This window comes from Marmota monax, unplaced genomic scaffold (assembly GCF_021218885.2).
Source record: "Marmota monax isolate L192 unplaced genomic scaffold, Marmota_monax_Labrador192_F-V1.1 WCK01_AAM20220418_F8-fsc00001, whole genome shotgun sequence".
Taxonomy (NCBI): Eukaryota; Metazoa; Chordata; class Mammalia; order Rodentia; family Sciuridae; genus Marmota; species Marmota monax.
In genome coordinates this window covers 4,137,041-4,208,686 of record NW_026693777.1, presented here as the reverse complement: position 1 = coordinate 4,208,686, position 71,646 = coordinate 4,137,041, and the positions used below count along the sequence as shown (strand labels likewise).

Sequence of the window (71,646 nt, the reverse complement as noted above, 5' to 3'; positions counted from 1 at the left end):
CTATTTCCAATAATGTAGAAGTTAGATCATTCCACTAAAAACTTTCGTAATTCCTAGGAAGAATGTAAAAAGAAAGTCATCTTAAATTATGAGGTACCAAGGTTTTTCTTGTCAGGTTAGAGGCAGAAGATAAGTTTTTGCTGAGATAGATAACAAATAACTCAAATATCACATCTCAAATAGGAATAAAATGAGACCCAGAAAAAATCCCTTTGGAGCTGGTACGGTGGCACGTGCCTATAATCCCAGTGGCTTGGGAGGCTGAGACAGGAGGAATGTGAGTTCAAAGCCAGGCTTAGCAACAGTGAAGTACTAAGCAACTTAGTGAGACTCTGTCTCTAAATAAAATACAAAATCGGATTGGGGATGTGGCTCAGTGGTGGAGTACCCTGAGAGAGAGAGAGAGGGAGGGAGGGAGGGAGGAAGGAAGGGGGGGGCTCTGATGGTATCAAATGCAATCATGTTCACATAACTTGAATTAAAAGACACAAGTTTTTTTTCAACTTTCATTTTACAATCTTGGTTACTTAAGATTTTCTTCCCATCTAGCACAGTAAAGCTATACATATGCTGGTGCCTAAGACAACATGGATTTTTTTTTTTTTTTTTTGGTACAGGGAATTTAACCCACTGAGCAACATCCCCAGCCCTTTTTTCATTTTATTTAGAGACAGGGTCTTGCCGAGTTGCCTAGTATCTCACTAATCTGCTGAGGCTGCATGTGCCACCACATCCAGCTCACAACATGGATTCTTAAAGAGAGATAGGGTCTATCCTAGTAATTTGACAGAACCTCTGATTTTCATCTGTATCCACCCACGTTCCTTCACAGATATATTTTACTAGGTATGTGTGTGTTTTCTGGCATGGTGCTGGGATCAAACCCAGGGCACACTGCATGGCTATGCCATTGAGCTTATTTAACAAACAGCACTCTTGACACCATTTAGTTACATAGCATTAAAAAAAAAAAAAGTCAAAATGTTGTTTCCATAATTTGGAATAAAAATGTCAAGGACCTGTCATAAATTAAGTCATGATAACACTGAATGTCTGCTACACAGGAAGTCCTATTCTAAGTACCTCAAAGAAAGCTCTAGTGGCAGGCATCCCTGTTACTATGGAGTCTGCATTCTACAGAAAATAAAGTATAACTGAACAAAGTAGTGTTAAATATAAGAAAATAACAATTTATTATTAATAGGGAAGTCATCAAGGGGAAGCAGTTGTAGCCATTTCTGCATTATCTTTTAAAAGTGCATTTAAAAAATCCTCAGATACCTTAGGTATATTTTTACCAACTTTCAGGCTCTCTGACATTTTTATCTAACAGTCAATGGATCTTTATTTTTTTATATGTGGTACTGAGAATGGAACCCAGTGCCTCACACATGCTAGGCAAGCACTCTACCATTGAGCCACAATCCCAGCCCCCTCCCACTGACATGTGATGGCTAACATGTTTTCTGTATTGTTTTGGTAGCATTTCAAAAAGGAAAAATAGCCAAAGATTTCATCAGTCTGAATTCACAAATTAAAACAAAACAAAAAAGCCCTCACGTTTAAGTGCTTTAGCTTCAAAAAATACCTTAGTCCTTTGTTCTAATAGCACTGGGCCATGTCACTACTTCTAAATTTATTTTGACATTGCTTCAGTGGGTTTTACTTAGCCTAAATTACCTGAATAGTTACCAGAGTGCTACAGATTGTAGTACTCTAGATTGGAAATATAGCTCATTGAATATATATATATCATTGAATATATATATACATATATATATCATTGAATTTCAATGGTTATCCAAAACTTGGAATTAGAATAAGTATGTTTCCCTGAACAGCCCCTCAGACGTCTTTGCTAATTAACAGAGCTCCAAACTTACTTCAGTTCTTAGTAGCCCTACCCTTTTGGCTTCTAAACTTTCCATAAACACTAACTTGTGATACGTAGTAGGAGGCCCCCTCTTGTGTTTACCCCCCAAGAAAATTGTGATTACTTTTACATTCCTTTTATCTGAATAAATAATTCCTGGTTCTCTGAATGTGAGTTCCATAAAACTTAATTGCTAAGGATAAAGCATTAATTGGAAACATCTTAGAATTTAAAAAATTAAACCTTGCAATTTAAAAATGCTTACCAGTTAAATGTTAGTTAAAATTCTTCCTATATACAATTAGAGCTTGACTGCAGTAATTAAAAATAACTGCCCCTTTCCCTACATATTAAACTACCAACCCCAACAATTTCACTTAAAGTACAAATGCTCACATTTTCCAGATGAATAAGTGGCAGCCTTAGCAACTTGGTGTCTCTAAATAAAAAAATAAAGGGCTAGGGATGTGGCTCAGTGGTTAAGCACTTCTGGCTTAATAAACAAAAAGGAAGCCCAGAGTATATAGCTCAATGGTAGTAGTGTGTACATTTAGCATGAATGAGCAAGGTGCTGGGTTCCCAGCACCACACACAAAGACTGAGTGAACAATGCTTACTTCACACTTATTTTGGTGGTATGGAGGACTGAATCCAAAGCCTCATGCTATGCGAGCCCTCTACTACTAGACTTTATACCCTGAAATCCTATACAAAGGATCTTTACACCTAGGAAGAGTCAAATAAGGTTCTCCCCCCTCAACCAAGTTAAATTTACAGCCATCCCATTCATTTCATCATTCACCAACCTGTTCCCTCTTGTGGCACACAGGAAATAACAATTTGCTACAGAGTACAAGCTATACATGAAGCTTACTCTTGGTGAAAACTGAATCAGGGATGTAGATGGTTCTGCAATTTGAGTTCTGGCCATGTACTGTTTTTAATAATCATTCCAAGAAAAGAGCATCTTAAGAGTTCTTTTTAACATGTTTGCTTACACTTACATAAGTGAGCTGTATTGACACAAAAGCTAACTGGAAATGCTTGTTCACATTTTCACTATAACCATTTTACTTGTCAAGAGAAGGCATATTTAATATTCAAAGTCAAGCCTAAAACTGTTAAATTAACTCAAAAAAAAGGTCATTTGCAATTTACTCTCTTATAAAGCATCAAGAAGTTAATACAAGTACTAGTCTTAAGCAGTCACACAAGTCTAAGCCACATTTATTTGCACATGTATAGTAATGGGCAACAGATACTCAAGTTCATACAAATTTATAAAACAACAAAGTTAATAATCACTTGGTACACTTGTGTGCTAACTTGCTTACATATTCAAGTCTAGATGAACTTCCTTCATTTTGTAAACTTTCATACAACACCCTTACACAAAAATTCTTGAAAACACATATCGGCATGTTTCAGTTAGAGCCAACACAAAAGTTAAGACAAGACCACAAACTCAAAATCCAAGTTTAGAAGATACTTCTACCTCCCTCCCCTAGAAAGAAGTCATTATTTTTAACAGATTGTATATGTTGTTATCACACAAGTAACCATGAAGACAAAAGAATGATGCTCCCATAATCAGGAAAATGACAACCAAATCATACTGTTTTTAAGTTATCTACCAACTATATGGTTTAAAAATGAGAAACAGGACAATGCTTAGATTAAAACAAGGGAGATTAGAAAACAGTAAATGATTTTAGAGAGAACTATTCCCCCTCAAAGCTGCAAAGATCTGACTCTGAGAACTCAAAACAATTGTCTAAGGTAAATAAAAGTGATGAAACCTTCAAAAACATTCTAATTATGTTCAATATCTAGTTATAAAAGCTGAAAATGACACCAAGAGGATATTTATTATACAAGTGTCAACAAGAACATCCCAAAAATAATGAAAGAAATGCACATTTATTTCTACAAAAGCAATGTATGATACAGAATTAGAAGGGAACAGACTTAAAGATTTACCTATTAAAATATACAGATTCTTACTGAAGAGTATAGGATATTTAAAAAAGATGACAAGGGATGTTAATCTTTTTTTATTATTATTATTTTACATATTTTAGAACCTCACATAATTTTGATAAATAACTCTTACAAAATTATGCAAAAAGTACAAGAATGTCTGGTAAACAAACAGTCTGTATTTTCCAAAAAGATTTTTTACAACATGCAATGTTTAAGGCAGCATCCTCCTTACAAGGAAAGGTAATCCTTTTACTCATCAAGAAATCTTCTGCTGCAAAGAATAGGCTAAGAAAGCCTGGCTTCTTCCATTAACGCCTTTTGTCTTTCCTGTCTGATTTTCGGTCTCTTTCACTTCTTGAAGATCTTTTGCCTGATCGACTACTCTCTGATATAGACCTCTTTCTGTCGGACCGGGAATTCTTATCCTTTGATCCTTTTGTATCTCTACTACTACCACCTTTTGAAGATTTGTGACTTCTCTCTAGCCCTGAAGTATCCCTTCGCTTCCGATCCACGCTCCTTCTGTGCTTTCTATCTCTATTATGCCCTCGGCCCCTACTCCGACTTCTACTCTCACTACTACTAGTGGTGCTGCTGCTACTATCTCTGCTGCTGCTACCACTTGTACTGGAGCTACTACTGGAACTGCTTCGACTACTACTACTGCCACTGCTGGAACTGCTTCCACTGCTGCTACTGGTTGAACTGCTACTAGTACTACTACTGCTGCTGCTTCGACTTCTGCTCTTGCTTGTTTTATTTCTAGCTCGACCTCTACTTCTGCTTCTAGTTTTGGTTTTGGTTTTGCTTTCTGAATGTGCCGTCAAGATTGGCTCTACTGGCACCTCAGGAAGTTTGACAGTCTCTAAAGGAAACTCCTTCCGCTCAGGTAGTAAATTCCCTTGCTCCTGAATAACCTGAGGTGGTGGCTGTAAAACAGCTAATGGCAAAGTCTCAGGCTGAGAGAGAGGCTGGGGTTGAAGTACTGGCTGGGACTGAGGTTGGGGTTGGGGCTGGGGCTGGGGCTGAGGCTGGGGTTGGGGCTGGGGTTGGGATTGGGGTTGGGATTGAGGTTGGGGTTGGGGCTGGGTTTGAAGTTGAGCCATAGGCTCAGACTGGGGCTCAGAATCTTTTTCTTCTTTTTCCTCAGATTCCTTTTCCATTTCTAGAGCACTAACATTCTCTTTTCCAGGAGAGAGAGATTTACATTCTTTATCTGGCTCAACGTCAAATTCCATCTCTGGCTCCAATTCTTTGCTAGTTTCATTTTCTGAAGGCTCTATACTTTCAACTTGATTAGTTTCCATTACTTCCTGCTCAGCAATTACATTTTTGACATTTTCAACCATCTCTAGCACATCCATAACTTCTTCAGGCTGACTATCCTGCTGCTTCTCACTTTCCCTTACCTCAGTTTCCTCCTCCATCTTAACCTCCATTTCCTGTTTTTGTTCCTCTTCCTCCTGTTCTTTTTCTGCATCGCTATGAACTATACCTACTTCCTTTTCCTCTTCCTCTCCTGCTTCCTCTATTTCTACATCATTGTGCTGATTACCTGTCTCCTCCAACTCTTCCTCTCGCTGAGCCACCTTACCCTCTTCTTGTTCCGCCTTCTGTTCTTCATTACGCACCACCTGATGCTCTTTTTCCTTCATTGATTGTCTTCTAGGCCTAGCCTCCATTTTATTTATTTGTTCTGCAAATTCGATGCGTCTACCTTCAAATAAAGCTAAAAATACAAATTTACACGTGTAAAATTTACTATAATCGAGAAAATTCAGTCACAACTTTATACCTGGTCACAAACTGTCAGCTTCTTCTAAATGTCTTTTTGTAAAGAGATAATGACAAAATATTGATTATGGCAAATAAATAATTACAAACTGACATAACTCAAGCAAAGACCTACTAGAAACTTATACACTAAAAAACTGTAGTAGGCAAAACTGGACCACACCTGATGAGAAAGGTCACTCTTGCTATTTAACTTTATGCTAGACAAAACTTCCTTAAAGCACAACCAGTTTTATAGTTAGTATAATCATGCATTAATTTTTCTGATCCCAAGGAAAAATAAATCATGTTTATACCTCCATATGTACATCCTTCTATGAACTTTGTCTCATTAGCATTTTTATATGGCTACCAAGACTATCAAGCAAAAAGTTATCTTACACAAATAATTTCAGAAATACACATGCATAATCACTGCCTACAAAATGAGTCTCAGGTGAAATCCATCACAAAACACTCCTTCAGTCCAACTTCACTGGCATCTCAGAAAATCTTAAAAAACAAAACTGCCCCCAAGACTAGACTATTCAATCACGATTATTTTAGGAAACAAATATTTCTGTGTGAACGTATTATCTTATTCATTAAGAAAATTTCAAAACAGGCTTTTTCATGTACTTACCATTCATTTTTCTCTGTGATTCTTCTATTAGTTTTTGGGTAGCTGGACACATTCTTCCAGGAATATAGAATAAATGGGGCTTTGTCTTAGTTCTTATGTATTTAATTATCTTGGCATTATGTTCATTCCACTCTTCTTGCTAAAGAAGAGGTAAAAGGTCAGTGCCTTCGTAAACAGAAAGGATTACCAATCCTAGGATTCTGAAACATTACTCACCAGCTGCGCAAGCTCAACCTTCTGTTCCAAAAGCCGCAATTCTGTCTGTTTAGCACGTCTCTCTTCAAATAGTTCTCTCCTCTCGTTTTCAACTTGCTTTCTCTCTTCTTCTGCCTGAACTTCAAGTTTTTGTTCAATTTCCTGGCGTCTCTTTTGCTAAAAATAAGTAAATTGCTTTAATATTTATGTCCAGATAAAATCAAATCAAGAAGTACTTGACTTTAGTTTAATTACAGAAAAAATATACATGCGGATTACATGAAACATTACAATTTTACTACAGAAACTTTTCTGCATGTTTCGTATTTTCAACTTAGGATACCAGAACTGAGCATTTAGAAGCCACTAGCCATAAAATGACCAATGTTCCATTCCATCATAAAGTTTAAGTAAGGTTCTTTCTTAAAAGTTAACCTACAGGGCTGGGGCTGTAGCTCAGTGGTAGAGCACTTGCCTCATGTTTGTGAGGCACTGGGTTTGATCCTTAGCACCACATCACCACATAGAAATAAAGATATTGTGTCCATCTACAACTAAACTAACTAAATAAATAAGTTAACCTAAAAAAAAAAAAAATGGTGCTACCCTTCCAAGTTATCTTCATTTGTTCTTTTCTCCAAATCAAACAATGTGACAGGAGTCCTAACCAACAAAGTAGTGTTTTCCTCTCTGCCTGCTTCAAAAACCTATCAACTTATTCTTCAAACATTGACATGCTTTTAAGCTTTTTACAGTCTCAAAATTAACATGTAAAAACTAAAATAATTTATGAATCACCCATAATTGAATTGCTAACTCCCTTTCAACTGTAGTAGTTCTCTTCTAGAAGCAATAACCTGAGAATAAACTCCAGACACAATTTTGTAGTTTTAACAAAAGAAAAATTCTAGAAAGGTGACAGTTAAATAAACTGTGAAGGGTAGATGTGTGTGTGTGCAAGTCTTAAAAATTATGATCACTGGACTAGTTGCAAAATCAACTACTTTTGTTTCAAAGAAAGTACTGAGACCTAGAGAAATGAAGTGATTTGTCTAACTACACAATGAGATTGTTAAAGAGCTTAGATTAGAATCCAGTTCTCAAGATTTACAGGTCATGGTCTTTGTACCACAAATAGAAGTTCATTCAATATACAGCAACTCCCACCCCTGTCACCAGCTGAAAATACAACAATCTTAGAAAGTTTAATGAATTCTTACTTTATTTTAGGCTTGAAATTAAGTCTAAAGAACTTTTAAGTTTTTTTTTTCTTTTTTAAACATGAATACTCTGGTAACTGAAATAAACAAAGCAAACAAAATATTGCATAAATACCCTTTCAGTAGCAACAGTAGACTCTTGTTTAAATTTCTGAAGGGTGCCCATCAACAAGCCAAATATTCGTCGGTTCCTAAAAAGCAGAAAAAAAAAATTCAATAGGATTCATTTCATTAAACTTGCCATTTTCCAAGAGAAACTATGGGCATTTGATAAATCCAACAATTTATGTGACAGACTTTCCCACTAGAAGCATTCTACAGATACCTTTGCTTTCCCTTTTCATCCATATTTTGATCCTGGATAAGGTCTCGACGTGTGCGTTCTTTGGAGGTAGCTACAACTGAAGACTGCAGCGCTGGCTGCAAAAAGAAAAAAAAAAAACAAAACAAAAAAAACAAAATCTCAGAAATTTAACTAGCATAGGGATAGCAGTAAAGTGAAAGTACTATATTAATTCTCTAATATGTTCTTTTAATCTCAGTACCTTTTTAACATCATCATCCTCTGGGTCACTTTCTTGGCGTGATTCTCTTCTTGTCCGTCGCTCCCCACCCAGCCTGCACAAAAAAAGAAAAAAAAAAATCATTTAAATGACCACTGTAGAATTTGAGATAAGTGCATACTAATGGTAAATGCCTACTTTTTCTAGGACGCATCTCCAGAAGCCTCATTCTACCAGTCTCTATCCCATTTTACTCTTTCCTCTAGCAGTGAAAAATAAAGTACAGCAACTAATGTTCTAACCAATCTTGGATATTCTGGAACATCATCTTTTTTTTTTTTTTTTTGAATAAAACTTGAGTTATCATTGAGTGGATATTTATTAATTTATTGGTATCAGGTATTGAACCCAGGGTTGCTTTACCTCTGAGCCACATCCCCAGCCCTTATATTCTATTTAGAGACATGGTCCACTGAGTTGACCAGGGCCTGGCCAAGTTGCTGAGGCTGGCCCTGAACTCATGATCCTACTGCCTTAGCCTAAAAAAATGCTAGGATTATAGGCATGTGCCAACGCTTCCTGAATAACTGTTTCTTTCTTTCTTTTGTAGTGCTGGGGATCAAACCCAGCACTTTTACATTTGAGGTAAGCACTCTTATCAACTGAGCTATATCCCCAGCCCTGAATATCTGAATTTTGAAGATTGTTGGCTGTCTTGGTTTGAACAAATACTAAAGATCCTCAGTTGGAAGTTGTATACTACTAATCCTAATACAATTCAATAATGTCTATTAAATGTTTATATTTGTGTACCACTTCAGAAAGGAGAGCATACTAGAACGTTTTCAAGAATTTCTTAAAAGGTGGTACTAAGGCTTAAACCTGGGGTGCTCTACCACTGAGCTACATTCGTTCAATTTTTATGTATTTTTCTCAGTACTGGGGACTGAAACTAGGGATACTATACCACTGAATTAACATCACCAGCCCTTTTCATTTCGATACATGGTCTCACTAAATTGCCCAGAATGGCCTTGAACTTTCCATCCTTCTGTGTTAGCTCCCTAGCTTTTGAGATTACAGGCATGTTCCCTCCCCACAGAGTAACCTTTTTATTTTTTTTAAACATACCTACTGACTGCCCCTTCAAGGTCTCTCTGTTTGGCTGGGGGTCCTCCTCCACTATCTGAGAATCCACGCCTGCAATTAAAAATGTCCAATATAAAAGCACTTGAAATACAAAGACAGAACTGGTATTTCCACTTGCAAGAAAATCTGGTTGAATTAAAGAAAAAACAAAGTCTTCCCACTGAAGTACCCTTAAATATGCATTCACTCCAAAAAGCTCCCCCCCCACCCCCGTTTCTTTTTAGTACTGGGGTTTGCACCCTGGGCTTAGTGCATGCAGTAAGCAACATCCACCCCTCCAAAAGAGTTTTATATTACTTTAAAAAGTACAATTAAGTTTATATAGAACAGTAAATATATTCTTTAATCCCTAGCTGCACACACAAATGAAGATGTAGGATAACTACACAGAAAACTAGCATATTACAGCATTAAACAAAATAAAGATAACACAAACACTGTTATTCTAATATTTGCATGAATTTGGTTCAAATACATTAACAGAGTAAGTACCAACAGTTACAGTACAAGTTTAAGTCTTAAGGAAATCTTACCTCAGCAATAAACTACCACGTCCTCTACCTCCACCAGGACCAGAAAGGGCCAGCAATCTGGCTTGGATGGGCCTACAAAATATTTACAATCAATTAAAAAAATCATATGTAGACATATCTAGGGCACTTTCACAGATGTGGTACATCACAGGGAATAACAATCGTTCTAAAATGACGGTTTAATATCCATGTATTTTAAAGCAGATCGGGAAATATAATTTCATTAAATTTCCTTCTTTTTCCAAGACCGCTATCTCAGAATTTGCACTGACTCGATGCCACCACACATTAACAAACCTGAATCCGGCCCTAGCCCGCCATCCCCAAGAAAGTGGCACCTAGTCCACAGCCTGTGTGCGAGGTAGCCGAGTGTGGCCCAGGTGGGTCTCCGGGCCAGGCCGGGCCGAGTGGCCGCCGCAGCGCGAATGGGCTTTGTGCTGTAGTTCCGGGCCTGCAGCGCCGAGGGCGGGAATCGGCAGTCCGGGCCTCCTCACAGGTCGGGAGGCCATCCTAGCGCTACCAGGCCTCCCTCTCCTTCCGCAAGTACCTAAGCCCAGCGCCCTACAGTGGGAGCCAGGAGGCTCCCCACCCCGCCGAGGACGGGGTTCTACCGCCGCACGGGGAACAGGCCTGGATGTTCCAGCCCTCTCAGAGAGGGCCGACCTCCCCGTCCCCAATTCACGTAGACTTGAGATGCCTCTTCGAGCTCGCAGCTCCCGTTCGGCCGTTACCTCACGTCATTCGGATCTCTCCCGGTGAGCTTGCGAATATTCTCATCCACATTCTTTAGGCTCTCTTTGGCTTTTTCTAGCTGTTCCTGCAAAGTTCTCACTGCGACCGCCATCTTCTCCCTGCAGTAGGCTTCGACGCTGCTCTATAGGCCGCGCCGAGCCGTGCCGCGCCGCGAGACGCGAAACGACTGACAGCTGGGTTCGGCCAATGATAATAGGCGTTGTTTTTTAGCCTCAACCACTCAGAAACCGGAAGGGGGAGAAGCTTCCAGCCTTTGTGACCCTGGGCCAATGAAAAGTCGGCAAGGCGGTCTGCTCCTTCCCCTGTTAGCTGCGGGTGGCTTGGCTCGGCTTCTAGCGCAGAGCCGGGGCGGGCTTGAGAGGCCCTGATTTTTCCGGGACGCGAGTTCGCGGTGCCGCAGTTCTGGCAAGGAGGGCGCGGAGCTTTCTATCACTTTTAGCTTGTGTTGTCACGTGCCTTAAATTGTTTTAACCACAAAATTATACTGAGCTGGGCAGAAGCTAGTCTACTTTGCCTCACCTCAATGATTTAATTACGAAAGGGCGCGGCCATTATGTTGATGCGCATGCCCCGAGAGGAGTTGTGCGCACGCTTCCCTTGATTAAAGTGGGCGAAGCCCAGAACGAATAGGAAATCATTAGTCGTGATAGCTAACAATTAGTATAGGCTAGTTTTGTTGTGGACGCTCTGTGAAAGGCTTTACGTACCTTCTTCCTCACAAATTAAAACCTTGGATACAAAGCTTGTTATTATTAATTGGGAATTTGAGATTGGGGGTTATGCCAGTCGAGAATCACAGTCTGATTAAAACCTTTGCAAGGCTCTACTAAAGGGAAAAAGCGAGAGTCGGGCCGTTTCACCTGACCTTGAGCTTGTTGGTTTAATAAATGATCTGGGGGAGCAGCCCTATTTGTGAAGTAACTGTCCTCCAGCTTCTGGTTCTGCCAACGTGGGAACTGGTTTTGCTCCAGAAATATATGTACAAATTGTTGCTGAGAAAATACTTCCCGGGGCTGAGGTGTAGCTGAGTGGTAGAACACGTTCCATCCCCAGCACCTCAAAAAGAAAAATCTGAAGTAGCTCTGTGGGGAGGAAAAGTGTGGAGTCAGATAATAAACATAAATTACATGACATGTTAGCAAGAAAGGTTATAGAAAAAAGTAGAGCTGGATCTGGTTTAGGGGTATGATGGCAATTACTTAATTGAATTGTGAGTATGGCCATGTCATTATTACAATACGGTTTACAACCTCAGGCAGTACCCAAGGGTTGAGAGTGTAGTAATAGGTCCTATTTTTTTTTCCCCATAGGCAAATGCTTGTAGACTTAACCAAAAACTTGGGGTTCATATTCCTGCTTCCACACGATCTATTTTTAGGATCCTGGGCGATTTAACAGTCTGTTTTATAGAGACGATCAGTACAATGCTGTGTTCATCATTTAGTAGGTCCTCAGTACATATTAAATTCCTTTGTTCTCCAATAGATTTTTTTTTTCTTTTGGTACTGGGAATTAAACCCAGGTTGCTTTACCACTGAGTTACATCCCCTGCACTTTGTTTTTTTTTTTTTTTTTAAGTTGTAGATGGGCAGAATATTTTTGTTTATGGTGCTGAAGATGGAACCCAGGGCCCCACACACGTGGGAGGCAAGCACTCTACCGCTGAGTGTAACTCCAGGCCGTCCCCTGCGCTTTTAATTTCTATTTTGAGATAGGGTCTTGCTAAATTTCTTAAGCCCTCACTATGTTGCTCAGGCTGGTCTGGAACTTGGGATCCTCCTGTCTCAGCCTCCCAAATCACTGGGATTACAGGTATGTGCCACTGGCTTCTTCAAAACATTATGAAAATCTCATGTTATTGTTGTGTGGAAATCAGCCTTAATAAATTGGTTAACTGTTTATTTTTTGACCTCTGTGGTGGGCTTAGTTCCTTGATGGTGGTGAGAATTATCTGAACATAAAGAATTATCTGATTTCACACATATAGAAAATTTTAATGCTGAAAACATTGAGATAATGGTGGCAAAATAGACTTCAAAATTACACTACTGTTCTCAAAAGCTTAGGTGTGAAAAAAAAGCTTAGGAGGAAATTTTATGCTTGATTTATGTGATGAGTGAAATAAACTGATTAAAATATCAGAAGAGACATGTAAAAAACATAATTAAGGAACATCATCTTAAATTCCTATGAAAAGAGTCTGGAGGTGGGAGGTTATTGATAACAATTTGAAAAAAAAATTATGTAAATTTGGGAGAAGCAGTGAATATGCTTGAAAGAAAAATCCACTTTATGATTAGAAAGCAAAGAACTAATCACAGGCTAAGCAATATGTTTAAGCCAGAGTTTGCCAAATTTAAAATGTAATTTGGGGGCTGAGGTTGTAGCTCAGTGGTAGATCACTTGCCTATATGTGTAAGGCCCTGGGCTCAATCCCCAGCACTACAAAAGTGAATAAATAAAAGTAATATGTAGCATGTGTATTTGCCTCTGTGTGGAGTTAAGTCTCAATCTGACTTAGATGCTTAGAAGTTCCATCTCAGGGACAACTTTTCCAAATTCTTTAGCACTATCTCATTTACTCAATCCTCTGATTAGTTTATATTTTCTTGTTCAAGAATCTTTTGTCTTTTGGTTATACCTTCACTGCCTCTTGTCCCTCCCCTTCCTTTGCACCACACAACCAGTAAACTTTCGGTTAGCCAAAATGGCTTTAAATCTTGCATTCCTGGACTTATTCCAATATGGATTGGTCTAACTTCTCAATATATCTAAAATTTGCAGACTGAAAATTGATGATTTATTCACTCTTTATAACCTTTCATATTAGAGAACATGTGGCAGGAAATGGAATAGTTGATGAAGTCAATAAAACATTCTTGTCAAATTGCATTTTATGCAAATTACTACGGAGATGGCAACCAGAGCTCCCTTTTTCCTTTTCGCGGTACTGGGGATTTAACCCATGACTAGCTCCCGGAGCTCCTTAAAACTTCTTTTACCTTCCACTCTTACCGGTCCAACACCGCCTTGTCAAGGGGGAGGAACCTTCTTTCACTTAGGGTGCTGGAGATTCACCCGGGGCCTGGCAAAGGAACTCCGCGACCATAGAGTCGACGAAATGCCGGGGTAGAGGGGACCGGAAGTGGGTTCTTTGCCCCTCGTCCTGGGGCGGGATCGGGTCTCTGCGGTTTTGGTTTGGCTTGCCCTACGGTCCGGCTTTCTCGCTAGACCCTAGGGCTTGGCCCTGCGGGGTGAGCTCTCCCAGGTATCCGGCTTTCCCCAGTACCGACCTTTGGGAAACCAGCGCACTCTTCGGTCTCCTAGCAACTGGGGACCGAGCCTGACGGAGCGCGGCGCAGATCAAGTTGTTCAAGCGCAAGCTTGAAACCCTGGGACCGGCCCAAACCGGAGCAGAAACCCGGAGCTTGGAAGAATAAGCAGGAAATGGCGGACGAGGCATTGTTTTTGCTTCTGCATAACGAGATGGTGTCGGGAGTGTACAAATCCGCGGAGCAGGGCGAGGTGGTAAGTGCTGCCACACGCCCTTGAGATCCTTTGTAGTGACATCTCTTGTTTCCCATGAGTGCTTTCCTTTAAACCCTGGCCCACCATCACCCCACGCTTCCCGAGGTATAGACAAAACTAGTCCCCACCTCCACATGTCCCAAACCCTACAACCTGTAGACTGTCTGCTTTGATACTTGAAGGTTTCTCCCTTTCTCTTTTGTATCTTCTATTTGATTTTTTTGTGTGTGTGTACTACGTGTGGGCCACAAATTTTCTTTCAGTGTTGTTCCTATTAGGATTAACAGGAATGTTAACCGTAGAACTGATTTTGGCATCCTGCTTAATTTTGCTGTCGTTTCCAGCATTTCTGAGCGATCCTCTGAACAGCCCTGACCACAAGTTGAGAATCTTCTTTCCCCATCCCTAACCACTCCAAACAGCTTGAGGACAGAAGGCTGATGAGGTTTGAATTCAAAGCAAAGTTTTCAGATATGACCGATAATTAGAAAACAATTTAATTCAGAAAATATTTATTTTGTCCCCATTATTTCGGAGTTGGTTTTAGGGCCTGGGATTTGTAATAGTGAATGAAACAATGCCCCAGTCCTTGTGGAGGAGTTCTCATTTGCTCATTGATAATTTCGGAAAACATTTAATGTCTGGCTTTGTGGGCCAGACACTGTGCTAGATAAAGAAAATAAACACCTCTGCCTCACAGTCCTTGAGGAATAGGGATTTTAACGAATAATTAATTAAGCATTGGATGGCAATTAGGTAGAAACACGAAGTTGTAACGGATTTTAGGAATGAGATACTCTAACTTCAAGTTAGTAGCCCTTACTACTTTTTTGTGGTGCTGAGGCTGGAACCTCAGGGCCTCATCCATGTAGACAAGAGCTCTATGACCAAGCTACACCCCTAGCCCAGCAACCCTTTGTTCAATGCTGTTGATAAAGAAGTGGAGTAGGAAAACCATTCTAGGCATGGCTAGATTGAATGGGTGGCAAGTGAGAGGAATTGAGAACTTAATTTAGAGCACTGTGTGATCTCATTGGAGGATTTTTGAATAGGAAATATTAAGCTACTAATAGGGAATATGTTGTCCATTTACCTTTTAGGAAGATAATCTGGTGTTTGGGCCAGAGAAGGAAAATATTTGTGGTGCGAAAATCTATGATTGCAGGAGGTGAAGAAGATCTGAATTAAGACAGGAGTGAGAGAGGAGAGGTTTCAAGACAGGAGGTAGAATCTGTAGACCTTGGTTAAGTATGGGAGTGGGAATTGAAAATTATGCCTTGGTGCTTCCTGTTATTGATAGTTCTGAACGTTAGATTTTTTTTTTCCCCAGGGGTCAAAAGGTACCTAAGTATATGATTGCTAGTGGAAAAATAGGAGACAGAAATCAGGTATTGGCCGTTTTTCCATTTTCATTTGTGTGGCAATTTTTAATATAAATGCTGGGATATAAAGCATTAATGCAAATCAAAAAGTTTCAGTGAATAGGTTTCAGCAGTTCAACTTTATAACAATTATAAATAAAACTGTTAAATTTTTCTGGAAAAAAAAAAAGAAAATTATGCCTTGGTTTTTAGCTTGAGAAGCTGGATGGTTATGCTATTAACCAGGAAAGGGAATAAAAGAGAAGAGATAAGCAAGTGAAAATAATAAATTATGCCCCCTCCCTCATGGTACTGAAGATTGAACCCAGGGCTTTACATATGCTAGGCAAGCTGCTTTACTACTGAGCTACTTTTAAAATTTTGGGATAGTGTCTCATTGCCCAAGCTGGCCTGGAACTTGAAATCCTCCTTCCTTGAATCCTCTGAAGTTGATGGAATTACAGGTGTGCCACCACCTCCTTGGGCTAGGTTTAATTTTTGAGGTACTTGTGGAACTTCTATGCTACCAGTTTGTAAACTACAAGAAGAATGGGCAAGATAGATTTAAAAATATCATTAGGAAGACATTAAAGAAAAGTATTGGAAATGAAGTAAATTATATTCTTATTCAGATCTCTCTAGTATATTTCCAAATTACAGATTTTCCTCTTGATCATCAATGTTGGCTGTTTATGTATAGCTGGCTGTAACCATTAGAAATATGCTTTTTTTTTAGAGAAAGGAAATCCATATGTTTTGAATCATTACAAATATATATTTTTTTCTATTGTAATATGTTCATGGTGGGGGGAAAATGAAAGTACAAATAACAAAAAAATGATTTAAAAACAGGTATATAGTAATCTTGATAATTAGATTACATATTGGAATCTGAATATATGAAGGTTCATTGTATTAATGTCTTTTGAGTGTGCTGAAATTTTTTTGTTTAAAAAAAAAGTAAAAAGGATCCAGAAATGGTTTTTAATATCTTTTTAGAATAAAACCATTTCTGAATAACAGAATTTTTAAATATTTTTTATTATAAAAAAATTTAAGTGAAATAAAGTTTCATAATCTTTCCGGAAAGTGAAGTAAACTTTCATTAAGTTCAGAACCAGTGTTCTTATTCTCCAAATCAAGATTTTAATGTTTAATGAGGAATTAAATCTCTAAAATTGAATATGCCCAAATTCATGGTGAATGAATTTAAAAGGTTGATAAAATATTCTGAGGTTTAATTTTTCTTAAAAATTGGGTGCCTAAGCCAGACTCAGTGGCACACACCTGTAATCCCAACAGCTCCAGAGGCTGAGGCAGGAGGATTGAGTTCAAAGCCAGCCTCAGCAATGGCAAAGTGCTAATCAATTCAGTGAGACCCTGTCTCTACATAAAATACAAAATAGTGATGGGGATGTGGCTCGGTCATTGTGTGCCCCTGAGTTCAATCCCTGGTACCAAAAAAAAAAAAGAAAGAAGAAAGAAAGAAAAAAGAAAAAAAATTGGTGCCTGCTAGTGAACCTTCTTGGGGCTGTATTACAGCAGAGTGGGGATAAGGTGACATGGACAATTGAGGCCAGGCTCAGCAACTCAGCAAGGCTCTGTCTCAAAATTAAAAACGACTGGGCATGTAACTCAGTGGTAAAGCGCCCCTGGTATCAATCCCCAGCACATAAAATTGAAATAAAATAAGTATGTTAAATGGTGAAAGGAGTTCTATGGAGACAAATTAATTATTTAGTTTATTTATTTATTTATTTATTTATTTGTAGTCCTGGGGATTGAACCCAGGTCCTTGTTCTTCGTAGGTACAGTCACTGAACTATGTCTACCCAACTGCAGAATGATTTGTGAAAACACAGATTATGAATGCATGAGGCCCTGAGTTCAATCCCAGCACCACAAACCAAAACAAAATCAAATCACAAATTACTGGCACCACAAATTACACCAGATGTTTCCAACTCAGTAAATTGACAGTGTGACTAATGAATTCACATTTCCAAGTTTCTATATGATGATGTTGATGTTGGTTGGGAAACAAATTGAAAGTCACTATGATGGGGGCTGGGGATGAGGCTCAAGTGGTAGCGTGCTTGCCTGACATGTGTGAGGCACTGGATTCGATCCTCAGCACCACATAAAAATAAAATAAAGATATTGTGTCCACCTAAAAAACTGAAAATAAATAAATAAATATTAAAAAAAAAAAAAAGAAAGTCACTATGATGGAAAGTTGCTGAAAGGGAATGATGTTTAATCTTAAAGATTAAATGGGCCACACTGACAGAGCAAATACCTGTAAGAAGTGAGGAAGTTGCTTATATGATATTTGAAGGAAGAACAGCCCATACAGAAAGCCCCAAGATTGGACCATACCGGGTTGTTTAAAGGGACAGCAATGAGACCAATGTAGCTAGATTGAGTTAGTTTGAAGAAGAGTGGTTAAAACCAAAGAGGTAGATGGCATTTGCTTTGCATAAGATTTTGTGGGTGTCTGGAAGTATTCATCTTAGAGGTGGTATTTAAAACCTTAAGATTGTCAAAGGAAGAACAAAAAACGGTTGCATGTTTCAAGGCCCAGGATGGTCATCAACTAAAACACACTGAAAACTGGGAAGCCTGGAAAACTGTAGGAAACATTTTGAATCAATAGATATCACAAAGGAATAACTGATGGAAAAAAGTCAAAGATGATACCAAGTTTTATAACCTAAAAAAAAAAAAAAGAAAAACAGAAAAGTTTCTAGGGAGAGGTTTTGGCATTTATGAAAAAAAAATGATCAGTAGTTCTCTGTTTTATCTTGTTGCCCAATGAACATGATTAGTGCTACAAAAATTTAAGGATTTTACCTGGATATGGTGGTGGTAACCACTATAATACCAGTAACTTGGGAGACTGAGAGGAGGATCCAAGTATAAGATCAGCCTCAGCAACTTAGCAAGACTCTGTCTCAAAAAATAAAAAGAACTAGAGTTGTAGCTCAGTGGTAAAGCACCCTGGGATCAATCCCCAATACAAAAAAAAAAAAAAAGAAAGAAAGAAAAAGTGAAGTATAAACATTTACATTAACATTTTAGCCAATATTTTATTTTTTTACTTGCAAAGAGTTTTTTTTTTTTTTTTTTGAGTTGAGGTCAATCTTCCTTTGTTACCCAGATTGCCTCCAACTTCTGGGCTCAAGTGATTCTCCTACTCAGCTTTCTGAGAACTGGGATTACAGGAACACAATACCATGCCTTACACGAAAGTATATTTTAATATGTCTTGGCAATAAATAAAAAAGACAATAGTAAAAATCATTATATATTTGTAAGAAATATACAGACCTTTTGTTTCAGAAAACGCATATTGCTTTAAAAAAAACATTTATTTTTTAGTTGTAGGTGGACACAATACCTTTATTTTATTTTTATGTGGTTCTGAGGATCGAACCCACTGCTTCACAAATGCTAGGCAAGCGCTCGTCCTCTGAGCCACAACCCCAGCCCCTGCGTATTGCTTCTTTAAAAAATTTCTTGGTAGTTGTGTATGGACAGCATGCCTTTATTTTATTTATTCTTATGCCATGCTAAAGATCAAACCCAGTGCCTCACACATGCTAGGCAAGCACTCTGTCACTGAGCTACAACCCTAGCCCTGCATATTGCTTTTAATCACATAATCAAACTGAAAATAAAACAGTAGGATTACTTTTAACTATAGTAGGAAACACCCCAAATCTTTCCGGTATGAGGAAGTTGCCTGACTTGAAAGAACTGGGTAAGAGCAGTCACTGCAAAATGTGGTAGAGGGAACAAGTTATTTTGTAGTTTACTGCTTCATTGTAGCTGTCTTGCTGACTAAGGAGCACAGTAACTACCAGTATGAACAAAAGAGCCTACTATGCAAGTGAGATCTTATAAGAATATGTTCCAGAGTAGAGGGGAGTCAGAGTATCACCTAATATTCCCAACCATTACAGTCTGAACTAGTTGTTTGATTAGGCATTGCAAGAAGATACAAACTGGTATTTCTTTCTTAGAAGGGTACAATTGATAAAATCACTAAATGATAACCGGTACCTGCTATGTAAGGCCAGTAGGAAAGTCACAACAAATACCACGTCTTTTTTTCCCAAAAGCCCCTTACACAATTAAAAAACTATATAAAAATAAATTTCCTTGCCTACTGAGAAATACTTTTATATTAGTCTATTTCTTGTTGCTAATAACACAATACCACAGGATGGGTAATTTGTATTTTTAGAAAGGTTTATTTTAACTCATGATTCTGGTACAGGACCACAGGGTTGCATCTGATGATGGTGTTTTACTGTTAAGAGTCCCACAGTAGTACAGGGTATCATACAGTGAGAGACAGGAAGAATACCTGTGTATCCTCTGGTATCATACTCTATCCTATTGTTATAGGGCTAGGGCTTTCTGGGAAACTGAGATAGTATGAAGACACACACACACCCCTTTCAAACCCCAATTCTTGTGATCAAGTCAGAAAGATTTCAGACATGTCACTCAGAGTGACAGACTTGAGTTTATTAGAACAGATAGGAAAGGAGGAAAAGGGACACTTTCAAGGGAGAAAGTGGGTCCTTCGAGAGAGGGAGGTTTAACACGCCTCTCCTGCTCTCCAGTTATATTGGTAGTCCCAGGGAAGTTTCCAGAGTCCTGCCCACGTCCACCTCTTGACTTTGATAGCAGAATGATATCAGACTGCCATGACAATTCTAGGTCACTTTGTCACATGCCAAAAAGTTTGAATTGGAACCTGTTCTTAATAGATTTTATGGTGAGGGTAAATTATCCTTATCTCCCTGAGTTCTGGGATCTGGTCTTGGAAGGTCACAGAAGTCCCCACCTTCAGGGTAACTTTTGTTCTTCTTACCAGCATTTTGGGCCTGCATTTCTCCTGCAGATAACAGGTAGTTTGCTGAGGAATGTAACATATTCTGAACCAGGCAGGGCTGCCAGTTAATTGCTTCTTAGAAAAGAAAGCATAGGGCTGGGATGTAGCTCAGTGGCAAAGTGTCTGCCTTGCATTCGCAAAGCCCTGGGTTCCAAAGCATGTGGGGGCCAGCACAATAGGTCTGTTTTGTAAAATTGTTCCCTTTACTTCATGTTCCCACCACTCATCTTTGTGTGTCCCTTATAAAGCCACAGTATTCAATCATGGGAGCTCTACCCTGATGACTTTAATACTAATAACTATTCCAAAAGGCCTCACCTCTGGACACCATACTTGGATTAAGTGTCTATCATGTGGGAGAGGTCTCTCTGTGTTGTATAGCCTGACCTTGAATTCCTGAATTACCTACCTTAACCTCTGGAATACCTGGGATAAAAGTTTCATTGTTTTTTCAGTGTTAAGGATTGATCCCAGGGCCTTGCACATGCTAGGCAGGTGCCCTGCCATGGAACCATTCTGCCAGCCCTTACTTTCTTAATTCCTCATAAGGGGGATTAAATTTCAACACAGGAACCTTCAGCGGACACATATTTAAGCCATACCCAAACCATAGCACACTTCAGTTCATACATGGATCCAATAGACTTCAAAATGGAAAAAGAAAATTTTTACAAGTGTAGCAAAAAAAGACTGCTGTGAACTAGAGCTTTAAAATTACTTATACAATTATTTCACCTCAATCCCACCCCCCCCCTTCCCAGTACTGGGGATTGAACCCAGGAATGCTCTGCCACTGTACTACTGCCGGGTTTCTGTTCTCACGACTAAAAGGCTCAGGGGTCACTCTAGTTAAACTGGGCTAACTGGGCTGCACGAAATAACCACACAAGAGACACAAATACCTTTTTCTTTGGGGTTGCTGTGACGGCTCCTCTGACCTTAAGGGTCTGCAGAAAAGGAGAGAGAGAGCACGCGCTGACCCCTTTTATTGAGGAGAGCTATTCAAATGAGGCAAGGGGTCAGGTTTCAGGGGGCTGAGTCTATTTTCATGATGTCCACTGTCAGCAGGTTGACTGACACCTGGGTAGGCCACACCCAAGGGCACAGTAAGAGGAGGGGACACACACAAGGCACTTCCATGGAAGATTCTATCCTAAACAGGGCAAGGAGTTATATTACAAAGGAACAGGTGAGCATAGCTTCACCCATGGGCTGTAGCAAGACACACCCATTTCTGTGACTGAGCGCCTCAGCACCCAGCTGGGGAGTGTAACTTAGTCACCCATAAGGTTGGCCTCCCACATACTACTACATGCCAGCCCCTTTTTATTTTTTTTATTTTGAGGCAGGGTCTTGCTAAGTAGCCTGGGGCTGGGGGGAGGGTTGAACTTGTAATCCTCCTGCTTCAGCCATCTGAGTCACTGGAATTACAGGTGTGTGCCAATGCACCTAGCTAAATTATCACTCTTATAACATTCCTTTCATGCTGTGAATTTTCTGGTGCATTATATACATCAATTACTTTGCATCAAGCTTTTCCATATTACTTGCATTTTTATAATATTCTCTTCAGTGGGAATTTTTAAATAATTTAAATGTATTTGTGAAATTAAAAACTCTCCTGTATTTTTCAGATTTGTAGGATTTCTATGCAATCTACATTATCATGTCTTTAGCTGTAATTTTTATAATTTTGAATACAAACATCTTAGTCTTTTAAAAGTAATCATAGCTGGACATGGTAGCACTTTCCTTGTATCTTAGCTGTTTGGGAGGCTAAGGCAGGAAGATTGCAAGTTCAAAACCAGCCTCAGCAATTTAGCGAGGCCCTAGGTAATTTAGTGAGACCCTGTCTCAAAAATTAAAAAGGACTGGGGATGTGACAGAGTGGTTAAGTGCTCCTGGGTTGTTAAATCCCTGGTACCAAATGAACAAAAAAGAACTAAAAGTATTTATAACTGTTGTTTTTTAAAATAGGAAAATGGACGTTGTATTACTAAACTGGAAAACATGGGGTTTCGAGTAGGACAAGGATTGATAGAAAGGTGAGCAGTATGGATTTGAAAATTTTCTTTCAGGTAGGTTATGAACAATGATAGTCCATTCAAAAGATTGCATAAAATTTGAAATATTTTCATTTTTCTCTGTTCCTTAATTCACAGTTGAAATTTTCTTTTTTAAGGAGCTGAGGGTGTAGCTCAGTGGTAGAACATGTGTAGCTCAGTGGTAGAAAATGCACAAGTCATTGGATTCAATCCCCAGCACCCCCCTAAGAAAAAAAAAATCATTTGAAGATCTAGTGCAAGATTAACTTGGTTATTCAAATTTTAAGTCCTAATAATTCAAGAAACATTTTACATCTAAATATTTTTCCTGAAAATATTGGTATTTTGAAATAACTGCTTAAAATCTCATTGCTTTTTTTTGGGGGGGGGGGTACCAGTGATTGAACTCATGGGCATTTACTGAGCCACATCCCCAGCACTATTTTGTATTTTATTTAGAGATAGGGTCTCACTGAGTTGCTTAGCGCCTCGTATTCCTGTCTCAACCTCCCAAGCTGCTGGGATTACAGGTGTGTGCCACCACTCCTGGCATCACTGCATTTTTTACTTAAGGCCTAGTAGGGTTTTTTTTAAAAAAAAAAAAAACCTGAATGAAATTTTGTTTAAAGTGTAGGAAATGCCTTAAGTCTTTGTTTATACATATAATAATCTTCTAATTTATAGATAGGTTTTTTTTTTCTTTTTCTTTTTCTTTCTTTTTTTTTTTTTTTTTTTAGTTTTAATAAATAGCAGCATAGTTATTTTTTTTTCTTTCCTTTTCCTTTTTTTAAACAATACTAGGGATTAAACCCAGTGTTGCTCTACTAGTAAGTTATATACTACAACCTTTTTATTTGTTTATTTTGAGACAGGATCTTACTAAGTTTTCTGCTTTGGCCTTGAACTTGTTATCCTTCTGCTTTAGCCTGGGATTAACAGGCATGTGCCAACATTCATTCCCTGCAGAATAGTTGAACTCTGATTATATTTTATGTACAATGCTATTATGAAGCTCAGTGGGTTTTTTTTTTGTTGTTGTTGTTGTTTGTTCTAGACTGATTGTACTTAATGTTGGCTCTACTGTTAGACAAATAACTAATGTATTGATAGACCCCATAACATATGTGAATATGTTGAAATCTATTTTGCTTGATGTTTAACACTTTATGACTTTCAATAATGTTCAGTGCTATTATGGCATTTGGAAATTAGTTCATAGTTTGCCCCTCTTGGGAAGAGTGAGAAAAATATGTTTGGATCCCTTAACTTTCTTTGGAAGAAAAGTATTGTATTACTTCTAGTTGATCTTTTTAGGTTTACAAAAGATACTGCAAGGTTCAAGGATGAGTTAGACATCATGAAGTTCATTTGTAAAGATTTTTGGACTACAGTATTCAAGAAACAAATCGACAATCTAAGGACAAATCATCAGGTATTCAGATAAACTAAGGGCTTTTTAAAAAAATTCTTTAATGTAAATGCCTTTGTTTATCAGTTTTATTTTAAAAAATAATTTCTTAACTTTTGGAATGTTTCTCTGATGTTATTTAGGTCGTTAGTTTTTTTTTTTTCCCTCTGGTAGGATAAAGTGAATAAAGATAAAGTGGCAATTATCAGTAAACTATAGGTATCCTCCCAATTACATAAGTTATGTTAAATTTTAAAATACAGCGTTCGTCAGAATGATACTGGTTTTAGGATTTGTTTTCTTAGTTATTATTAGTAAGTAATAATATTTAAGTAATTAGTAAGTAATAATATTTCACATTTATGTGAAATAATTTCCATTGTCTGATTTTTGGAGTACGTATATCTTAAGTAACTCTTGTATTGTTCATTACTGCTGTTCTTTTTTCTTTTTTGAAAGATTTTGTTACTGTACAATTAGGAGAGTACATAGAAAACTTTAAATGTATTGATTTTGGAGGCTGGGGATGTAGCTCCATGGTAGAGTACTTGCCTAGCATGCATGAGGCCCTGGGTTTGATCCCTAGTACTTCAAAACAAAAACAAAAAACCCCCAGATGACAACAACAAAACAGATTGATTTTATTTTACAAACTTCAAAGGCATATTTAGAGTGGATTTAGCATTTCAATGAAGTATAAAAAATGAAAACAGCTTATTTAATACTACTAGTAGAATTCATTTTTTTTCACAGTACCAAACTTAGTCTGGAATTGAAATGCCAACAAGAAGTGACTCCATTTATCAACTTTCTAAATGTGCTTTACTTAGCATATAATAATTTTGTATGGTTGAGTGCTAGTGATTACATAAGACTTAAGTTCTTTTTTACCTTTCGTGTAGGGACCAGAGCCAGGGCCTCACCTGTGATAATCAAGTGCTATACCACCGAGTCACATTCCCAGCCCAACTCTGAATTATTAGGGACTGTGTCTTATACCTCTTTGTATTTTCAGTGTATTGATATATTTAGTAAATATTAGTGCTACAACTGCTGAACTCAACCCCTTAAGCTTAAACATTGTGAAATTCTTTCATTTGAAGAAAATTTGACCAATGAAAAGGGGAATTTTAATAACAAAATATTCTTAAAGTTGTTATAGGAATAAGATAGGTTTTAAGGACTACAGACTAAATTGACTTTGAATCTTTTTTTGTATTTTTGAAATAGGGCATCTATGTACTTCAGGACAACAAATTTCGTCTGCTTACTCAGATGTCTGCAGGAAAACAGTACTTAGAGCATGCATCTAAGGTATTTAATGCAATAGAAGATTTGGACTTTCTACTAAAAAAAAGTAGATTTACTGTAAAAATTACAAATTACAGTGCCAATCACAACAAACTCTTTAATTTAAAATAGTAGTTTTAAAGTTGTACTTGGTATTTTTTGTTACTGGGGATTGAACCCAGGACGGGGTGGAAGGGTTCTACCACTGATTTACATCCCCAGGTATTTTAATTTTGAGACAAGGTCTTGCTAAGTTGCTTAGGGCTTCACTAAGGTGCTGAGACTGGCTTCGAGCTTGCTTTAGCCTTCTGAATTGCTGGGAATAAAGGGTGTGCCACTGTACCTGGCAAGTTGTCCTTTTTTTCTAAAGCCACTTTTTATGAAATAGGAGATATTCATCATGAATAACTTACATGTACTTGTAGCTGCAGCTAAATAAGCCTATAATGACCAATTAAAGAAACATTACTACTAAATGCCAGTGAATATAGATATATGATATTCTTTGAAAAAGTGTAGGCACATCAATACAGATAATTCAAACTTATAAAAACAGACATTGGCTGTGTAGAATTATTCACCTGAGAGTGCATTTATGATCTCCTCTAGTAGATTAAAATCTATAATAGGCCTGGGGTTGGGGTTGTGGCTCAGTGGTAGAGTGCTTGCCTAGCATGTGTGAGGCAATGGGTTCGATCCTCAGCACCACATTTAAAAAAAGAAAGAAAATAAAGTTATTAATAAAACATAATAAACATTTGTTTCTTGGAGTGCATGTTTTGTGTTAAATATATCTGTGTTTCTGGGTTTTGTGTAGATTTTGTTTTTTTAATCTTATGTAGAAATCAATCAATAAATAGTTGTGTTAATGAAAGCTAATGAATATTATTAGTATAAGCGTTCCTTTGAAGTGATAAAAATATCTAGATAAGCATAGACTGCTATTTACCTGCAAAAAACTTTTCTATACCTATATTATTGAACAGAAAGGAAGTATAGTTATAGTGGAAATATCATAGTCTTGGGATTGAATAAATTTAGATTTTAAGCTAAGCTACACGATTTACAGATTTGTAACATTGAATAAGTGACGTAACTCTTCAGGATCTTAGTTTCCTCATTAATAAATCGAGTATAATCATAGCTATAAGATTATTTTGATAGTTAAATGTATTTAAAGTATGTAACATGAGACTGAGTGTGGTGACACATAACTGTAGTCTCAACTACTTGGGAGGCTGAGGCAGGAAGATCACTTGAGCTTAGGAGTTGAGTACCAGCCTAGGTAACATAGCAAGACTTTATCTCAGGGGGAAAAATGTATTTATTATGGTGCTTTGCACATGATATACTTAGTAAATAATAGTTATTATTATAGCTGTGAGATGTTAACAGAGTAGGCCAAGAAATAGATGTGATTCTTATTTTTTGTAATTTAGTTTCATTGCTTATTTTCTGTATTTTTGGGATTGCTAGATTCTCATTACATTTTTGTGGTAAATATTTGTTCTCATTTTTTATTAATCTCATTTTAATATCTCTGGTTCTCACTTAACTTTTGGGAATCTTAATTTCTTTAATTGTAAAAAGAGAAAATTGAATCAGTTCAGTAATTTTTTTTGGTGGTGGTGGTGGTGGTGGTGATTGAACCCCAGGACCTTACACATACTAGGTAATATTCTACTACTGAGTACATCCCCCGACTTCTTTATTTTTTAAGACAGGATCTCACTAACTTCCCAGGCTGGCCTCAAACTTGTGATTCTCCTTTAGACTCCTGAATAGCTGTGTAGTTCAGTGATTTTTTAAATATTTGAGTTTATGGACTTTTTTTGGGTGGTACTGGGGATTCCACCCAGAGGTTTGCACATGCTAGGCAAGAGCTCTCCCAGTGAGCTGCATCACCATTCTTTTAAAACAATTTTTATTTTGAGGCAGAGTCCCTTTAAATTCCCAAGACCTACTTTGACAGGCGGGGATACTCACCACTATACTAACGAGGACGGCTCAAGACCTACTTTGAACTAGCAATCTTCTTGTTCTAGCCTCATGAGTTGCTGGCATTAACAGCACGTTCCACAACCACATCAGACATGTGTCTTTTTTTGGAAATGCTGGGGATGAATCCAGAGCCTGGCACATACTAGGCAAGCACTGGTTATGGACATTTTTATATTGGATCACTTTTTCCCAATAAATATATATGTATGAATGATTTTAATTTTCCTGGTCCTCATAGATTCCCAGGTTAAGAACTCTAGGGATAAACAATCTTTCTTTGTGTATATGTGTCCTATAACACTGAACCTATACCCAGCCCTTTTATTTTTATTTGGGACAGAGTTTTGCTAAGTTGCTGAGGCTGACCTTGAACTTGAAATTTTCCTGCATCAGCCTCCTGAGTTGCTGGGATTATAAGCATGTGCCACTACCAATGAGAAACAATCTACGGTCTCCTCCAGTTCAGAATTTGTTGACTTACGTGTAATTACTTATTAGTAACTATTTGTGTGCATTAATTATAAAATTTTATATTATTAGTAGATAGTATTGAATATCATGTAGTACAAAAAAAATGTAGATAATAAAAATATTCCTTAGATTATTAGTTTTTCAGTCTTCATTCCTGTCATGTCTTTCCCTTCTGTAGACCAGCTCCATTCCTTTTTTGGGGGTGAGGTGGGAGCGTATCAGGGATTGAACTCTGGGACATTCAACCACTGATCCACATCCCCAGCCCTATTTTGTATTTTATTTAGAGACAGGGTCTCTCTGATTTGCTTACTACCTCGCTAAGGTGGAGGCTGGCTTTGAACTTGTGATCCTCCAGTCTCAGCCTCCCATGTCGCTGTGATTACAAGAGTGTGCCACCATACCTGGCTCTTTTTTTGTTTGTTTCTTTATAACAGGGTTTCTTAACATTTGCATTATTGATATTTTGAAGATGATAATTTTTATCTCCACAGGCTATAAATGTATTCCTTTTTTGGTACTAGGAATTGAACCCATGGGTGCATAACCACTGAGCCACATTCCCAGCCCATTTTATTTTTTATTTTGAGACTGGGTCTTGCTAAGTTGCTGAGGCTAGCTTTAACTCATGATCTATCTGTCTTCGTTTCTTGAGCCACTGGGATTACAGGCATGCACCCCTGTGCCTGGTCCAGCCCTTTTTAATATTTGATATTGAGACAAAGTCTTGCTAAATTATAGAAGCTGGCCTCAACTTTAAATCTTCTTCCTTAACCTTCTGAGTTGCTGGGATTACAGGCATGTGCCATGGTGCCCGGCAGCTATAAATCTTGAATAAGTTCATATTATTGTCTATAGATCATAGAAAACAACTCTGATTGAATGAAATATTGTTAGTTTATTTACAGAGTGATTAGGAGGGCTCAGAAAACAGGCAAGAAACCGATTAAAGCAGCCAGAACATGACCCAAATTATTATTACTGGGAGGCCCTACTTAGAATTCTGTGGGCAGCATGGACAGTAGACAGAAACAACATTTGCCGTCCCCAGAAGAAAATGTAACTTGGTTTCTATCATTTTTATGTTATTGTAGATTCGGGTCCTGAACTGGAACACCTAATTAGCCAAGCTTAAGTCACATGTCCATACATTTTTAGTTGCCAGGGAGCTAGGACATCTTATAATAATCAGATTTTTTTAGTAACTTAAACAGTTTTTCCAAAACTTTTGGGGTTGTTTGTATTTATTTATTTTTTTTAGTTGCCAATGGATTTATTTATTTGTTTGTTTGTTTATTTATATATATGTGGTACTGAGGAGCAAACTCAGGGCTTCACACATGCCAGGCAAGTGCTCTGCCACTGAGCCATAACCCCAGTCCCTTGTTTTTTGATGCAGGATTTTGCTATGTTGCTCAGAATGGCTTAAAATTCCTGTGCTCAAGTGATCTTTCCACCTTAGTGTCCTCAGTAGTTTGGACTACAGGCATGCACCACCCTGCCTGGCTATTCACAACATTCTTATTTTTAAACATCAATGATTTATTGGTAGCATGACTTAATTAATGGCATATTTTAGTAGCTTTAGTATCAATAAATTCTCATTTATTTTTCCAATTAGTATCTAGCATTTACCTGTGGCTTAATCAGAGGTGGCTTATCAAACTTGGGGATAAAAAGTATTGTAACAGCTGAAGTGTCTTCAATGCCTGCCTGTAAGTTGAATTTACATTTCCTTTTAAAAAAATAATATATACATATAACATACATTTCCTTTAAAAAATAATATATATATATAAAATATGTATATTTATTTATTTTAGTTGCCAGTGGACCTTTATTTTATTTATTTATACGCAGTGCTAAGAATTCAAACCAAATTCCTCACGAATGCTAGGCAATTACTCTGCCACTGAGCTACAACCGCCAGCCCCTGAATTTACATTTCTTATAAATGTTTGCAGGTCTTCCCCCATCCCGGATTTTTTTTTTTTTTTGTCTTTTAGAGGGCTGGGCAACCTACCCAGGGCCTTACACATGCTAGGCAAGTGCTATATCACTCAAGCCTCTGTGGTGTTTTTATTTTTAAATTTTTTGGTACTGAGGCACTTTACCACTGAGCTACATCACCAGCCCTTTTTAATTTTTATTTTGAGACAGGGCCTTCTTAAATTGCTGAAGCTGGTCTAAAATTTGTGTTCCTCCTGCCTCAACCTCCCAAGTCTCTGGGATTACAGCCATGTGCCACCATGCTTAGCTGTAGTGTTTATTTAAGGAGGCGTTTTCCCAATAGCATTGAAAGTATCTTTTAAATAATTGTTTAGAATATGTCTATTATATAAAGCTAAATTAACTAGTCTTTATTTTTTGTGGTGCTAGGGATTGAACGCAGGGCCTTGTGCAAGTAAGGCAAACACTCTACCAACTGAGCCCTCAGTCTTATTGTTAAACTCCTTCTTAAAGATCTTATAACCGGGCTGGGGAATGTGGCTCAAGCGGTAGCGCGCTCACCTGGCATGCATGCGGCCCGGGTTCGATCCTCAACACCACATACAAACAAAGATGTTGTGTCCGCCGAAAACTAAAAAATAAATATTAAAAAGTTTCTCTCTTTAAAAAAAAAAAAAAAGACTATATATATAAAAAAAAAAAGATCTTATAACCACAGCTGCCAGCCAAGAATAAAATTTACTTGAGCTTTACTATATTACCTATTCCCAGTGATAATTAGCACTGAAATACTGGAAGGTAGGAAACACAAAAAGAAACAAAAGTACCCATTCCTGAACCAGATAATCATCCAATAAAAATGTTTTGAATATTGTGAGGAATGTGAAAAGTTTTTTGACACAGCAAGTTTCTTGACTGAAACTGCTTCCTTAGTAGAACAGAAAATTTTATGTGCAGGCTTGTTTTCCTTGTACTTCAAATCAAAAATTATTTTTATGTTTTCTTTTTTTAGGCAAATTTCAGGTGATGATACAGAAGCTATAGAACATACTGAAATGCAAAGCTTCCACAGTGTAAAGAGATAAATTATTCATGTATAAAGTATTTCAAATAATATGATTTAAATACATTGTTGGATGTTTGTATAGGAGAGTCTGTTTCATCTGTTTAACATAGACTGAGACAAGGGGTCATTCTGTTAGGATATAAACTTCTTATTGAAACTATTCAAAATGAAAACCTAATTTCAAATAACTGGACACCAACATATAGGACTCTTTAAACATTTTTGTTTAGAGATATGTATTTAACCACAGATGGAGAAGCAAAAGCAAGGGTTTGTTAAATTAGCATGAAGAAAAGTGTGCACCAGTCAGAATATTTGTGTAAGAATGACAAAACTTTGATAATGTATGGATTTGTTTTTTATTATTTCTATACAGCAAACAGTATAGTAAATTAAGCTTAATTTTTATTTTATTGCTTATAACTTATTTCTATTGAGAATTTTTATGCATGATTTCATGTATACATTGTGTGTGTGTATATATTTATTTAAATACATATGACTATCTAAATGGCTTGAAAGCTTAATTTCACTAGATTTTAGTCCTTCATAGCTCCATTAATGTAGTCAAAGTGAAATATAGATTAGTTTAAATGAATTTGGTGACTCCAAAGCCAAGGAATATTAGGCATGTTGTGGGAAATTATATACTTATTCTTGGTAAAGCCTGCCTTTCAACTTTTTTCACCATGCACCCAATTCCTGTTGAAAGTTCTAACATCTTTATCCCCTTATTTACTTTGCTGAAAGGGCAGATGAGTAAATAATTTTAATTATACCAACATTCATTGACCACATCTTCTCTGTGAGTTGGGGTCATTTCTTACCTAGCATCTCTTAGCATCTCTTCCGATTACTTCATCTTACTTAGATTACCTGGCTTAATCAGATACCTCTTAAGCTTTTGTTAGAACTCTAAATGTTGGGGTATCTGCACTTTGATTTTTAAAACTGTACTTTGTTTCCCATTTCATTATTATTACTCTTGTGCATATATCTGATAGGGAACTCTGCCGGAGAGTCAGTGACTTGCCAAACAAAATGTTTCACTGTGTGAAACTGGCAAGTTAAAGAAGTATGAATCCTTATAATCAAATGGTTGAAAAATTTATATTAAAAGAATGAAATAGAAGAGAAAATTCAGTTAAGTTAGAGGTATACCATTTTTCTTTCAGAGAAAGGAGGTACAGTATTATAAAGAAAAAAGAAAAAGGATCCCCCTCCCCCGTTTCCTTTCTGCTTCTCAGTGAAGGTATGGGTTGAATGAAGGCTTTTGGGGTTTATGTGCAACAGCCTTTTGCTGACCATGAAATGACAAGAATGAAGATGAAAGCCATCGCACTGAGGAGGATGCAGATAGAACGTACCTGAATTGTTCTTTCTTAATTCTGGAACTATTTTACCTATTAATTTTTTAATCAGGTGAGATATCAGATTCCTTATGACATTCAATCCACTTTTCGTTGTGTATTTGATTACTTATAGCCCAAAAGAAACCTCTCAGTAGAAACAAGGAAGAGTTAGATTATTCAAGAAATAGTATAGGACAAATAAGCTTTTTTGCCGGGGGTTAAGACTGACGTGTTGTTAAGACAGTAAAATCCTACAGTGCTAAAGAAAATATGCATTTACTCTTATGATCTTGTGGTGAAGGCCTTTCAAAAACACAAATGTAGAAAATCATAAAGGAAAATGGCAAACTAAAACTAACATCTCTTCGACAAACATTGGGAAAATTGAATGTCCACATGCAAAAGAATGAAATTGGGTCATTGTCTTAACATTATACATAAATATCAATTTAAAGTGGATTGAGAACATATACATAAAATCTGAAAATTTCTGGAAGAAAACAGGGGGAAAGCTATATAACATTTGTTTTGGCAATAATTTATTGCATGTCACACCCTCAGCAAGATAAAAGCAGGATGACAAATGGGATTTTTGTCAAACTAAAAAGCTGTACAGCAAAGAAAGCAACAGAGTGAAAAGCAACTTAGGAAAAAATGTATTTGGAAATCATAAATCTAATAAGGGATAACACGCAGAATACATTAGAAATTCTTTTTTTTTTTTTTTAAGAGAGAGAGAATTTTAATATTTATTTTTTAGTATTTGGCGGACACAACATCTTTGTTTGTATGTGGTGCTGAGGATCCAACCCGGGCCCCACATATGCCAGGCGAGTGCGCTACCGCTTGAGCCACATCCCCAGTCCATTAGAAATTCTTGTACCTCAGTAATAGAAAACAACTGGATTGAGAAATAGGCAAAGAACTGAGAAAACAGTTGTTCAAAGAAGACATACAAATGACCAGCAGGTATATGCATAAAATGTTCAACATAATTAGTTTGGGAAATGCAAATCAAAACCATAATGAGATACCACCTCAAGCTCTTAGAATGGTGCACATACACACACACACAGTGAGTTGCAGTGGGGTGCACCTGTAATTCCAGATACTTGAGAGGCTGTGGCAATTATCTTTTGTTTGAGCCCAGCCTGAGTGACAAGAGTCCTTTCTTTTAAAAAAAAAAAAAAGTGTAGAGAAATTAGAACCCCTGTGCACTGTTAGTGACTGTAAATTGGTACAGCAGCTATGGAAAACAGCATAAAGGCTCCTAAATTTTTTTTTTGAAGCACAACTACCATGTAACCCAGAAATCCACTTGTATGCATGGTCTGTTTCAGTTTCTCTCTACCTACTGACAAAAAGGTATTCGATGTTGATCCAAACACCAAAACTATTTCCCCACCTTGAGCCAACACCCATTTAACAACTCCTTTTTGCAGACATGCTAGGTAGAACATTTTACTGTCCCCTTTAGTAATACAAAGCAGCCTCTTCTGTACAAAGTTTCCTTAGTAAATGCATTGGACTGACTGATCACTCTGTTAAGAATTGAAATCACTCCCATGTCACTGCAACATATTTTTTGTTTTGTTTTGGGTATTGGGTATTGAACCCGGGGTGCTTTGAGTCACATCCCCAGCCCTTTTTTTAATAAAACATTTTATTTAGAGACAGAGTCTTGCTGAGTTGCTCAGAGCCTCGCTAAATTGCTGAGGCTGGTTTTGAACTCACCATCCTCCTGTATCAGCCTACCCAGCTGCTGGGATTATAGGCATGTGCCACCATGCCCACTTGCAACATTATTGTTAATAGCCAAAAGGTGAAAACAATCTAAGCATCTAGGGATGCAAGGATAAAAAAAAATATGGCATATACATACAGTGGAATATGAGCCTTAAAAAGGAAGAAAATCTTGTCATGCTTCAACATGGATGATCCTTGAATACATCATGTTAAATGAAATAAGCCAGTCACAGAAGGACAAATACTACATGATTTTGCTTATATGTCTTAAGTATTCAATTCATAGAAACAAGTGTAATGATGGTTGCCAGGACTGGGGTGAGGAATAAACGGGAGTTGTTAGAGGTAGGTATAGAGTTTTTGTCATGCAGGTTAAAGAAATTCAGAGATTGGCTGTACAATGTACATATAGTTAATACTGTGTTGTACACCTAAATGTGTTAGGACAGTGGATTTCTTAGCTTTTTTACCACATAGAAAAAATATGAAAGCAACATGAGAATGTTAAAAGGAAAATATTTATAGTGTGTACCATAGGTATAAGTGAATATTCACATTTAAAGAGCATTTATAAATTTAAAACACATCCTTTAACTCAGCAATTCCATTTCTACATTTTTTAAAAAATTGAGCCCAACTTTGGGGGAATTCTGGTCAAAGGAAAAGAAGGTTGAAAGGGAAAAAAAACTATATATGAAAATATTAATACTGAAAACAAATTTTATATCAGGTAATGAGAACATTTAAGTACTTATGGTGAATAAGTACTTGGACTATTAGGCTGCCATTTAAAAATGAGCTTTATAGCTGGGTGCTGCGGCTCACACCTGTCATCCCACATACTCAGGAGGCTGAGGCTGAGGCAAAGGATCACAAATCCTGAACAATTAATTTAGCAAGACCTCGTCTCAAAATAATAGTTTAAAAAAAAAAAAGGCTGAGGATGTGCCAGGCCCTGGGTTCAATCCCCAGTACTCTTCCTGCCTGTACCCTCCTCCCCCAAATAACTGACGACTAACAAAATATAGACAAAATTTCATCTACTTTTATTAAAACTAGAGGCACAGCTGTTGGTTGCCTGATCAGTGTTTATTACCTTTTCCACTTCCTTTTAGACTGAAAAGGCTTCCAACCTCATTTCCTCATCTTCAGGTGATCATGTTAGACATTTGTGACCAATAGGGGAACACAGATCTGATGGGAATTCTGGAAAGGTTTTTCTTTTGGTACTGGGGATTGAGCCCAACGGTGCTTTATCATTGACCTAACATTCCCAGCCCTTTTAAATTTTTTTTGTTGAGACAGATTCTTCCTAAATTTGCAAAGGCTGACTGGCCTCAAACTTGGGTTCCTCCTGCCTCAGTGTCCTGAGTTGCTAGGCCCAGGCCTTTTTGTTTTGAGAAAGGGAGGGTCTCACTAAGTTGCTGAGGCTGTGATCTTCCTGCGTCAGGAACCATGACAAATTGCTGCAACTATAAGTGTGTACCACTAGCCTTTTCTGTCTTGAATAGACACATTGTCTTCAACTGTAGCAGCAATCTTGTTGCCATGAAGGGAAGGCTAAAGAAATCTGAGACTTTGATATTGTTGAGTCACTGAACCAAGGCCAGTGGCCCGTTCCTCTATTTTCTTGTTCTGTGAGAAAAATAAATCCTATTTGTATAATCATTGCCACTTAAACCTTCTGTTACTCAAGTAGAAAGCATTCCTATTTGATGCAGAAAAAGATAAATTCATACAAACAAAAGACTTGTCAGAAAAATTAAAACACTCTACCTCTTAGTAGGGTATTTTTGAAAATGATTTGTTAGAAAAAGTTGTTTATGCAATAAAGCACTTAATAAACTTATTGAGCTTAAAGAGAAAACATTTGATTAATTCTGTTGCTGACTCACATTTGCCATTTAATCTAGATTATTTTCTAATTCTAAGGACATTATCTTGTTTTGTTCAAAAGTAAAACAAAGTTTTGGTAACCAAAACACATTTTCAACAAAATTTATATGAAGACATGTAACAATGAAATAGCACCGGGGACCTTTATAAAATTTCATCACACAGTTTCTATACAGGCATCTTCACCAATAACTGGCACTCAGTTTATTTTAAATCATGTGACTGCAGAAAACTATTCAAATTGTTCATCAAACACCAAATGGGATTTTCCAAAGATATTTCAGAAAATCAATTCAGTCTATATTCTGTTTATCAATTTGAGTTGCACAGGTTAAAATGAAGACCTTTCACACAGTTTTGAAGAAGTGATAACAGCCTGTACTTGAATTGGCATTGCACTTCATCAGACTTAGGCTGCCTTCAGCAGAAATAGCTTCTATCCCTCAGAAATCAGCTACATCAAGATGGCTCATCAGCTAAATCACGTTGGTCAAAATACCTGAAAAATAATGTAATGTATGCACAAGTATATTAATTATAGCACTACCTGTAGTAGCAAAAGACCATGAACAATCCAAATGTTAATTGATAAAGGGAAATAATAAACTACAGTACATATACATGACTGAAAACTGCATAAAAGGAACTAGAAAAATAGCTACACTGCTACAGAGTGATTTCTAGGATTAAGTGAAAAAAACATGGTACAGAATAGATTGTTCAGTATACTATAGTCTTGTAGGCACATAAGTTTACTTATATTTATTTATACTTTTAGAGAAAATGAAAGGATAAACGAAAAGTTAATAAAATTATTATTTATAGGAGAAAGGAGAACCAGGATAAAAGTAGATGCTAAAGTACTCCAAATGTATCTTGAATTCTGGAATGTTGTAAATATTTTATGTGATTAAAAACAGGTGCAGCTGGGCCAGTGGTGCATCCTTGTAATCCCAGTGGCTCTCGAAGCTGAGACAGGAGGATTGGGAATTCAAAGCTAACCTTAGCGATGGTGGGGCACTAAGCAACTCAGTGAAGCAGGAGTATTGCAACTTAGTATCAGCATCTTAGTGAGACCCTGTCTCAAAGTTATAAAAGGGAATGAGACTTCTTATCTGAAATTGTGAAGAAGAAGAAAATTCATGGTAGTTTTGGTGTGGTACCTCAAACTGGAAACGTTAAAGCAACAGTACATAGTAAGGGTTTAGTTAAGATGGAAAAGGTCTTAAATCACAGGGTTTGGTACTATGTATGATTTTAGGAATTCACTGTGGGTCTTAGAATTGGATGGACTACTAAATAACATTAAAGGAAAAATCAAAAACTCCTAAATTAGGACTGAAATATCAATTTGAACTCATGATTTTATTTTTCTAAGAAAGTGCATTATTTCCTAGCTCTGTTGACTGAAAAGGCCTAAAAACAATAACCAACTTAATAACCAGTCTGTAGCTTCCAAATTGTGGTTTCTAAATACCATTTCCTATTTTTTGATAAAGGAACCAACACTCCCCAGATAAAAAGACTGATTTTGGTTCTGGAGCCAGAAATATTCAAGATATTCAAATCATCGTGGCATACCAGAAAGGAAGGGCTATGTCAAAAGGAATTGGGGGCTGGGGCAGTGATACCCAACTATAATTCCAGCAGCTCAGGAGTCTGAAGCAGGATGATTACAAGTTTGAGGGTAGCCTCAGCAATTTAGGCCCCAAGCAACTTGGTGAGACCTTTGTCTTAAAAAGGGGATATAGCTCAGTGGTAAAGTGCCTCTGGGTTCAGTCCTTGGCATCTCCCCGACACACACACATAAAAAAAACAGAATTGAGGGGCTAGGGATATAGGTCAGTGGCAGAGCACTGGCCTAGCACAGCAAGGCCCTGGGTTCAATCCCTAGCACTTGTTTGTTGGGGGGTGGGAAATAGGAACTGACTTTATGACTTCAAGTGCTCCCACTGGTCAAAGATGGAACAGTTTGAGCATAAAAAACAATTATTACAATGAATTGAAATACAGCATATGGTAAAGTTCCTAAATTCAAAAACAACCTTTTTGGTGGAAATTGCTAGGTTACCTCTCTTTATTTCTTTTTGTTGTTGTTGTTATTAGAAATCATAGGGCTGGGGATGTGGCTCAAGCAGTAGCGCGCTCGCCTGGCATGCGTGCGGCCCGGGTTCGGTCCTCAGCACCACATACAAACAAAGATGTTGTGTCCGCCAAAAACTAAGAAATAAATATTAAAATTCTCTCTCTCAAAAAAAAAAAAAAAAAAATTAAAAAAAAAAAAAAGAAATCATACTCCAGGATAACCAAATTGTGAAGTCTTTTTTTTAACAGAAAAAAAGTTCTAACGAATACATGAATAGGGATTTTTTTTTTTTTGTACTGGGAATTGAATACAGGGATGCTCTACTACTGGCCAACATCTCCAGCCCTTTTAATTTTATATTTTGAGACAGGATCTTTCTAACTTTCCCAGGCTGGTCTCAAACTTGCTATATCCCCCTAACCCCACAGTCCAGTCTCCCAGGGATTACAGGCATACAACACCATGCCTAGAAGAAACTAAATGTTGAATATGTATTTATTGAGAATTAGAATTTGAGAAAAAAGTTTCCCAATAAATTTCAGGTGGAACTTTAATATAGAAATATATAGCAAATAAAAAATGCCTCAATCTAAAAGTGAATAGGATCTAGGCAAATAAAAACTACAAATGTAGGGACTGGAGATGTAGCTCAGTTAGTAGAGTGCTTGCCTGCATGCAAGCACAAGGCCCTGTCAATTCCCAGCAAAACACACACACACAAACACACACACGCGCGCACGTAACAAAATTAATAAACTTTTGTTTATTTGAACAAATAAACAAAAGTCAAGAATTACTTCACTATACCTGCTAACCAAGCAGATTAATAAATTCAAGGCAGGAACTCTTTCGTCATCTTTACTGTCCTAAAATAAAGAAAGCAAATATTAAAATATAGTCTATTTCTTTAATATTTTTGAAATTTCTGTTTAAGATGCAAAGCATGAAAATAACTTTTTTTTCCTTTCTTTTGGGTACTGGGGATTGAACTCAGACACTCAACCACTGAGCCACTTCCCCAGCCTTATTTTGTATAAATTTTAATTTAGAGATAGGGTCTCACTGAGTTGCTTAGCGCCTCGCTGTTACTGAGGCTGGCTTCGAACTTAGGATCCTTTTACCTCAGCCTCCCAAGCCACTGAGATTACAGGCGTGCACATCCATGCCTGGCCCTAATTTTCACTTTAGAAATACTTAAAGTCATATTTTAATATAAGATTGCTTGTTCAGAGGATTAATACTGTCCTGTAGGAGTTCCAGTTCTCATGGAACTAGATTAATCCTGTGACAGGGTGCTATTATAAAGTGAGTTTGGCACTTCCCCTCTTAAACTTGTGCCACTTGCTACTCTCACACATACTCCTATGTGATGACATCTGCCATGGTGTGATGTAGCCAAATGCCAACACCTAATCTTAGACTTTCAGCCTCTAAATCTGTGAGCTAAATAAGTCTCATTTCTTTATTAAAGTACTCGACCTCAGGTATTTTGTTACAGCAATACAAAATGGACTAAGACAAAGATGAAAGCCACAAGTGGCAAAACTCAAAGGCCTGAGTTATTGTCATCTTGGATATTATTCATCTACCTTCAGGCTTCCTTTTTCTGGGAAAAACATCTTTACTTTATTTAAGCTATTATTATTTGGAACTTTTTGTTCTCTGGGTTAATCTCATTCCAACTAATAAAATATTCCACATTTTTCCTATTTATTGGAAACCTCCTTTATTGCCTCCTTTATATATTGATAAATTATAAATTGAAACCTCCTTTATAAATTGATACTTTCAATATGAAATAACAAGTTATGACTTACCACTAAGAGTCTCACTTCAGAGCACCTTCTTGCAAGCTGCCGAATCAGTGAATGAGCCTCAGGTAATAAAGGTTTTTCAAGGCAAGCCAACAAGGCATAAAGCCATCTTCCCTAAAGAGAATTTTTAAAAGTACTAAATTGTTACTTTTTTTTTTTGTACCACGGATTTAACCCAGGGGTGCTTAACCCCTGAGCCATATCCCTAGTCCCTTTTATTTTTTATTTTGAGACAGGGTCTGGCTAAGTTACTGAGGGTGGCTTTGAACTTGTAATCCTCCTCAGCCTCCTGAGCTACGGGATTACAGGAGTGTGCCACCATGCCTGGTAAACCAGACAAATATTTAACCATAAATATAATTTATTTTTCTAAGTGTCCAATATTGTGCCTGGCTATTTGCTATAAATAATTCATAGAACATTTAACAGTATTATGTTTGGATATAGACAAAGGATCATCTGGAGAGCTAGGTGATGACTCTTATAGACACATGACACTGGTCACTTTAAAATATTCCCTGATGCTCAAAGTCTTCATTTCATTAATTCTTACCACAGAAGAAAACTAAAATACTATGTATATAAATCCTTGAAAAAATTAAGATCCACTTTTCTTTGTCTACTATAGACATATATACAAATCATTATATGCTTTCCCCTAGATCCATATGAAAGAACAATTCTGAAGACAAAGTAGTGTTTTGGTACTTCTACAAACATAAGCTGAATTTAGTCCCAATCCTTTTTAAAATAGGCTTTTTTTTTTCCAATTACAAAATTATAATCAATTATTAGAAACAACAACAACAACAACAACAAAAAAAACAGCATTCTTGTTATCTGGGTAAACTTTCTACTAATTTTTAAAACATCTTTTATCTTATGTATATGTACAACTTTTTTCAATAAAGTTCCATCATTATCATTTTGTAGTTGTCTTTATTTATAACACATAATAAACATACCCAATGTTGTTTAACAGTATTAATGAAAGAACATCATTGGATAGTCTCAACATGGCATGTAGAAATGTTTATTATTATACATTACAAATAAAATGATGGTGTTGAAGGGTATGTAGTTCATTAAACTTTCTGAGATACAATCATCATAAGAATGGTATAACCAAGAATGGTTATATCAATTATATTTATTACAAATATAGTTTAACCAGTAAAATTATGTATACTGCTAGCACTATACACAATTTAATTCTGAGCAATTTCACTTTTGGGAACCCTGAAAAATATTAGGGTTTATTTTTCTTTTAGAATAAAGTTTAAATGGTGATTTATGAACACACTAAGTTCTTCAAGAAGCCCTAAATCAACAATAAGACTTTTTCTTTAAATGAAAAAATTCACATCCTGGTTTGCTTAATGAGTCGTGGAATTCTCTTCTAGGTTAAAAAAAAATTAAAACTTGACTAATTTTCAGCGAAACATTTATTATATAAAGCTAGTATTTAGTATTCAAATATCTTCTACACTGAGAAGTTGCTCCAAACCTCTACTGATTGCCTGTAACATATTTATACTGAGAGGTTCCTTTTCTTAACATCACTGTGATTATGCTAGAAAACAAAATCAAAACCCCCAAATTAAAACAAAACACCAAACCAAAAAGCTGAAAACTTCTAATAGGTTCACACTTGGATGATAAAATAAGGCTATATTTCTCAAAAACATTAGACAGTAATTTTAAGAAGAGAAAAAGTAGAAGATCCCCTTTTTCCTTCTACTGGTTATGATACACAAATTTCTGGTGATATATTTTTAATTTAAACACTCATATCCTCAGGATTATTTGGACAGTACAGTTACTTGGATAAAGGAATTAGATACTTTGATTTCTAAGATACAATACTCAAAATTACATTTAAAGGGTTAATGTTAAAATTCAGAGTCAGCTGTCAGTGGTTTGAAAACAACTTAATGATTCCTCTGATGATATTATAAAGACTTTTTGGTACTATGCTTTCATTAAGTAACAGGAAAGGCCAAATTTACCATCTTTTTGAGTGGATAATATTTATTATTTACTTAGCACTACTAAAGACTAAACCCAGGACCTAAAACACACAAGGCAAGCACTCTACCACTACATCCTCAATCATTTTTACTTTGAGACAAGGTCTTGCCAAGTTGCTGGCCTTGATCTTGCAATCCTCCTGCCTCAGCTTTCCAGGTAGCTGGGATGATAGGCATGTGCCACCATGCCTGGCTTGAATGGATAATCTTCTTTTTTTTTTAGTTGTCAATGGACCTTTATTTTATTTAATTTTATGTGGAACTGAGAATTGAACCTAGTGCCTCACACATGCTAGGCAAGCGCTTTACAACTCAGCCACAATCACAGCCCCTTGAATGGATAATCTTTAGAAGTTAAAAAGAACACAAAATATCTTAGAGCAAAGAATTAAAAAAAAAAAAGATTAAAAGAAGGAGTACAAATCAAATAATGTTTTAAGAGGTTACTATTAGACATAAAGAAATGATATAAATTTTTAAATTCAGTATCTAGATAAACAAGTGGCCTAAGAACACAAAGTTATCTTCTGAAGGTATATACCAACCCATGGGATAAATACGTTTTTACTGATATCAAAAGAAATGAAAACTACATTTAATTTAAAGTAAATCTGCCTAGTTTGAAACATAAACACAACCTATAAAAAAGTTGGGTCAAACTATTCAGAGTTGTTGATAATCAAATGTTTTTAAGTTACAAAAAAGGGAATTCATATAGTTCAACTTGAATGGAATTGCAGAGAATAATAATAAATTTGAGTATACACTGCTGATGATATTATAAACCAGTTCAGGACTAGGGATATAGCTCAGTTGGTAGAGTGCTTGCCTTGCATGCACAGGGCCCTGGGTTTAATCCTCAACAACACACACACACACGAAAGATGAAACATATATAAACCAGTTCATTTCTTAAGGACAACAATCTCGCAAAATGTAACAAAGGCTTATAGAAATTTGATCCAATAATTCTAAATTAGAAATATCCTGAGAAATTAATGTGAATTTTTATAATTTAATCATGACTGCAAAACATAAGAAAGAACGCAAGTGGTCAATAATTTAAGAATAAAAAATAAAAGACATTATTAAGGCAATAGCAATTATGTGAATTACATTATCATATGGAAATATATGTGTGAAATATGAGCTTAAAATATGACAACTTTATAAAAGGTGTATGACTACTGGAAAAAATTGAAAGTGGTGATTTAAACATATTAATGTTTTACATACAAAAAGTACATGATATAAGGCTTAGTGTGGCAACGTACATCTGTAATTCAAAAGTTGGGAGGCTGAAGCAGGAGGATTTAAAGATTGAAGGCAATGTGAGCAACTTAGTGAGACCCTGTTTCACAGTTAAAAATAAAAAGGGCTGGGGATGTAGTTCAATGGTAGAATAAATACACTGGGTTCAATTCCCAGTACTGGTGGGGAGAGGGGGCGGGATGGGCCAAGTACATGGTATAATAAAAATTTAAGGGCTGGGGATATAGCTCAGTGGGTAGAGTGCTTGCTTCACATGCACAAGGCCATGGGTTCAATCCTTAGTACCACCAAAAAAGAAAATTGAAAGAATGAAAAAAAATGTGAAAAACAATCAAATAAACAAACAAACAAACACCTTGGTCACCAGGGCTGGGGGTACAACTTGGTGTCAGAGAGCTTGCCTAGCATGTGTGAGGCTCTGGGTTCAATACCCAGCACAACAACAATATATATATATTTTTCATTGTATTTATGGAAGTGACTTATCTAAGCCATTTTGCTGAGGTAGTCTGGGAAGCTTAATATCTGTATCGCAATGTTGCTTATTTGTCTTTCCCAGGAGACTATAAGCTTCTAGAGGGCAAAGATTATATCTTATGCTTTGATAAAGAGCTCTGAACCTGGATATACTCTAGTGAATATCCTAAAATGTGAAAAATCTTTGTAAAAATTAAATCTACTTCAAAGGACAGCATCCTTTTGTTTTTTTGATTTCAGAATTGAACTCGGGGGTATTTAATCACTGAGCCACCTCCCCAGACCTTTTTTTATATTTTTATTTAGAGACAGGGTCTCACTGAGTTGCTTAGGCCCTTGCTAAGCTGATGAGGCTAAAACTTTGAACTTGCAATCCTCCTACCTCAGCCTCCCAAGGCACCGGGATTACTGGTGTGTGTCACTCTGCCCAGTTGAATGATAACATTTCTTAAAATCATAAATTAGGAGGAGTAATTATGTAACTTATTTATTTAATATCCACCAAATTTACCCAAATTTAAAGTGAGAAATGAGCTGTGAATACAAAGCAATTAAATAAAGGGATAGTGCAGCAGAATTGTTAGGAATAAAAATTCTACAGTCAGATTGCCTGGGCTTAAATCTAAGTTCCGCCATTTATAAGCTGTGTGATCCCAAGCAATCTACCAAACCCTTTGTGTTTTAAATCCCTTATCTGTAATTTGGAGGATGATTATAGTTCATATGTTACTGGAGTGTTCAATTAGTTATTCCATACAAAATTCTTACAACAATGCTTGCTTGGCATGTAATGCCATTTTTTATATGATTTTGTGGTCTGAATTTCTAGGCCATCTTATAAAATGCATTTCAAACTTCTTCAAACTAGTGCTACTCCAAATATAGCCTGCAAATTGATTATCAGTCTGTAACCTAATTGTTAGTGATCTTCATGAGATAAACAGCTTGCACAAGGATATAAATCAATTCTTTAGTTGATATTTTTTCCCTAAAGCAAAGCTTTCTCAATGAAGGAAATAGCATATTGATTTATAATCTAGTATAAGCTCTGAATTTTATTACAAACAAGCACATTTTTGTATGTATGTGTGTGTGTGTATATATATATATACACACACACATTTAAATATAAATACTATAGAGTGACATCTTATTATAAATATATATAACCTTGCCTGCATTATGAAATAAAAAAGATGCAATACTACCAATTCTGGAGTAAAGTCTCTTTCTCCAAACCAGTTACTCAGATATTCCAAGACACTAGTTACTGTTGCCTAAAAACAAGAAGATAGAATAGGAAAGAGTTGTATTAGTAATAAAATATTTACAAGGGGCTGGGGATGTGGCTCAAGCGGTAGCATGCTCGCCTGGCATGCGTGCGGCCCGGGTTCGATCCTCAGCACCACATACAAACAAAGATGTTGTATCCGCCGAAAACTAAAACAAAATAAATATTAAAAAAAAAAACCTCTCTCTCTCTCTCTCTCTCCCCTCTCTATCTTTAAAAAAAAAAGAGAGAATGATGAGTTAAAAAAAAATATATTTACAAGTTTAACAGGAATTCCACAAAGCTGTTAGAAAACTGACTAGTAATTTGCTTAGATGTCTCACCTAGTGAAGAAAGATTTTTAAGACAAATTTTTTTATTCTGCTTGGGTTTTTTGTTTTTTGATTTTCTTTTTTTGTAGTGCTGAGGACTGAATCAAGGACCTCTCCCATGCTAGGCAAGCATCCTACCACTCAGCTACAATCCCAGCCCAACACAAATATTCTTACATTCTCAAGTATCAACTAAGGCTTTAGTTTTAATCTTAGGATTTAGTTTGTAACTACTAATTTTAGTTTGTAACTACTTGAAAAAACTCATCTGCTCTTAAAAACAATTCTTTGTATAAATAACTTCCATTTATTTCTCAACTTAAAAGGTCAAATGTAGGGCTGGAGTTGTGGCTCCATGGTAAAGCACTTGCCCAGCATGTGTGAGGCACTGGGTTCAATTCTCAGCACCCATATAAATAAATGAATAAAATAAAGGTCCATGAACATCTAAAAAAATTTTTTTTTTTAAAAAAAGGTCAAATCTAAAAATTAGCTAGAGAAAGATCTCTTTTAGAACTATACAGATTAAATCACTTAACTACTGAAAATATTATCTGCAAACAAGTTCACATTATACATTTGGTATACATATATGTGGGTACTTATTAAAAAAAAAATCACGCTGATGAAACTTACTATGACCATTAAGGTATCTAAATGCAAATGATCAACTTAGTGAAACTACCATCTAGAATGATTTCCAGTTGAATAGGATACTCAAAAAAAAAAAGAAATTTTTTTTTTTAATCTTCCAAGGGTATTTAGTGCTATGTAAAAGCAAAACAAAGTATTTACCTTTTAAATGGATAACAGAGTCCCTACTCCTGAAAGACTGAAGAACCAAATTCTATACTTCTCCCCTTTTGATCCTAATCTTTACCTTTTGATCCCAATCTTACGTAATATGTCAGATATCTAGACCTAGAAACGTTAACCTAACCTTAATAATTCATTCAAACTTCAAAGTCTTAAGATTTATTATAGCTGAAATGTACATAAATGAATACCCTGGCACCATATTAAAGAGCATGAGCCCTAGAGTTAGATTTATCTGGCACAGAATACCAGTGCTTTTACTTGCTGAAAAACCACCAGCCAGTAATTTTTTTTTTTTTTTTTTGCACTGAGGAATGAACCCAGGGGTGCTTTACCACTAAACTATATCCATCCTCAGCCCTTTTTTATGGTTAATTTCAAGACAAGGTATTGCTAGGTTGCCAAGGCTAGTCTTGAACTTACAATCCTCCTCAGCCTCCTGAGTTGCTGGGATTACAGGCATGTACCACCACACCTGACTACCTGCAAGTTACTTACCCTTAAATTTTGTTTCCTCGCTTATAAAAAAATGATTATTAATAATAACTCCCCACAGGTCCCCCACAGACTGGGCATGGTGGTGCATGCCTGTAATTCTAGCAGCTCAGGAAATTGAGGCAGGAGAACTGAAAGTTCAAAGCCAGCCTCAGCAAAAGTGAGGCACTACACAACTCAGTGAGACCTTGTCTCTAAATAAAATACAAAACAGGGCAGGGGATATGGCTCAGTGGTCAAGTGCCTCAAGTTCAATCCCTGGTATCCTCCAAAAGAAGAAAGAAAGAAAAATAATAACTCCCCATAAAGGGATATAATAAGGATTAAAAAGAATCACTGAAGAGCATACAACAAGGTCTTGCATGTTGTAAATATTAAATAAATGTATTTGAATACTTCTATACACACTGCAAACAAAATAATGCATATAATATCATTATTAGATGGATTTTTACCTGATTCATTCTGCTAACAATACTAAGCAATGGAGGAAAACCAATCTGAAAGAAAAAAATGAGACTGAAATCTATTAATGCATATAAGAAAGATCTTCATTTTTTTCCCCAAACAAGTTAATTTCTTGCTACACAATTATTTAGTAATACAGATAAAAGAAAAAAAAAATTTTCACTGCCCATTATGAGACATTCTAGAAACTATTGTTTGTAAGGCCCAACAAAATAATATCTCAAAATGTGAATATATAAATTTAAAAATAATTTTAGGGCTGGGGATGTGGCTCAAGCGGTAGCGCGCTCGTCTGGCATGCGTGCGGCCCGGGTTCGATCCTCAGCACCACATACAAACAAAGATGTTGTGTCCGCCAAATACTAAAAAAAATAAATATTAAAAATTCTCTCTCTCTCTCCCTCTCTCTCATTGTCTCTCACTCTCTCTTTAAAAAAAAAAAAAAGAGTTGTGGCCTTATAAAAAGGAGAAATGTTCTCTCTCTCTCTCTCTTTCTTTAAAAAAAAAAATAAATAAATAAAAAATAAAAATAATTTTAGTAACCAAAATGTCGTAAGCATGAAATTTTAAAAAAGGTACTTGAAAAAGTTAAATATAGTCAATAAAATTATAACACATTGTTATATTAATATATCATAGACACTATTTAAAAATCTTCAGTGAAAGCTAAAGTTTTCAGCAATTAAGGGCATTTGAATTAGAATGATATTTTTTAAACCTAATCTGACTCAATTTTTAAAGTATTTTGCTAGGCACAGTGGGATTACAGAATCCCACCTATTTGGGATGCTAAAACAGAAGGATTACAAATCTGAGGCTAGCCTGCTAACTTAGTGAGACTCTGTCTTAAAAACTACAAAAAGCTGGTGATGTGTAACTCAGTGGTAGAGCATCCCTAAGTTCAAGCTCTCATACCTCAAAAAAAAAAGAAAGAAAGAAACCAACCAGCCAGCCAACCACTATGGACTTAAACAAAACTTAAGAACTAATGCATTAAACTTTATGTCCTTAAATGATCTTTCTAACATGGTATGTTTTTACTTGTTTATATTCTGTTAACAAGGTAAATAAATAAATACATTTCTTTACGAAATTAAAACTTTTAAATGTAGTATACATTAAGCATTATCTAAAAGAATAACAGGTTGTCTAAGAAAGAGTGTCAAATTAGCTTCCCTAAAGATTTTAGTCTATTTATACTCCCACACTAGTTAGAAGAGTGCCTGTTTTCCCAGGCTTTGTCAAAACAATATATCAAACTTTCTTTGCCAATATGTTGACCTGAAAAATTGTAGATCAGCAGAGGTATAAAGTTCTATTATAAGTGAAGTTGGGAATATTCTCATATAAGAACAATTTGTATTTCCTTTCTGTAAGATGTCTATATCTTTTGACAGTTATTTGTTTTATTTTGTTTTGGGGTGGAGGCTAATTCTTGGCTTTTTAATGATTTTTGGAGTTCTTTATATTTTGAAAATACATTTATTTTGTTTTGTTTGCAGTACTGGGACTTGAACCCAGTAATGCTCTACCACTGAACTATATCCACCCCCACCTTTTATTTATATTTATTTAATTTTTTAATTTTAGGTGGACACAGTATCTTTGTTTTATTTTTATGTAGTGTTGAGGATTGAACCCAATGCCTCATGCATGCTAGGCGAGCACTCTCCTGCTGAGCCACAAACCAAAGCGCCCCCATCCCCTTTTATTTATTTTTCAGACGTGGTCTTGCTAAGTTGCCCGGGCTGACCTCAAACTTGCGATCCTACTGCCTTAAGCTGGGATTCTGGTATGAGTCACTGTGCCTGGCCTGGAAAAAAAATAAGTTTTAAACAGGAAAAAAACAATATGGTACCATATCTGTTGAACAGAACAATATAACATAGGAAGTAGTAATGAAAATGTATGCAATGTGTTCTACAGGAACATCTGCAAACCCAGAGGCAGATAAATTCTGAAAGACAAGGAGCTGGCCACATAATTATGATTAAAGTCATGTAAAATTTAAGTATACCCCCAACATTTCGTCTCTTAAATATGCAATTTACTGGAGGATCTTTCTAACAGTGTCATGTTTTCTTTTGCTTCCGTGACTACTTACAATGCTTTATGTGACCTATACCTAGTCATTTAAAAAACCCAAATCCTATCCAACTCAAAATTATTATATAGTTAAAACGTAAGAGATAAGAAGTCAATCTAGATTAAGCCAGAGTAAATTATTTTTGAAACTTTGTAAGTTACAGAATCTATAAGCTAAGTCAGTGGTTGGCAAATATTTTCTATAAATAGTCAGATGGTGAATATTTTTAGGCTTTGCAGGTCACATATAATTTCACTACATGTAAACATTTTATTTGTTTCTTTTTTTACAATCCTTTTAAAATATAAAAACCAGTCTAAGTTTATGAGGTGTATAAAAACAGGTTATAGTCTATATTTGGCCCATGTTGTAGTTCACTGACCCCTTTATACTAAGTGATAAACCAAAACTTTAATTTTGGTTTATCCACATATTACCTACTTGTACATAATCAATTCCAGGACTTTCATTTGTAGCTGGTCCAATAGCCCCTTCAGCACATAACCTTTCACCCAGACAAAATTTTTTCCAGCCTTCTTCATCTTCAGATTTTGGCTGAAAGGTGAAAAAGAAATTAACTTTTTTCCAGGTATTTATTTTTATACTGAACACCCAAAATAGAAATAAGGATCTCCCATATCCCTACACCTCAATACAAAGATACAGTACCAGTTAAGGGGAGAACTGTGTCCCCAAATTAATATGTTGAAGCCCTAACCTTCATCTAGTACCTTAAGCTGTGACTTTATTTGCAGATAGAGCCTTTAAGGAAATGATTAAACTTAAATGAAGGCTCTAAGGTGAGCTCTAATCCAATCTGACTAGGAAATCTGAATACTCCAGGAGTTTATTTTTTCCCTCCTCTGAAGATAAATAGCCTTTATTAGATTCTCAGAAGCAATATGTGATTCCCCAAAGATTAAAAATGACTGCTTGAGGGCTGGGGTTATGGCTCAGTGGTAGAGTGCTTGCCTAGCATGTATGAGGCATATGACTGCTTGAGGGCTGGGAATATGGCTCAGTTGATAGAATGCTTGCATAAGGCCCTGGGTTCAATCCCCAGTACCACCAAAAAAAAAAAAGACTGCTTGGAACACCATAACCATTTCTTTCTTCCCCAACTCCTATTTTTACTTGGAAGAGTTCACATAGCTTCTGAAGAGCTTAAAATTATATATAAACTGAAAAAATGTAGAAAATACAATTTTCCAATATGTATGACAGGTTTCACTATTATGTCATCATTACAGTAAAGCTGAGATGATACTCTGTAACCATGTGAGTTTACTACATGGCACCATTATCCTACTAGGAAAACCCAATAACCCTTATTCAGTCTTTTATAATACTGAAAATATATTAATTTCCTAAGAAGCAACTATTCAGCTAAGCACAGTGGAACATGCCTATAATCCCAGCTACTAGAGAGACTGAGGTAGGAGGACAGCAAGTTTAAGGCCAGTTTGAGATAGTGAGACCCTATCTCAAACAAAAACAAAAACAAAAAAAGAAACAACAAAACAAAAGGTACTGTTCAGAAGAATTCTTAAAAACTAGAGAGGTCAAATAATGCCTATTTGTCAACCTAAATAAAAAATTAGAATCAGAGATAATAGTTAACCACGGGCATATTAAAAGAGGTTGAAGCAAGGGGAAGTTTTAAGACAAGAATGAAGGTTATGTCAGAGGTTTCAAAATAATAATATTTGAGCATAGTGATTAAAAACAAAACTGGAGTCATTCTGAAGTTGAACAGACAATTGCCTAGCAGATATCCTTGTAGAAGTTCTTCTGATAAGGTGGCAGTGGCCTTAGTGCAAGGTTGTAGGTTGGCAGAATCCTTTATGACGGACTATTTGGCAACCATGCATAAGAATCGTTCATTACTTCCTGGCTTTCTTTACCTTTAATTGTTGCAGTTGACAAAAGTAGCTCCATTTTGATTATGACAACTTTTACATTTCTTTCACATATCCAAGTCTGCCCAAGATATGGTGGATTAAAACAGTAATGAAAATACCAACTTGCACTATGGGTTATTTTTCAGGCTACTAATATAATGGCATTGTTACTATTAAATAATGGTATGTGAAAGAGAATTAAAATAATATAGACTAAGCAAATGAATCCTTGAAGACTGGAAATAAATATGGATATTTCATACAGGTATACATTGTAAAACTTAAACTGATAAGCTTACATACCATAGTCACATTACTGTCTAACTGTTGTGATTTCCAGTGACTTCTATGTTTGTTCACACTCTAAAGGAAGAAAAGTTGGACAGTGATTCACAAGATGAGTAACTAAAATCACTTTCCATACAAAACTCTAACCACTCTAAAACTTGGAAAATAAGGTACAAACTGTAACATGCCAATGATAATAATTAAAAAAATTGATTCATAAATGTTCTATATGCTTTAAAATCACATATCTTAGCTTTCCAATTATAGTCTAAGAAAAGCAATAAAATCTGAAGAGGGTTTAATTGATTAAATTTGATACTTACCTGTCGAACAGTTGAAAACTGTGCTACTTGTTGCTGTTGCCACATAAGTGTTGGGGAATAACCTTCAGGGGCAGGTTGGCATCCTGAAAGCTAGAGATCATTTCCTAAATGTTAGCATCAACCTCTCATACCTCTACAAAGTAAAAGCAAGATGAAAAATATATAAAACAAGTGAATAACTAAGACTACCTAAGAAAAAAGGGATGGGGATATAGCTCAATAGTCGAGTACTTCCTTAGCATACACAATGCCCTGGGTTCAATTCCCGGCAACACCTCTGCACCAAAGAAAACAAAGCCCCCCAAAAGCAAAACAAAACTAGATCAGGTTTGGTGGCACACATCTGTAATCTCAGCTCCTCAGGAAGCTGAAGCAGGAAGATCTCAAATTCTGAAGTCAACCTGGGCAATTTAGCAAGACCCTATCTCAAAGTGAAAAAAATAAATGGAGTTGGGAATGTACATAGCTCAGTAGTAGAGCTCTTTCATAGTATGTACAAGGCCCTGGGTTCAATGCCTAGCATTGACAACAAAGGAAGAAAAAAAAAGATACTTTTTTGCTGGGTTTCAGTTCTCGCGACTAAAAGGCTCAGGGGTCACTCCAGATAAACTGGGCTAACTGGGCTGCATGAAATAACCACACAAGAGACACAAATACCTTTTTCTTTGGGGTCGCTGTGATGGCTCCTCCGACCTTAAGGGTCCTCAGAAAGAGAGCAAGAGCACGTGCTGACCCCTTTTACTGAGACTGAGGAGAAGTTACTTAAATGAAGCAAGGGGTCAGGTTTCAGGGGGCTGAGTCTATCTTCAAAAAGTCAGCAGGTTGACTGACACCTGGGTAAGCCACACCCAAGGGCACAGTAAGAGAAGGGGACACACACAAGGCACTTCCATGGAATATTCTATCCTAAACAGGGCAAGGGGTTATATTATAAAGGAACAGGTGAGCATAGCTTCACCCATGGGGCTGTAGCAAGACACATCCAGGCACAAGACTGACCCTGGGACCCAAGATGGGTGGGGAAAGCTTTGCCACATTTCTGCAACTGAGCGCCTCAGCACCCAGCCGGGGAGTGTAACTCAGTCATGTGTAAGGTTGGTCTCCCACACTTTTTACAGGTGCAAAATAGCAGGCATTTCACTTTACAATTTATGTCTCAGTTAAAAATGTTAGGACAGCAATGGAGGGTAAGGCAGGATGACTGCAAGTTCCAAGCCAGCCTCAGTCACTTAGTGAGGTCCTAAGCAACTCAGTGAAACCCTGTATCAAAATAAAAAATAAAAAGGACTAGGGATGTAGCTCAATGGTAAAGCATCTCTGGGTTCAATCCCCAGTACCCCCTCCCCCAAAAAGTTAGGAAAAGATCCTCAGCCACTTTAATTAAAAAAAAAAAAATCTGGAATGGGGCTGAGGATATAGCATAGTGGTAGAGTACTTGCCTAGCATGCATAAGGCCCTGGGTTCAATTCCCAGCATAGGGAAAAAAAATTGGAATGGTTTATAGTTGGAGTTTCTAAGAAATTTAAATGATGTAAACCCTAAATGTATAATTCAGTCCTACCATTCTATAACTGCAAAACATAAAAAGAGAGGTATACTTTAAATAAAGAAGTTTGGTATGGGCATAATATATTTAAATAATCTTGACTTTAAAAGTCTACTTGTTTTCTAAAACAGTGCATAGTTCACAACTGATTACATATAACCTTGTAACAATATTTAGTGGGGTCACTTTTTAAGTATTATGTATATAAGACACCATGTTCTATGAATCAAAAACTTCTGAAAAGAAGTTATATGAAACATTATAGTGTTTGAATTAAAATTTTCTTACTATAAGTATGATATAATGGAACTATTCAGAACATATAAAGGAAATTATTAAAACTTTACAATGTCACTTTCCTTTAACTTTAGAGAGATATTATTCTATGACTATTTAATAGTTCTCTTTCATTTATTGATCATGTTTATTTTCTTCAAAAGAAGATTTACAATTACATATTTCATTTGCTTGTTTACTCTCTGCCTTCTCTAGGAGAGTACAAACTCTGGGAGGGTAAGAACTTTTTCTTTCTTTTCTTTTCTTGTGGCGCTGGAGATTGAATGCAGAGGTGATCCATCACTGAACTATATCTAGAGGTCCTTTTCATTCTTTATTTTGAGACAGGATCTCCCTAAATTACCTGAGGATCTTACAATCCTCTTGCCTCTGCCTCCCAAGTCCCCCAGATTATAGAAGTGTGCCACCAACTCTGCCAGGTAAGACTTTTCTATATTATCCTTTTTTGTGTTCTAGAGCCTGGCACAACTTAGTTGCCCAATAAAAAGTGTGCTGAACCTGGGTGCAGGGGTGAACAACTGTAATCCCAGAGGCTCAGGAGGCTGAGGCTGGAGGATCTCAAGTTCAAAACCAGCCTCAACAAAAGTGAGGCACTAAGGAACTCAGTGTGACCCTGTCTATAAATAAAATGCAGAATATGGCTGGGATGTGGCTCAGTGGTCCAGTGCCCCTGAGTTCAATCCCCACCAAAAAAGTGTGCTGGATAAATAAGTGAATGAAAATGCCCACAGTTGTAAGTAACAAGAAAGGTTTAAGACATTTGGGTTTTTACTCTTAAAAAGTGATATCAGGGCAAATTCAGAACGTGCAAAACTACATTAGATAAGATTAAACATCAGTTCAATAATAATGATCAAGACAGAGCCAGAAAAAACTTCCAAAAAAAAAATGTAACAGAGACTCCTTTAGCACACGATTATGTCCTTAAAATAAGATGACCAAGTCACTACAAATATCAGTGTTACTGAAAAATCTCTGGAGAAAGTCAACTGTTTCTATGGAGGAAAAAGTACAAGACAACGTCTCTCTTTGTAGGGAGTACTCAGATCTTACCTACACCATAATTTATACTATTGGATAGTGTAAGAAGAGCCTTAGTGTGTTAGAGAGACAGACAAACGGACAGACAAATCTCCCAGATGGTTATTAAAACTCACAGAAACATTCACACTTTGCTTTCTTTTCAACTTCTTTGGGTCAATTTGAGCTACCACAACATCTGGACACTGAGCAGCTTCGATCCTAAGTAATAAACGCAAGAAATTTAATTACTATTGTGCTTTACTCATGTAATAAAACAAGTGATTCATTTTAGTTCATTATGAAATCAGAAAAAAAAAATCTAGACTTCCGATAGAGGTACTAAACAACAAACATACGTCCGAAATTATTTGGATTAAAAGCAAGGAAATCCAAGAGCATGTCTTATGTGTGCAATCAAATTCAAAGGGAATTTGCCCGTGCCAGGAAATAATCCTTGAGATTTTGAGCAGTCCCTATTTCGCGAGAGATTGGGACTAGAACAGAGGCGGGGCTTTGTCGCACACGGCTGTAGATGGGCAACAGGCGCTGTGCCCTGGACCTGGGCGGATAACCAGCCCACCCTCACAGAGCCGGATCACTCACTGAACACGCCTCAGGTATTCCTGAGGCGTCCTCGGAGGTACCGAGGGGTCGAAACCTTCCGCCAAGTCGCAGGGCTCCACCGGCAATAGCCGGGGCATCAACTCTTCCACTGCAGACTCCGATGGTACCCACGCCATGGCCTTGGATGAGGCCGGCCCTGAGCAGCGCATGCGCCTAGTGCAGGTCATGGCGCAGGCGCACAGTCAGGCAACTTTGGCGCGGAGTTGAGCAAGCGGCTGGGCGGAACGGAGAAACTGCGCGTGCGCAAGCCTGTTGCTTTTCCCCGACATTTACACCCAGTCGGAGTTTAATTCATGCAAAAGCTATCCTGAATTGTGTCTGAAGACTGTGGGTGAACTTTTATGCATTCCTAATAGTGTTTTTTAAATAAATGAGCAATATTACTATAATTATCATTTATGGAACGCTAAATTCTTCAACCTCTGGTAGGCAATTTACATTGCACCTTAAAATTGATAACATCTGGACATTGAGCAGCTTCCGATCCTACGGATAAATAATAATCGCAAGACATATTAATTGGTATTGTTATTTACTCATATAGTAAAACAAGCGATTCGTTTTAGTTAATTATGAAATCAGAAAAGGAAAAAAAATCAAGTTGACCCAAAGAAGTTGAAAAGAAAGCAAAGTGCGAAAGGGTGTTTTTTTCCGGTTTCGAGGGGTAGAAGGTGACCTAAAAAGTGGTTAAGTATTGCGACTTTCTCCTAAAGAGACAAGTCCAATCTAGATTTATTTGATGCCAAATGAATGAAAAATTAATTTTTTTGCTGAGATTTCTCCTGCTTGGCCACTTCAAAGATTGCTTTATTTTTATTTGAAATGATTATTACTCCTGAGGTAGCTATCACCTCCCCACAACTCTTTTTTTTTTAATGACAGCAGAATGCATTACAATTGTTATTACACATATAGAGCACAATTTTTCATATCTCTAGTTATATACATAGTATATTCACACGAGTTCGTGTCTTCAGACCTGTACTTTGGATAATAATGATCACCTCTGCACCCAACAACCACTTTCCACCTCACTTCTGACCCCATGCCCCCTCCCCCTCCCTTCCCCTTCAACCCCTCTGCCCTATCTAGAGTTGGTCTATTCCTCCCAGCTCTGGGCTCCCCATCCCACTATGAATCAACCTCCTTATATCAAAGAAAACATTCGGCATTTGTTTTTTGGGATTGTCTAACTTCACTTGGCGTTATCTTCTTTAACTCCATCCATTTACCTGCATATGCCATGATTTTATTCTCTTTTATTGCTGAGTAATATTCCATTGTGTATGTATGCCACACTTGCTCTTTTTAAAAGAAAAAAAAATCTCTGCTTATGCACGAATAGTGCAAGGGAAAAAGCTAATGCCAACACCTACACATTATTACTGTTATTACATCAATCTTGTGAGTTAGGTACTATTATATTCATTTTACAGATAGGAAATAAGGCAGGAATGGATTAAGTAGTTTGTGTTGGGTCACAAAGTGCAATAAATAATTGGAGTATTATATCTGACTCTAGACATGCTTTGAATGAATTCAATTAATTTACAACCAGATGTTTAATAAGACTTTTTAAAGAAAAAGCACTGCCTTTAACTTGCAAAGAAATGACTTTAAACCTAGTGTAACTCTTTTTAAAAAAATATTTATTCTTAAGTTTTAGGTGAACACAATATTTGTATTTTACATTTATGTGGTGCTGAGGATTGAACCCAGTACCTCGTGCATGCTAGGCAAGCGCTCTACCACTGAGCCACAATCCCAGGCCCCTAATGTAGCTCTTAATTGAAGATAAAATGAGGACAATCTTTAGGTTAAGAGGAATTAGTGCTTACAATTTTTTTATTCATATTTTAGTTGTTTTTTGTTGTTGTTGTTGTTGTTTTAGGTGGACACAATATCTTTATTTTTTTTTAAATTTTTATGTGGTGTTGAGGATCCAACCCAGCGCCCCGCGCATGCCAGACAAGCGTGGTACGCTTGAGCCACATCCCCAGCCCTAGTGCTTACAATTTTAACTAGACAGTTGGGGGACAGAAAAACACTGCCTGGCTGCAGTCAAACTAGAAAGTTATTTGTTTAAATATTTTTTCACTGATTTTGGAGAAACAGATTTAGAAGAAATACAGAGAAATAATCGTATTTCCCTACATGTTGGTGATAATAACAAATTTGAAAAAGTAAGCTGTAACTGTATTTCTGGATTTCCTTACAAATACAATTTCAAAATGTGAATTGTTAGCAGTTTTATCCTATTTTTCTGGAAAAATGAACAGATGATTATGTAGCCAGCCACCAATGGAACAAAGCTTAACACTGGATTCTGCACACATATGTGGTGTCAGAACTACCTATGGATCAAGAAAGAAAGGAGAAGAAAAGCAGGAACTAAGGTGGTCTTAGGAAATAAATTATTTTTTCAAAAGAAGAGGTGAGTAATAAGTGTACTAATGATTCTGTAATGAGTTTATTCAGGACAGAGGAAAATAAATTTTATAAGGGTAACTTTCGGTTATTTCAAATGCAATCTAACTTAAAATAATTAGTAATGAACTTTGGAAAATAATTTTAATATAGTTAAAAACTGGAATTGGTACTAAGTATTTTTTAATGTTTCTGAGAGATATGAGACATGTAAGAATAAGCTATATTTGGTTGATAAAATTATTCTGAAAAAAATTCTTAAACTTTGGAAAGCTGAACTTCTAAATCTATAACTGTCATCTAACCTCTCCTCAGGAAGAACTTTTCTGAGGTAGCGACTTTCTTCTGGTTCCAGTTTTTACAGATTTCCAGTCAGTTTTCAACTTTCAATGAAAAGATTTTTGTGGGTAAGTATTTTTTTATTTTTTAGTTGTAGTTGGACACAATACCTTTATTTATTTATTTATTTATTTTATTTTTTTTATTGGTTGTTCAAAACATTACAAAGCTCATGACATATCATCTTTCATGCATTTGATTCAAGTGGGTTATAAACTCCCATTTTTACCCCAAATACAAGTTGCAGAATCACATCGGTTACACATCCACATTTTTACATAATGCCATATTAGTGACTGTTGTATTCTGCTACCTTTCCTATCCCCTACTATCCCCCCTCCCCTTCCCTCTCATCTTCCTTCTCTACCCCATCTGCTGTTATTCAATTCTCTCCCTTGTTTTTTTTTTTCCCCTTTCCCCTTACAAACTCTTATGTGTAATTTTGTGTAACAATGAGGATCTCCTTCCATTTCCATACAGTTTCCCTTCTCTCTCTCTTTCTCTCCCCCGACTCGTCTCTGTTTAATGTTAATCTTTTCCTCATGCTCTTCCTCCCTGTTCTGTTCTTAGTTGCTCTCTTTATATCAAAGAAGACATTTGGCATTTGTTTTTTAAGGATTGGCTAGATTCACTTAGCATAATCTGCTCTAATGCCATCCATTTCCCTGCAAATTCCATGATTTTGTCGTTTTTTAGTGCTGCGTAATACTCCATTGTGTATAAATGCCACATTTTTTTTTATCCATTCATCTATTGAAGGGCATCTAGGTTGATTCCAGAGTCTAGCTATTGTGAATTGATTTATTTTATTTTTTATGTGGTGCTGAGGATCGAACCCAGGGCCTCGCACGTGCTAGGCAAGCTCTTCCACTGAGCCACAACCCCAGCCCTATTTAGTATTAAGTATTTTTTGACATCGGTGTTTGTCTGTTGAGGTTAAATGAGGACTGTGAGAACAGAATACTCCATTGAGTGTTCATTGATGATATAGTTCTTTCTGATGATGGTGATATCTAAATCAGACCTAATAAAGCTAAATGCAAAGGTTGGCTCTGTGTTTTCTATACCTTTAAGCAACCCTGTTAGTCTCAAGTATTAATGCATATAAGAGTCATATGAAATAAATTGTAAAAATTAGTTCATAATTCTATCCTTTCTCCATTTTTTTCCCCAGTACTAGGGATGAAACCCAGGGGAACTCTACCTCTGAGCCACATCTCCAGCTTTTCTTATTTCTATTTATTTATTTATTTAAAATTTTGAGACAGGGCCTCGCTAAGTTGTTTAGGGCATTGCTAAGTTGTTGTGGTTGGCCTGGAACTTGTGAGCCTCCTGCCTCAGCCTCCCAAGTTTCTGGGATTACATGTGTGTGTCACCACTCTATTTTTGTTGTGCTTGGAGTCTGGTGGACAGGGAGACATGTTTTTGTTGATTTTTTAAAAAAAATTTTGGTACTGGGGATTGAACTCAGGGGTACTTAACCACTGAGCCACATCCCTATCCCTTTTTATATTTTATGTAGAGACAGGGGTCTCGCTAAGTTGCTGAGCTGGCTCCAAACCTGCAATCCTCCTGCCTCAGCCTCTGGAAGCTGCTGGGATTACAGGTGTGAGCCACTACATCTGGCTGGGGAAACATTTTAACATTAACTGGGGAAAGTACTACTACGGAAAGGTTCAAGAGGGTCTTTCTGCATAGAAAATAAATGAAAACCATATGAGAAAAAAGACTACTCAGAGCTTCCTATAAGGAGTCAGTCACTACTACCATGTACTGTTTAGTAGAAATCAAAAGCAGATAGGGGAATAGGAAAAACTTGTAGTGGAAAAAGGAAAAGTTTCATGGAGAAGCCATAGGTTGGCGCTATGGTTTGAATGTACCCCCTGACATGTGTTGGAAACTACCCCAAATTCATTTTAATGGTATTTGGAGGTGGAACCCCATAGTGATATTTACTTATTTATTATTATTATTGTTATTTTTGGTTGTTCTGGGAATTGAACCCAGGGCCTTGTGTGTGTGAGGCAAGCATTCTACCAACTGAGCTATATCCTCAGTCCTCCATAGCAATATTAATGTCTTTATAAGAAGAGAGATGTTTGGGCTGGGTTGTGGCTCAGTGGTAGAGTGCTTGCCTGGCATGTGTGAGGTCCTGGGCTCCATCCTCAGCACTGCATGCATATAAATAAATTTTTAAAAAGACCCATTGACAATCAAAAAAAAATTTTTTTAAAGAAAAAGAAAAAGAAATGTTTTACTTAACTTTTTCACTGCTGTGACTAAAGGACTCGACTACCAAAAAGGTGGAAAGTTCATTTGAGGGCTCACAGTTTCAGAGGTCTCAGTTCAAAGAAGTCCCGAACCAGGCCTCCAGGCTCCAGGTGAGGCTGAACTTCACAAAAGTGTGTGTAATGATCAGAAAGCACGGTTTCTCTCTCTCTCTCTCTCTCTCTCTCTCTCTTTCTGTCTGTCTCTTTCTCTCTCTCTCTCTCTCTCTCTCTCTCTCTCTGGCTGTCTATCTATGAATCCCATAGTCAAGCCCCCAATGAACCACTTTCAATAGGCACACCCCCACAGCCTCTAGCTTCCACGCCTCCAACCACCAATCAGGGAATCAATCCATTGATTAGATTAAGGCTATAATTATTTCTCTTCCAAAACTTCTTGCATTGTCTCACATGAACTTTGGAGGGACACCACCTCTAAACCATATCAAGCAGCCTGAGCTAACATATTTGCTCAAACTTGCCATGTTGAAGCCAGAATTAGGCAAGTAGGCAAGGGTTGGATCTGAGAGAATGGAGGAATTGAAATGTTAATTTCTTCAGAGCCCTTCTTCCACCCTAATCAAGATAACCTGCCCCTGCTCCAACCTGCTGCTAAGGTAACCTGTCCCAGGGATTGTCCCTCCCTATAGGGAGTTGTTAATTACACCCCCTTCCTTTCTGGATTACTCCTCTCTGGCTCCTTCAGCCCACCTGTTTCCCACCTTTTGGTAATCCCATTCAAGTATTTCCTGGGCCTAGTCACATAGGCTGGATGGAGAAAGATAAGGGGAAGAGAGCAGGTGAACAAAGCAAACCTGTAAAAAGATAAAGACTTCTTGGGATGCAAAGATACCAGCTATGGTCCCCTTCTCCTTCCTGGGACAAGTCTGTATTAACCCTTTTTAAATAAATCCTGCTTATATGCTTGCCTCCTTGTGCTTCTCTAATGTTATACTTCAACATGTGAGGAAGCAGGACCAGTAACCAGTAACCGGCAGTATCAATGTGATGCTCTCTGCTGTTTTATAAAGCAGAAAGAAGATCCTCACTAGAAACTGAACAGACGCGCTAGCATCATGGCCTTGGACTTCCCAGACTCCAGAACTTCTATTATTTATAAATTACACTGTCTGTGGTATTTTGTTGTGGCAACAGACAATAGATTAGGACAGCAGGCTAACTAGATATAGGACATCCTGTGTGATCGGTTAAGGGTGCATATTTGGCTTTATCTGGTTAGTTCTAAATTGGAATTGCAGACAAATTAGGAAAACTATCAAATATTAATCAAATCCTAGATATTTTGTACTGATTATTATAGTTTTTTTTTAACTTTCTGGGTTGTTGCTAGAGTTAGTATTCTGACTTGCTAAAGTCTATCTTATAGCAGGCTGTTTTCCCAGGTTGGTTATTGTAGATGACAGATTGAGGTTATGGTTTGGATATGAAGTAGCCCCCAAAGACTCTTGTGTTGAAGGCTTTGTCTCCAACTTAGCAATGTTCAGAGGTAGGACCTTTGGGAAGTGATTGGAGCATGAGGATTTTAATTTCATTGATGCCAATGATGGAATCATATCTAAATGGATTATTGGGACGTGGTGGAAACTGAAGGAGGTGGAACCTATAATACTGCTGGTTGCTGGTGATAGTGAGTTCCATTTCCCCAGATGTTCAAGATTGAACACTGGAGAAATGGGAGGAAACAAAGAGACTAGCATAGAAACAAGTTTACTTAAAGACTAGAAACAGACTGCTGGGCTGGAGGCAGGAAAGAAGGAGGCCATATCTAGTATCCAAGGAAGTGGGAGTGTCCTGCCCCTTTTATACATCTCAGATTTTCTTTGTTCTCATGCCCTCCTTCCCATCTTGCCTACATGACCAGTGACCAGGGTAAGCAAAATGGTGAAAGCCAAATGGGCAAGGGAAGGGCCAAATGGTGGAGTGATCCATGCAGTATGGTAATAGCCAGGAGATATCACTTCATAACTCTTACAACTTCCTGCAGAGAGGAACAATTCCTGGGGCAGATTACCTTAGCAACAGGTTGGAGCAGGAGCAGGGGGAAGGGCTTTGGAAGGAGGCAGGGGAAAGGGCAGCATTTGATTTTCTTTCTAACTAGCCACCACCTTCCTGCTGGAATTGTGAGGCAAAATAAACTTTTCTACCCTTAATTTTTTATTTTTCCAGGTATTTTGTTATAGAAAAACTCCAAAGCAACAAATTCCAGGGAAAGTTCTGTGAGCTTTTAATGACCCACTGGTAAAAAATCAGAGATAGTCGATGAAGATATATGCAGAGAGCTCTAATTTGCTTCCTAGAGCACATGTGCTCTGGGTATGAGCAGTCTCGTTATTCTTGCTGAGAGTGCTGTCCTCAGGCTCTAGGTGCAGATCTAAAAAGGGATTGAAAGCTGACCTGATGTCTGAAAATCAAGGTAATGTCTAATTTAATCACAGAATCCTAAACAAAAACTTTAATCCTCTTTCAAAGTAAAAATACAAATCTAGTTTCTTTCTTTAAGTGAGATTTATTTCCTTTGCTGTATAGCTTCTATAAATTCTGTGTTCTTTGCCAGGCATGGTGGTTCATGCCTGTAATCCTGGTGACTTGGGAAATTGAGGCAGAATTGCAAGTTTGAGGCCAGCCTTGGTAGCTTAGTGAAGCTCTAAGCAATTTAGGGAGACCCCATTTCAAAATAAAAAAAGGTAGGGGATGGCTGGGGATGTAGTTCAGTGGTTAAGTGTTCCTAGGTAGTTAAATCCATATAACACACACACAGACACACACACAAAAAAAATCTATGTTCTTTTAAAAATCAAACATTAAATAAAAACAACAACAACAACAACAAAACTTCTGCCAGTGGATCATGTTTTGTTTCATTGGGATACTGTAAATGGTGTAAGAGATTAAAGGAACTCTTACTAATAATTCTAGAATTGGTCAATGTGGCAGAACAAAGAGTCACTGGAATATTGGACACTCTGGAATAAAAACAGTTGCTATTTTAGAATTATAATTTTTTTGATACTGAGTGTAAGCAAAAATAATGAAAAATGGGAGTAGACCTGGGATCAGAAGCTGTCTTTATTAAGCAGCAGTGGGATGGCACATTTTCAGAGGAGAAAATGGTGAATGGTTATTAGAAGGGTCTGTGTTTTTATAGGTCTTAATGAGAGTTAATCATAGTAGAATGTTTAGTGTGACTTAATCAATAAAGACTGAATATGTACTGGATGGAAAGTCAGGAAACTAGTTGTGCAAGTTAAAAATCTAACTCAGAGCCATGTGCTGTGGCATACATCTGTACTCCCAGCAGCTCAGGAGGCTGAGGTGGGAGGATTTCAAGTTTAAAGCCAGCCTTAGCAAAAGCGAGGCACTAAGCAACTCAGTGGGACCCTGTTTCTAAATAAAATACAAAATAGGGCTGGGGGTGTGGTTTAGTAGTTGAGTGCCGCTGAGTTCAATGCCTGGTAACCCCCCCTCCCCCCCCCAAAAAAAAATCTAACTCAGGAAAGCAGTTGTAAAAGCTTGAAATTCAGTGCTACTGGGATAAAAGTCCAGAGCCCAGAGCCCATTGTTTGCCTTCCCCTCCTAGTCTCCTGGATCACACTGTCCTCCTTTTCTACCTGGGGGCTGTCACTTTCCTTTCCATGGGGATGTTATTTTCCATATCCTTCATTTCAGACTCTGAAAGGGGATAATGAATTGGGATGTGGATAGCACATCTGGTTATTTCCTGCTTAGAAGGAGGAAGTATGGGGGACCCTTCCTTTCAGAGTCCTGGAAGAGAACATGGAGACCCCAGTTGCTGAGGCTGAAGAGGGGTGTATATGAAGGATCCTTGAGGTCATCATAGGCAAAGTCCCCTTTATGTGGTTTCAGAAAGTCAGATTGTGAACACAGGAGGAAAATGGCTTTGACGTGCTTCCAGGAGGCAATTTGAGCTGAGCAGGTCACCTTAAAGAAACTGTTTTTGTACAAAATTAAGAATATGGAAGAAAAAAAGGTTATTACAGGAAAAATGAGTATTAGAGGGGTTAAAAGAGAGAGAAGCCAAGAAGTCCACCATTTTAGGAATCAGCTAGTTCTCACCTCCATGGTTCCAATCAGTCCTATAGTTATTTAACTTTATCCCTTACTAGTCCTGATTGATTAATATAGAAGCAACATTCTTCTCTGAAGAAGGGGGCACAGGCCATCTAATATGGCAGTAAGGAGATCTAGCCCAGATGATTCTGCAGGATGACGGATGTCAGGGATATCTGACAGATGTATTTTGTAAAGCCAGTACCTAATTGGTGACCTGTTGGAGATTTTCAATAACCTGTGCTGACAATTTTTATAGTGAGTAGAGGTTCCTAATCCCACTGCTCCTATGCCGATCCCAGTGGATAGCTCTAGCCCTGTGACTAAGGGAATAAAGTGAAAGGATCCCTTGTGTCTGGTGTGCATCATTATTGGGATAGATAAATTTTTGGTCCTAAGGTAAAATGTCAATTTGAAGAGTAAGGGAAGCCAAGGTACAGAGACCAGTCCAATTTTGGTAGGCAGGGGTGAATATGAGTCTCACAAAAGAAAAAAAAAATGCCTTAAAATTTGGGGGGCATCAGGGATGTAGGACTGAAAAAAATATATATATCTTAAATTCTATTAAAAGAACTATTGACTTTTTCTTTTATATGCCCAGGTATGGTTGTACTTTGGTTATAACTATTTTTGCCAAGTGTTCAAGACCAAGCTGGTCAAATTGACTATGTTCCTATCTGTTATTAAGAGTCAGCTAAGTTCCCTCAGGGGTCCTTCTTGGGGGAACTTGTGAGCAGCCTCTTAGGTCCATTAGTGCCATTTGCCAAGATAGGTCTCACTGACCATGTGGCTTCCTTTGGAAGCATCAGTGTTGTATTTCTTCTCCAATGACTTTCTTCTTTTGCAACATGTGCAGTGATTGGCTTTCTTTTTCCAGGGTCCCAGTGATCTCCCTGATCCGGAGGTCATGTGACCCAGAGTTGCATATCTCTTAGAGAAGTTCCTGTGTTCCCTGAGTTCAAACTGACTCAGAGGGCAAGAACCAAATATTGGTTTTCTTGACCCTTTTATTTTAACTTTAATTTTTAAGCCTTTGACTTAAACATCCAGCAAGCCAGTCTCACCAGTCTTAAAGTAAGAGTACTGGGTCTTAACTTTAGTGTCTTTATCTTTACAGTCACTTATCCCTTTTATTTAATTGGGGTCTATATTAGTAATGGAAGTTAGCCTTACATCCTGTCTGTCTATAGATGATGGCCCATTATTTAAATTAATTTAGGTTGTTATATTAAAAGTTGTACTTCTGTAAGACCGTAACAGAGGACATTTAAAGTGGACAAAGAAAACACAAAATGAAATTTACAAGAGTTGAAAACATTTTGGGTTTGTGTAATAGCTTTGAATCAAGAAATATAACTTTTTATAATTTTAAATGTAACAAAAATTTATCCTTTGAACGTGACTTTAGATGGCTTAAGCCTAGCCTACTTTGAAATTATCTTAACATGAGTAAGGTGAAAGGCATCTTAACTCAGGCAAGGTGGGGTTCTTGATGAATCTTAGGTAAAATATTATATTTCTGAAGCTGATCTTTGCCTCTTTCTTAAATGTCATTTTATAAAGTTTACATATATTGCTTCCTGAATCTATATGAATGTTAGCTAATAATATGACATTACATCTGAAACATGAATCAAACAAAAGCTAAGAAAGCTTTGAACTTCTTTCTGTGAGAAAGTGGCAAAATGTTTTTATGTTTCACATATTAACCTTTTAACAGATCAGGCTCTCATTATCTTTTAGAAATACATTTACATTTCTACCCCAAAGTAAAAGTAGCATAAAATTCAGATCAAGTTATGGAACATTAAATGATATAAATAAATCTCCCCAATTAAATTTGTTATTTTAAAAGTCTAAAATTACCATTACTGACAACTTATATTTTGGAGAACACTAGCTTGACACAATGCTGTTTTTTTAAAGAAAATATTTTATTTATTTTTATGTGGTGTTAAGGATCGAACCCAGTGCCTCATATGTGCTAGGCAAGCACTCTACCACCAAGCCACAACCTCAGTCCCATAAAATGCTTAAACCACCTACTTTAAAATATTTGTATACCTAGAAGATATGAACACACTTAGAATGCAAAGAAGACAGTAATAGTACCACAATTACATTGATGTTTTTATATTAACCAAGTTTAGTTTTTTTAAGAAAATCTAGATTCTGTAATGTAGTATTATACTCTAAAATAACAGTTGTTGTTTATATAAATCCCAATTCCTTTAAAACCATTTGCTTTAATATTTGACCTTAGGAAAAAGCCTTGAATAGCTGTGATTAATTATGCTACTTACATATAACTCCTTTAGTCACAAGCTTTTTGAAATTTACCCTTCATAAACTTTCTGCAGCTTACTTAGACATTCCACTTTACCACACGAATGACATTCTTATCCAGAAACATTTCTTATTCCTTCTACTAAAATATATTTCCATACCTAGGACCTTCTTTTTCTCTTTCCTAGTTATTGACCACTTTTCTTAATTCACAGTTCTTATGAAGTTTTTGAATTTAGGCAAAATATTTTACTTTAATAAGATGAAATACTTTTATGTTGTTATGTTACTTTAATCAAAACCCAAATGAAACCTCTTACACTCTTTGTATATAAATTATACCTGATAGAATAGTGACTCTTAGTAACCTTGTTTTAGTTAAGGCATAGACATAGCAATCTTTTTTTTTTTTTTAATATTTATTTTCTAGTTTTCGGCGGACACAACATCTTTGTTGGTATGTGGTGCTGAGGATCGAACCTGGGCCGCACGCATGCCAGGCGAGCGCGCTACCGCTTGAGCCACATCCCCAGCCCAAGACATAGCAATCTTAAACCTTTTTCCATTTACAAATTCATGAAAACATGCATAATGTTTAAGTGTATTACCCTGAATTCAATAAGTCAATAGTATTTGTATATTTAGCAGTTAGCACTTTAACTTTATAAGTTAACCAGATGTCTCCTTAACACATTTACAAAGATTAAACCCACAGATATTAAAACCTAATTTAGTTTAACTTTATAAACCAAGATATCAAACAAGTGTATTGAATAGCATTAACCATCTCTTCCTTGTTAAAGAAAAATCTTAGAAACAATGGATTTAGATATCAACATTTTATTAGTTGTTTGACCACCTCGAAAAAGTATGAGTTAGTCATTTAAAAATGTCTTTACTCTCATTTGTTTAGTCAATTTAAATTGAACTTTTAAAATCATGTGAATTAAAGGCATTTGGATCCATTTTTAAAATTTTAATTTATGTCACTCATTTATCTATAATGCCAATTTTACCATGGACACAAACACATGTAGACATAACAATATACAGGTACACACATACACAAAACAAATAAAAAAAGGCCTTGTAGCTTTTTGTAGATAGGTCTCCATTGCAATGCTACGGATGAGAGCTAACTAATCTTTGTAAATTGGCCTTTGAACAAAACAGAGTAAAAAAAAAAAGCCTGTATAGTTGGATAAAAATAGGACTGATCATAAAAACGTATTAGTCTAGGCACACAGGACCAAAATGTGAATTTCACCATAAAACCATGAGCTGAAAAATATAGAATTAAAAAAAAAAAGAGTCCTAGGAAAAAGTGACATAGCCATTAATTATTTTAATAAAGCATCATACAGTTTACTTTTTGACTCAGGCTAGTGTGAGTTCAGGTATTGAAAGAAGGAGAAAGAAAGAAAGGGAGAGAGAGAGCCCTGAAATTATTTTTTTCTCCCTGTGCTGTAGCCAGTTGTTTTAGATCTCCCAAGGGGGCTGTTGGGATTTAGAAAGCACTTTTTCTTTTTCTTTTTTTTTTTCCTTCCGTCTCAGATTGGTCCCCTGCTGAGCTTGCAAGCTCCTGTCATTTACATTTCATGGCAAGCCTTGGTGAGATCTGGCTGGAGCTGAGGTAAATTGCTGTTTTGAGCAGAAACATCATGCCTAGGGCATTTTAACCATTTTTTCAGCAGTTGGTAATCAGGCCAGGTTTGGATGCAGAAAATTATGAAACATCATTTCCCATTACTTTTGAGGATGAGGCTCCCCTTTTTTTGGAGGGGGTGGCTACCAGGGATTGAACTCAGGGGCACTCAATCACTGAGTCACAGCTCCAGCCCTATCTTGTGTTTTACTTAGAGATAGAGACTCACTGAGTTTCTTAGTGCTTTGCCATTGCTGAGGCTGGCTTCAAACTCTATCCTCCTGCCCCATCCTCCAGAGCCACTGGAATTACGGGCATGAACCACTGTGCTCAGTGAAGTTCCCCTTTTAATAAATAAAAAGAGATCAGAAATATGGGTGCCTATGCTGAGGAAACTTTTTCTTTGGCTAGGGGGCAGCTCCCCAATCCCAGAGCCTCTAGGGATCAGCAATTTCTATTTTTCCTTCCATTACCTCTGGCTGGAACCTCACTCAGCGTGGAAGATACAAATTAACCTTTTTTTTCCTTTTCCTTTTTAAAAATTTATTTATTTGTTCTAATTTGATATGTATGACAGCAGAATGCATTTCATTTCATAGTACACAAATGGAGCATGATTTTTATTTCTCTGGCTGTACACAAAGTAGAGTCATACTATTTGTGTCTTCACACATGTATACAAATCAACCTTTTGATAATTATTTTAATTTAAGGGAGGACGTTTGCCAGCCAATTATCCCTTAAAATTTCTTACATGTTATGAACTATGATTTCATAGTTCACTTTTTTGCTCCTCAATCTGAAGTTGGAGGCAAGCCTGTTAGTGCTCTGGGTGATGTATCCACTAGAGAAAATAAATGATTTGAATTTCTGAATTAGTACAGATGGTGGGTAGTTTTACTCTAATTAAATGAGACAGTTTTTTTTTTTTTCTGCCCTCCCCCCCCCCCCCCCCCCCCCCCCCCCCCCGCCAGATGAGGATTATCTGGTCACAAAAGATTCCTCCTTCAGGGAAATTTGGTTCCTCTGATCAACAATATTTTGGGCCTGCATTTTCTCCAGCAGTGAACAGGTGGGCAAAGCGAAGGAATGTGACGTATCCTTGTCCTCAGAGGCCAGACAGGGCTGCAGGTAAATTTGGAAAATAAAGCATGTGGGGTCTTTCAGTTGGATATGAACAGGGGAATGGTGTTTAGCAATGGATGGGTTGAGAGGTAAGCCAGATGGTGGGGTTAATCCCAGTGAGCAAGGAATAATCAGGAGACACAAGGGGTGCAGACACTAGGTCTAGGTTAGAATGTATTATAAAGATGGTAGTGGACCTTAAAGGAGGAATGGTGATGGAGACTTTTGATTTGTGGAGGAGATCTCAGCCCAATAGGGGAACAGGGCAACTTGGCATGACTATAAAAGAATGAGATAATGAGAGGGATACAAATGTGCAAAAGGCGGGGGGGGGGTAGCTTTAGTTCTAGAGATCCCCTTTAATAGTGGTTTTTGCTTTGAAAGTGAGTCCATGTCATTGAGTCAGAAGGGAAATACCCCAGTGTTGACCACAAAAGAAACTGCTTGGTTGTTCACCATCCCTGTAATCTGGGAGCAGTGGAGCCCAGGTCCCCTCATTCCAGTAACTCAGTTCATGAGACTTGGGAAGTAGGCTGCACGAGCGGAGGAGTGTCATTCCCTGGGGACAGTCCATTTTCCAGTGTCCCCATTGCCCATAGTTGGTATAGGGTATATTGCGGGAGGAGGGGGGGAGCTCAAATTAGGACAGGCTTTTGCCCAGTATGCAGTCTGCCCATATCAGAAACAGGATCTGGTGTGGCCACAAGCAGCAGGGGCTCTTTTAGACTATGGATGACTGAGACCAAGAGCTGATATTTAGCTTTAAGATGGTTTTCTTTCTCCTTTTTGGACTCATCTTCCCTATTGTTAAAGACCTTGAAAGCAGCATCTAGAAGTTGCTGCTGAGGAGTCTTGGGACTCTTTTCTAACTAAGTTTTTTTTTTTACAGGTATCAAGTGCAGATCTGCCGATTAATTGGATATGGAGAAAGAGAGCACCAGCAGGAGTATCAAGATAGAGGGTGGTATATTTGGTAATAATTTCAGTAAATCGAGCCAAAAAGAGGACAGGGTTTTCATCAGGTCCTTGGGTGAGTTCCCTAATCTTGTCATAATTAACCTGGGTATGAGAATTTTTTTCTCATGCCATCAAGGAGGCAAGTAGTCATGTGTTGGATTTTAGTGAGCCTGGCATCTTGAGATTGGTATGTCCATTAGGTTCAGCTGTAGGGATGGCAGCACATGCTGCGGGATTGGTAAAGGGGTTTTGAGTACTGGAGGAGGTAGGCATGCTCTTTAGCTGCTTGCCAGATTCAGGCACGATTATCAGGGGTCAGGGTGGAAGTTAGGATATAGTAATATATATTTGACATACTTTTGAAGCTGAAATTTCAAAATTAGAAGATTATGAGCATCACTTTTTTCTAGTGAATACTTGAGAAATAATTGGCCAGTGCCTTGTTCTGTCCCCATGTAAACAAATGGAAAAGAATCCAAGTTAGACAAATACTTCAAGTGCTTCATGTGTATTAGAAAACAATAAACCAAAAAGGAGAGGTGAAAGTTCCATCTGGTGGTTAACACAAAATTCCAGGAATTCACATTATCATACTTCACTTGACTGAGCAGTACTGGAATTTTCAGTTTAGAAAAAAATCTGTGTGTTCTGAAGTAGAAAGGAAACTACCAGCTGTTACATAGTAGTAATATTTAGGGTAATTAATGGTGGAAGACAAAGTCTTTCATAGGGTATTTAGAATACTTGTCCCAAGATAATCACTGCAAAAAGTTAGAAGGTCAAATATCTTTTGAGAGTATACTTAAATCCCTTATTTGAAGACTCATGGGTATTAACATTAAAATCTGTGACAAGTCAAGAGACTTATTTCATATAATTTAACTTGGTGTTTCCTGACTTTATTTGACCATGGAATCTCTCCCTTTTTCTTTCTTTTTTTTTAATCTCTAATTTTGAAAAATGCTAGTTTGAGAATGTAATGATCTTAAGGGCATTTGCTTTATAAAAAAAACTTTTTAAAAGAAGGGTCTTGAACAGACGCTTCTCAGAAGATGATATACAATCAATCAACAAATATATGAAAAAATGTGGGGCTGTGGTTGTGGCTCACCGGTAGAGTGCTTGCCTAGCATGTGCAAGGTCCTGGGTTCGATCCTCAGCACCACATAAAAATAAAATAAAGATATTAAAAAAAATTTAAAAATGTTCATCATCACTAGCAATTAGAAAAATGCAAATCAAAACCACTCTAAGTTTTCATCTTACTCCAATAAGAATGGCAGCTTTTATGAAGACAAACAACAATAAGTGTTGGTGAGGATGTGGAGAAAAAGGCACACTCATACATTGTTGGTGGGACTGCAAATTGGTGCAACCAATATGGAAAGCAGTATGGAGATTTCTTGGAAAATTGGGAATGGAACCACCACTTGACCCAGCTATCCTGCTTCTTGGTTTCTACTCAAAGGACTTAAAAACAGCATACTACAGGGACACAGCCACATCAATGTTTATAGCAGCACAATTCACAATAGCTAGTTCTAGCAATTGTGAATTGTGCTGCTATAAACATTGAATGGATAAAAAAAAATGTGGTATATATATATATACAACGGAGTATTACTCAGCAACGAAAGAGAATAAAATCATGGCATTTGCAGGTAAATGGATGGTATTGGAGAAGATAATGCTAAGTGAAGTTAGCCAATCCCCCCCAA

General features: G+C 37.0%; 3 protein-coding genes and 1 long non-coding RNA gene across 14 annotated transcripts; 2 read left to right on the top strand and 2 right to left on the bottom strand.

Annotated features, from left to right (window-relative positions):
* Positions 1-3,071: 3,071 nt before the first annotated feature.
* On the bottom strand, positions 3,072-10,793 carry Pnn (pinin, desmosome associated protein). The gene is made up of 9 exons (XM_046461619.2): positions 10,604-10,793; positions 9,873-9,944; positions 9,322-9,390; positions 8,233-8,305; positions 8,013-8,107; positions 7,803-7,878; positions 6,489-6,644; positions 6,273-6,411; positions 3,072-5,585 (listed from the first exon to the last, which is right to left on the bottom strand). The coding sequence occupies exons 1-9, from the start codon at positions 10,714-10,716 to the stop codon at positions 4,165-4,167; spliced, it is 2,214 nt and encodes a 737-aa protein (XP_046317575.1). The 5' UTR covers positions 10,717-10,793; the 3' UTR covers positions 3,072-4,164.
* A 2,904-nt stretch (positions 10,794-13,697) lies between these two features.
* Positions 13,698-53,492, top strand: Trappc6b (trafficking protein particle complex subunit 6B). 5 transcript variants are annotated; one of them, XM_058584502.1, is made up of 6 exons: positions 13,742-14,153; positions 22,398-22,465; positions 23,780-23,897; positions 25,104-25,187; positions 29,257-29,350; positions 53,474-53,492. In XM_058584502.1, coding segments are annotated over exons 1-6 (447 nt in total). In that variant the 5' UTR covers positions 13,742-14,072; the 3' UTR covers positions 53,476-53,492. The 5 variants fall into 5 exon arrangements, with proteins under 5 accessions (XP_058440483.1, XP_058440485.1, XP_058440484.1 ...); XM_058584501.1 differs by lacking the exon at positions 53,474-53,492 and adding an exon at positions 31,945-40,481; XM_046461273.2 differs by lacking the exon at positions 53,474-53,492 and adding an exon at positions 31,827-31,945 and having other exon boundaries at positions 13,743-14,153.
* Positions 35,732-54,952, bottom strand: Gemin2 (gem nuclear organelle associated protein 2). 7 transcript variants are annotated; one of them, XM_058584496.1, is made up of 11 exons: positions 54,773-54,952; positions 54,304-54,388; positions 51,304-51,393; positions 50,996-51,055; positions 49,233-49,346; positions 46,693-46,737; positions 44,533-44,601; positions 39,549-39,659; positions 38,539-38,597; positions 37,717-37,865; positions 35,732-36,144 (listed from the first exon to the last, which is right to left on the bottom strand). In XM_058584496.1, exons 1-10 carry the CDS (start codon positions 54,940-54,942, stop codon positions 37,748-37,750), a joined length of 921 nt encoding a protein of 306 aa, XP_058440479.1. In that variant the 5' UTR covers positions 54,943-54,952; the 3' UTR covers positions 35,732-36,144; positions 37,717-37,747. The 7 variants fall into 7 exon arrangements, with proteins under 7 accessions (XP_058440479.1, XP_058440478.1, XP_046317074.2 ...); XM_058584495.1 differs by having other exon boundaries at positions 35,732-37,865; XM_046461118.2 differs by lacking the exon at positions 37,717-37,865.
* Positions 54,953-57,246: 2,294 nt separating this feature from the next.
* LOC131424809 (uncharacterized) lies at positions 57,247-71,444 on the top strand. Its single transcript, XR_009228340.1, has 3 exons — positions 57,247-57,627; positions 68,821-68,977; positions 69,861-71,444. It is a non-coding gene; the product is annotated as an uncharacterized LOC131424809 (long non-coding RNA).
* Positions 71,445-71,646: the final 202 nt, after the last annotated feature.

Bases quoted from the DNA above. Each gene is read 5' to 3' on its own strand.
- Pnn (XM_046461619.2), bottom strand. From the start codon at position 10,716: ATGGCGGTCGCAGTGAGAACTTTGCAGGAACAGCTAGAAAAAGCCAAA. The intron at 7,879-8,012 runs GTATCTGTAGAA...TCTGCTTTTTAG, and splicing joins GATGAAAAGGGAAAGCAAAG to GAACCGACGAATATTTGGCT. The intron at 6,412-6,488 runs GTGAGTAATGTT...CCTCTTCTTTAG, and splicing joins AGGTTGAGCTTGCGCAGCTG to CAAGAAGAGTGGAATGAACA.
- Trappc6b (XM_058584500.1), top strand. From the start codon at position 14,073: ATGGCGGACGAGGCATTGTTTTTGCTTCTGCATAACGAGATGGTGTCG. The intron at 22,466-23,779 runs GTGAGCAGTATG...TGATCTTTTTAG, and splicing joins GGACAAGGATTGATAGAAAG to GTTTACAAAAGATACTGCAA. The intron at 25,188-27,504 runs GTATTTAATGCA...TATTTGGGACAG, and splicing joins ACTTAGAGCATGCATCTAAG to AGTTTTGCTAAGTTGCTGAG.
- Gemin2 (XM_058584495.1), bottom strand. From the start codon at position 54,942: ATGCGCTGCTCAGGGCCGGCCTCATCCAAGGCCATGGCGTGGGTACCA. The intron at 51,056-51,303 runs GTAAGTATCAAA...TTCTTCCTTTAG, and splicing joins AGTTTTCAACTGTTCGACAG to AGTGTGAACAAACATAGAAG. The intron at 46,738-49,232 runs GTAGGTAATATG...TTTTTCTTTCAG, and splicing joins CTGGAATTGATTATGTACAA to ATTGGTTTTCCTCCATTGCT.